The sequence below is a fragment of the Eurosta solidaginis genome, chromosome 3 (assembly GCF_040869045.1).
Source record: "Eurosta solidaginis isolate ZX-2024a chromosome 3, ASM4086904v1, whole genome shotgun sequence".
NCBI lineage: Eukaryota > Metazoa > Arthropoda > Insecta > Diptera > Tephritidae > Eurosta > Eurosta solidaginis.
This window is the reverse complement of record NC_090321.1, coordinates 194,146,587-194,218,675: the sequence shown is the minus strand read 5'-3', so window position 1 is coordinate 194,218,675 and position 72,089 is coordinate 194,146,587. Positions and strand designations below refer to the sequence as shown.

At 38.3% G+C, this 72,089-nt stretch overlaps 1 protein-coding gene across 1 annotated transcript; it reads left to right on the top strand.

Annotated features, from left to right (window-relative positions):
* Positions 1-23,143: 23,143 nt before the first annotated feature.
* Positions 23,144-58,783, top strand: LOC137244836 (probable peptidoglycan muropeptide transporter SLC46). The gene is made up of 9 exons (XM_067774436.1): positions 23,144-23,817; positions 46,924-47,074; positions 47,163-47,346; positions 47,410-47,596; positions 47,668-47,803; positions 49,095-49,231; positions 57,105-57,294; positions 57,360-57,516; positions 57,579-58,783. The coding sequence occupies exons 1-9, from the start codon at positions 23,437-23,439 to the stop codon at positions 57,691-57,693; spliced, it is 1,638 nt and encodes a 545-aa protein (XP_067630537.1). The 5' UTR covers positions 23,144-23,436; the 3' UTR covers positions 57,694-58,783.
* The last annotated feature ends 13,306 nt before the right edge of the window (positions 58,784-72,089 follow it).

The following is a 72,089-nucleotide window of genomic DNA, read 5'->3' as shown; positions in this document are numbered from 1 at the left end:
ACATATGTAGGTATGTGTTTACAAAGTACAAAGATTTGTTTTAATTGGTGTTTACCTTAAAATACATTTTACTTGTGTAGCCGTTCTATTTAGGTATTATCTGCATCGTTGCAGTTACAAACACACATATATATATATATATATATATATATATATATATATATATATACATATATGTATGTGTTTTATGTATGTTTTTATATATGTGTATACTAAAAAGATAGCAAGTGAGACTATGTCGCTAACTCGTGTATTTGTGAGCGACACTTCCCCAATTATAATTGCATACTTTTGGGAGCATCTCAGATAAAATATCTGCATGTGTTTGTGCGCCTCTTCTCCGCTGTGTGTACGTGCATATGTGTAGACATAATGATTGATCTTTTTTTTTTTTTTTTTTTTTTTTTTTTGTTTTTTTTTTTGCGGGCTGAAAAATGCCTAATGCACCATAATTGCTGCCGTCGCAGCAACCGTGTGTCCGTAGATTAAACTACAGCCCCGTTCTGGAACCGTCGCCCACCCCGGCACCACTTTCGCATTACTTCAAGGTGGCGTTCCATATTTCTCATTTTTTAAGAGCCTACTGTTGTCCCTGCGTCCAGGTTCCCGCTATTTGCTCTGAGTGTCCATTTAATCACCACTGCTTCGCATGCGCATTTCTCTGCGCTCCCTCTCAGCATCCATCAGGCGTGTCATTACTATAAATGCCATTTTGCTCACTGCAGTCCAGCATTCTTTCCTGCTGCACATATGTGAAACTAAATTTCTCGTGGTAGGTTCCTCCCCAAAGACTCCATGCAAGGTGAGTCTTTCTTCGTGGAAACGGGGGCAGTAGAACATGACGTGTTCTGCGTTTTCTAACTCTGTGGTACACATTGGGCAATGAGGATCTTCCTCTATCCTACGCTTCCATAAATACTCTTTGAAACCGCCATGTCCACTCATTATTTGCGTGAGATGGTAGTTCAGTTCGCCGTGCTTCCGCTCATTCCATTGAGCTACGTTCCAAACTAGTGTGAAAGTCCAACGCCCTTTACTCGAGGCCTCCCACCGTTCTTGCCACTTAGCTATTGTTTGTGTCCTTGCTCTTTTCCTGTCTTCTTCAGATGGTCGCTCGATATTAGTGTTATACAGATCGGCCATTTCGCTTGCCAGTAAGTCCACTGGGATTTTCCGGGTTAGAACCAGGATCGCGTCGTCGGACACCGTCCGATAAGCACTTGCTATTCTTAAAGAAGCAAGTCGGTACGCTGCTAATATATATTTTTGATGAGTCTGTTTAGATCCATACCACACTGGTGCTGCGTATAGTATTATTGAGCTGGTTACTGTGGACAATAGCTGACGTATAGCTTCGCGCGGACCACCAATGTTAGGCATTATTCGCATAAGTGATCCATTAACTTTGGTAATTTTCTCCCCCACCGCTCTGAAGTGCTCTTTGAAAGTTAACTTAGAGTCAATGTGCACTCCTAAGTATTTTAAGGAATCCTTTGAGGTGATTTGATGATCCCCGACAGTTAAGACTAACTCGTTCGCCGACCGTTTGGAGCTTACTAATACCACTTCCGTCTTTTGGCTAGCCAACTCCAGTCCTGTATTGGTCAGCCATTCCTTTATTCTTGCTACGGCGTCATTACATAATGCTTGAAGCAGGTCCAGTTTCTTGGCCACTACTACCACTGCAATATCATCAGCATATCCCACAATTTGCGTGTTTTCTGGTAGATCAATCTTTAGCACCCCGTCATACATTACATTCCAAAGCGTTGGACCGAGAACAGATCCCTGTGGGACGCCTCCTGTGATTTTGTACTCTTTAGCTCCTTGATCCGTGTCAAAAAGAAGTACTCTGTCTTTAAGATAGCTACCTATAATTCTGCGTAAGTAAGCTGGAGTGCCGAAGCTTTGCAGCGCTGCCATTATCTGCATCCAGTTCGCAGTGTTAAAAGCATTCTTGATGTCCAACATAATCAGTGCACAGAACTTCCTTTTATTTTGGCCTCCAGAGATAGCTTCTCTAGCTATATTGACGACTGTTTGTATTGCATCTACGGTGGATCTTGATTTGCGAAATCCATATTGACTATTCGATAAGCCACCTGGTCTTTCTAGAGTCAGCTGTAGGCGCTCACTAATTATACGCTCGAAAATCTTCCCTAGGGAATCCAGCATACAAAGTGGCCTATATGAGGATGGTTGGTCCGGCTGTTTACCACGTTTCAGCAATAGGACAAGTCTTTGTCGTTTCCACGGGCGAGGAAACACGCCTTCTTGCATACAGGCATTAAAAAGGTCAGTAAATAATGTAGCCCTAGTTGTAATCGCGGCTTTAAGGGCTATGTTTGGTACTTCGTCGGGTCCTGGGGATTTGTTATCAGCAACTCTTTTTGCAGCGTCCAGCACCTCTTGCTCTGTAATTTGCGGAATTTCCGTACTTTCTATATCCTCGCTTGGATAAGTCCAGCGACCTTGCACCGGGAAAAGTGTTTGAACAATAATATTCATCAGTATCGGGCACGTAGGTTGCTGTGATATCGGTTCTTTAACTTTGGCCATCACAGTTCTGTAGGCTGATCCCTAGGACCTAGGTCGACATTATCCAGCAGTTCCCTAAAGCATAACTTCTTGCTCTTTTTTATGGCATTTTTAAGTGCCTTTCTTTGTGCGACATAGGTGCTGTGTAGCTCTGCATATCGTGGTGATGAGCGTGCCCTCTGCGCTGTTCTTCGTGCTTTGTGGCATTTTCTACGCTCTTCCGCAATTTCGTCATTCCACCAATATACCTGAGTGCGCTGTGCTTTTCCGCGACTTCTGGGCATGGCAGCATCACATGCCATACATAGCAACTTAGTGATTTGAACCGACTGGTCTTCCGCATGCGATTCTCGTACTATGGCGTCCTTCCAGATAATGTCAAATATTTGTGGGTCGAAAAGGTGCTGTTTCCATTTCCTACTTTGTCGATGTCTTGCTGCTACCGTTCGTGGAGTTTCGAGCAGCTCTACGCTAATAGCTTTATGGTCGCTGTGTGTGTAGACGTTGCTTATGGACCATTTTGCTCGTCTTGCTATTTCGCTGCTAGCGAAGGTGAGATCTATAATGGATCGTCTGGTACCTGTATCGAAGGTATATATCCCTGGTTCATTTAGGAGTTCTAGCCTCAAAGAAGTAAGACTTTCGAGGAGAACTCTCCCTCTTTCGTTGGTTCGTCTACTTCCCCACACAGATGACCATGCATTGAAGTCTCCACACACTAAAAGCGGGTGTTTACCTCGTGCTTCAATGGTGATCCCGTATATCATGTCTTCGAACTCGGCGATGGTCATGCTCGGAGGGGCATAGCAACTGAAGACGTATATACCGTTAATTTTTGCCCACGTGAATCCTGCTACCGTTGGCGTCATAATTTCCTGTGGGAGAAATTTCCCTGGTGCCCAAATTGAGGCTTTCCCTGCTGAATCTGAGAGCCAACCCTGCTCCTGGCGATTTTTGTATTGTTCAGAGAGTACCACTATGTCATATCCTCCTTCATAGACTGTTTGGGATAATAGCTCTTGGGCTGCCTCGCAATGGTTTAAATTGAGCTGCAATACCCTCATGAGACAGTCATTTTGCTGCCCTCTCGTTGTGGGCATTTAAAACTGCCTGCTGAATGTTGTCCCCCACATAGCGCGCATTTCGGTGCATTTTCGCAACTTGCAGCCTTATGACCCTCCTGGCCGCATTTCCTGCATAGGCTAGACCTATCTACAGTCTCCTTACATTTCTGAGCTATATGCCCGTAGCCCCAGCACCTATAACAGCGTTTTTCTTGCTTGAGCTCTCTAATTCGGCAGGAAACCCATCCTACCCGGATTCTTTGCGTATTAAGAACCGCCTTGGCATCATCCGCTGTAAGGCTTATAAATGCCGACTTCGTGCCACTGTACCCTGTGCGTATGCTTTTTATGGCAGCCACATCTGGAAGTTTGATGTTGCATTGCTGGTGGAGGGCGTTGCAAATCTCCTCGGGCGTAGTAATCTCATCGAGATCTCTGCACTGTAGCGTGACCATTTGGGACTTTGTTATAACTTTAGCTGAGTCCTTTAGTACCGCTTCAATTTCTGCTTGGTACGCGCTTGTTTTCCCATCTTGCGATTTTTTCAGCTCTAGTAACAGCTCTCCTTTCGCCGTTCTTCTAATCGTTTTGACGTCATTTCCCAGGGATTTTAATTCGTCGCATCTTCTCACTTTACGCAATATGTCGGCGTACGTCGCATCCCCCGCCTTGGAAATGATGATTGCATCCGGCCTAGCCTTAAGTGATTTTTTCTTGCTCTTCTTTTTGGCTAACTGCCACTCTCCCGTCTTTTGGGCTGCAGTTTCCTCTTTCCGCTCCGTCTTTTCTTGCGTTTCTTGCCGTCGTTTGTGTCCACCCACGTGCCCTGGTAAGACATCTTTTAGAGTAGTAGTGGGTTTTACCACGTTGTTCTCCTTGGTCGAGTACGAATTATTCCTCGGTCGCTTTCCTGGGGGTGATGGACTTCTATCCTTGGCGCATTCGCTTGCACGCAATTTATGTTCTAAATTCTTTACCTCTAGGGCCGACTCGATGTACAGCACTTTTATTACGGAGGCCAAGCGCTTGATTTCCGCGTGTATATTATTACGCCCTATGAAGAACTGCATCAAGTCCTCAATCGCCTTGCCTAGCTTGGTCATCTTTTTCTCTCCAGGGGGGTTTTGCTGATTTAACGCAGCTGACGCCTGCTTAATTAGCTCACTTAATAATGGTGTGCCCGTTTGAGCCTTGCTGTCGGAGTTCTTTTTGCAAAGCTTCGGTGTAGCACCCGGCGACAATGCTCCTTGCTTGCTTTCGGCCTCCGCTCCTTTGGGTTTCGTTACCACTTGCGACGAAATGTTAAGGCCCCCAGCCGATGGGCCACGCCCTTCTGGAGAGCGAGCTAGCTTCCTTCCTACAAATGGATTGAACGCCATTTCATTCTCCGCATGATTGATCTATTGATGTGCATACAACTCACTGCTTAGCATTGGCTTAGAGATGATAGTATCCCTTAGTGTTGCTAATATTCGTCACAATATATTAAAGGTTTCATAAAAATGAAAATATTTCACAAAAAATGTAAACTTACCTTACAAAAAACTGGTACAAAAAATCACTTGTCAATGCCACCAATACTGCTGCAACTCTGACGTGGGAAATATAGCTGCTCCCAAAGTTGTAACTGCAACTACTAATGCGTTACTTTCTGCTTCTTTTTATTGCATATAATTTTTCTACAAGGGCAGCTAGAGCATACTTTGCCGATTAACAATTTAATACTGCTGTGGCTGATTTTATTTATGCAGCTATCGTCGTTGCTACAGCGTCTGCTACTATTGATTAAGCGCTACTAAAAAAAAAATTTAATCGTGGCGTTAGAAAATGGATTTTGTGGGGGATAAGTTGTTCTCAAAGATACTGTAAGCAGATTTGCACAAAAAAAGTTTCTATTATTAAAATATAAACTCAAAAAATTCTAAAAACAGCGTTTTTCGCACATTTAGGTTAGATATCTCAAAAACCTGACGTGCTGAGGACGGATTCGGATTGAACGCGCAAAAATAAATTCTATTTCTATTTTTGGAGGCCTGTGTTATTAATTGGCGCTTAATCCTCTTAGCTATTTTGGACGTTTCGTAATAAAGTATCCGACCTATCCCTGTTTCGCAGTAACTAACGCCAATTGAGAGCACTAAGGGAGGTCAGGTCTTCCTCCAACTGCCTTTCTCAACTCAGTGGAGGTCTTACGACAGCAGCTATACGTTATCTTATCACGTAATACCAAAAAGGCACTTGTAAGAGACGAGTATTCAGGTCATAGAATACATAATCATGGCCCTGATTGCCAACTAATGCACGATTTCATACATATATCGAAATTAATTTATGATCATATATATGTACCGTTTAAGTTTGCAAATAATAGGGCTATAGCAGCTTTAAATTAAATAATAGCGTTTTAATGTGAATATAAGTTGGTATTATACTCAAAATTTTGTTTAAAAGCACTTATAGGAAGTACAAAGCTGTCTGCGAAGAAGGGTTACGATTAAAGTCGATCTTTTTAAAAGTTTTAAAAAAACTTTTATTTTAAGGACTTATTTTCTCTCCCACATAATCTATATATATAAAATTCAAATTATGTATGCATGTAGCAGACCTGTAAAAAAAATTACCAATACAAGTACAAGTATCAGTACCTCAGGACTTCGGAAAATGTGTACAAGTGTAAGTTTCGAAGTACTTGTACTTGAATTGTTGAAGTACAAGTAAAGCACTTGTAAGTACTTTCGAAGTGCTTTGACAAGTATTGAACGGTTTGAAGCGGATCAAATAATATTTTTTAACAATCAGCTCAACTGCTGGTCGAAACGGTATTTTCCATAATATTTCGCAAATTTAGTCATTAATTTTGAACATATCACCTTTAACGAAGTTCGTTTCAACATTTGTTGGAATGATTCCATTTCCACATTTCAGAGTGGTGATGAGCTTCCGTCATCAAACCCCTTCTCACCTAATAAAATTGCTGTACGGGTTGAGTGCTAAATCCCCGCATGCTTTACCGGGTGTTTATACGCAGGTGCTTCAAAAATTCGACGAATTTTTTTTAATCTTTTAGGTGTGCATCACAAAATACACATTTCTATGAGCTTATCATCAATAAAAGAAAAACTCCAAGTATTAAGACCTTATTCTTTGCCTTTGTATGCATTTATGATAACGATATCTTTACTAACCTCAATTTGTTAAAATAGATGAGCTATTCGAAGAAATAGGTCATGATCAATCAGCACCCTTACGATCACCTTACTTTGACAAAATAGTTGCAGAAGAGTTTTACAGGTATCTACATCAACAGATTTCAATATGATTCAGAGTTATCCTCTTATAAAGGACCTATCACTCAAAATGAATAGGCCCTTAGCTTCCTCCGCCCCAGTAGAGCGTTTATTTTGTTTAGCAGACATAGAAGGCAATCAATTACAAACTTTTCGCTTGAAAAGTTAGTACTAAGGCAAAGACAAACTACTTTAATCTTGTTAGCTGTTGTACAATTTATACTTATTTAATATGTTGTTTTACTTCTTGTTGCTTTCTAATATGAATTTTACTCATATTTTATCAGAAAAAGTACTTTCGTGTACTTGCAAGTATTTCGTAAGTATATCGGATTCAAAGTACAAGTACTGTAGTACTTATACTTTGTACTTAGATTTGAAGTACTTGAGCACTTTTACTTATTTGGTACTAGTACAAGTATGTACTCAGTACTTTACAGGCCTGGTATGTAGGTATAGATCGGGTTGCGTCCTAAACGGATCGACCAATTACAACCAAATTTGCACAACCCACTGGAAATCTTCCAAGGATGGTCATGGGCTTAAAATAATTTCGATATAAAAGGGGCGTGTTACCTACCATACAAATGGAATCTGCATAACTCTGAAGGTTTTCATGCTAGAGCATTGAAATTCACTAAGGAGTTATATGAGGTCAATCTCTAACACCTCCAAGAACATGTGGAGAGAGAAGGGGGCGTGGCACCTCCCATAGAAATGGAATATAGTAATGGTAGGATAATGAAAATTGGTAAGGAGCTATATGACGTTAATTCCTAAGACCTCCACTAAGATGTGGAATTGGGGAAAAGGGGGCGTGACACCTTCCCTACAAATGGGATTTTTCAGAACTATGGCTGCCGTACAAACTTAGGTTATTTTAATAGCTAAAATGTTACTGCAGAGATGAGCTTGGCTGTTATTCCTCTTGGACGTTTAGTAATCTGATGCCGTTAAACATTTTTGCTATCTTCAGTATATCCACATCTTCTATATCTATATAAAATTCAAATGAAGCTTTAATAGATAAGGTATTTGCATATATTGTATCTAACTATAAAAACTATAAGTGGCTTCTAGAAAGGGCAATTTCGCCACCAAAAATGAGTACGTTAATACCATTAATGTCAAAATTCCAGAAAAACTACCAAGGACCGAGACAACTTATCAATCCATTGATACAGTCGTAGAAAAATAGCAAGCTACGCATTATGCGATTGAATTTCTCAACTCCGTGGAGCCATCAGGAATTCCTCCTCATCGATTGATCCTTAAAAAAGAGTCCATAACAAGTATGCTTCGTAATTGGATCCTCCGCGCTTATATAATGGGACAAGGCTTATCATCACAAAACTTTTACCGAATGTCATTGAAGCAATGATTTTATCGTGAAATTTCGAAAACAGCAAAGTTTTCATACCAATGAATCCATTAATACCGACAGATATACCTTTCAATTTTTAACGCCTCCAATTTCCTATTAGGTTGGCTTTCTCAATGTCTATCAATAAAGCTCAAGGACAGTCATTAGCTACAGTAGGAGTCAATCTTACCAACTCATGCTTCACCCATGGCCAATTATACGTAGGCTGCTCCAGAGTTGGCTCATCGAAAAACATTTTATTTATACTCCAAATAATATTACAAAAAATATTGTATATCCTGTGATTTTCAGCAGTACCTAAATTCGCAAATACAGAGCAATAAGTTTAAAATTTGTGTTATTTATTTTGCATATTTTTATAGAAACGTGGGGTGAACGGGCATAAGCTAGTTTTATATAAAAATTAAACTGCCTCACTCCACATATAAAACAATCAATCAGTTTTACTAACGTCATGCTAAGTTAGGTCAGGTTGGGTGACTGCTTTCTAGTGAAAAGACAGCTCACACAGTTTTGGTCCGTTGTGTTACCACATTTTTTAAACTGCTGATGAATGATTTAACCAAGCACAGCGTATCAGACATCAAACTTGCATTTATCCGGAATGCAGAATACAGCGTGGTGATATAAGACCCACGGCCAAAAGATCAAATGGCGTTATGACCATTTCAAGTGGAAATAATCTCAATTGACTTTAGTATTTTTCTTAATTAGACTTTATGGCCATTTAGGTAATTTCCGTTTGACCTGTTGACTAAGACCATAACCATTTCGTCGACACCTTAACAAAACCACCTATCGAACGATTGCAATTCCGCTTATCTCGCGACACTAAAACTTTACAGGGGAGCATGATTGCAGCCCATTTTTTTGTTTTTTTGTTTTTGCTAGGATAAAATAAAGTAATCCTTTGTCTAAATACGTTATAACATTTAAGTTTAATTGAATTTAAATATGCCTCCGGTTTTTCCCCGAAGCACGCTTATTTTAACAAAAAGAACTTATATTCAATTTTGAAGTGAAAATTTCATTCAACCATTAATTTAAAAGATTAGTACTCAAATATCGAATTTATGATTTTTTAGATCAAGCTACATAGATGTCTGGAGCGCTGGGTTACCAAATCTCGTTTCTGACACTTTTGCGATTTGGACGGTTTTGCATTTGGTCAATAGGTGGTTTTGCAAAAACATCGACGATATACAGCACTTAAATATCAGCACAAATTCTACACCCCAGCGGGTTATGAGGCTTAGAATATACCCGCGGCAGGTATGCCTGTCGTAAGAGGCGACTATAATAGCAAATTAATTCATGGGGTTGTGTAGCGCAACCCTTTCAAGGGGTTGCCAGCGAAATGAATAGCATCTCCAACCCAATTGTCAACCTCACCTACACGTGGCGAATCCTGTTTCGTTAACAGCCGAGGCTCTGGCGACCACAAGATCCTCATGGATCTAGGGGATGGGAGGGCAGGATGGCCTAGAAAGTTTAATGTGGTTCTACCAAATCGTTCACGAGATGGTCGGGCTAGTCCTTTAATGGTGCTTGTTACCGGAACGTACTGGATCTGTATCCGGCAAAGGACCATCAACATCGATAACACTCCCCAAGGCCTTCGGAGAGTGTCCTTATCGCTACAGCACCAGCACAAAATCTAAAACTTCCACAGGCTTGTTTTTCTTAATACAAAATGTAGCGCCGTGATCGCACATAGCAAATAAAAATCGGGCAATTTTTTATTGCAAACTTTCTCTAATTTTCATTTAAATAAGTTATTCTTTTTTTAAGGTCAACCGCGCCAGTTTAAAATCTGGTTTTTTACAAAAATGAGACCGTAATTAGAAATAAGAATATAGAAAAAGGAGCGCTGCATGCAAAAATTTGTAATAAAAATCACGCGACTTTCTATTCGAAACTTTCTCCAAACTGTAAGATGAACAAGTTCTTCCTATCTCAAAGAGGACCCCATTGGTTCAGCTTTTTATTCAATATTGCACTTGAATGTGACCAAAATACTGCAGGTACAAAACAAAATATTTGCCCTAACAAGCCAACCTAATAAAACCGCACTGCGCTTTTTAGCGCACGCAAACAACCGCCGTCTTTTGCCCAAACCGAAATAAGCATGCGTTGCGACAATATAAAGCATGTGTGCAAACGTCAAACTGAAATGTCACGCAGAACAAAAAATGGAAATCGAGTTGGGGTTTCATGCAGCAAATTCAATTTCGGTTGCTCTCATACAAGTTGTATGTGCATGAGACATTTTTGACAGAAAATGACTTGCGTGCGTTTTTATTATGTTGGCATGTAATGGCCACTTGAGAAGGATAGAGTTGACATCATGACCTTTTCGAAAAAACAGGATGGTCATAATATCAATATCGTTGACATTGTTTCCATTTGATATGGTCATAACTTCAATTGACTTTATGGTCATTTCAAGTGACCAAAGGGTCAAATGACGTTATGGCTGTTGACTTATGTCACATCTCATTATCAGTATATGACATCACTTGCTAAGATTCAAGTGGGGTGAAGGTACATAAATACATAGGTAGATGAGCAACGCTTAGAAACCCAAAGCGGCTTGCTACAACCCGTCCGAGTTGTAGAATAAATCAAGAATATTTAGCATTTCTTTAACCAACCTTCGCAGAACCGCAGGTGGTTTAAAGCCAATCTATGTAGCTATAGCCAAGATATCAAGAACAATTTCTCAGGCTTCTGCAGTCTATAGCCGAAGGATCGGTTCGGACTGGCATAAGTTAATGCAGACCAAGTTTCGCTGAAAAACTTTTTATGGAAGCAACTCTCCTAGTGAATTTTGCAAACAAACACCTCTTTGTATTATATCTTAATTCTTTTGAAATTACTAACTCATTGCACACATTTTTTTTATCGCTCAGAAAGTTAATTCATAAATATGTAAGCTTTTGTTGAATTTACTACTTAATTTGACTGTTTTCGGAAGTCATAGTTGCCATCAACACTGTTAGTAGTTAAGAAAATAGTTAGACGTTTGACTTTGTATTTTTAAACCTTATCATATAATATGGTAAACAAAAATAAAAGTTTATATATTTCGTGTTGAAACGGTGAGCATTAACTTATCGGAAATTTATTACGCTGATTTGACAAAATGCTACATAATAGAGAAATCATAAACCTTTTATGTGATAGTCATACAATTCGCTGAAATCAGAATATCAAAACACTAAACTTTAAAAATATTTTTACTAAACAAGCCAGTACAACTCTCAAGTTTTATTGAGCGTATCACAGCTTTATTACCTCAATAAATGCCTATTCCGCTTTGATTGAGTACTGAAATTAACTAGTCTAGCGTCGTTTCTTCGTTAACATGCAAACCAAAATATTGCCCAGTTAGACTCTTTAAGACTCATAGTAAAAGTATATTTTATTTCCATAGTCTTTTTTTGTACTTTAAACGCTAATATTTTATCTGTTTTGAATAGAAGACCTATAACATGTACGACCTTTTTAGGTTATTGCTACTGGTGCTTTATTTTAAAACATCTTTGCTTTGTGAAATCTTTGACTTGTTAATTTTTCTAGCTTTTGAGTTGAGTTTCCTAAGATGAAGATGTCTTCGTAATCGACTACGCATGTGTTTTTCAAAATACCAAAAAATGTATTTGAGCCGATGAACTTACTCCTTAAACAAAATCTGATTTCAACGTTTTGGAGCCAACTTGCAGAAGCGCATGTTTATTCAGCTTCTATTTGAATTTTTATATCTTGCTTTATATTAGGTGGGTTTTATGTTGGTTAAACAATTGCAATACAAAATTGGGGAGTCTTGCAATAGAGTTTCTAAAAACCTTCAGTAGAGCGACTAAAGTCACCAATTGGAACAAAATTCGGGTTGACAAAATGAGGGAAAAATGTTCGCTAGGTGGCGCAGAGATCGTGGTATTTAAAAAATTTGGTCGGTTTTGCAAAGTTGGTCTAGTTTGAAAAACTTTGACCATTGCTTAGAGTCATATCAAAGTATAATATTTTGAAAAGAACGATCTTCCAGATGGGGTAGAAATCGAGATATTTGGAGATCTTTGGGAAATTTATACAGGGCATTTGAAATCTTGCGATCGATTCTCAGTAACTTTTCATTGAGCTAGAAATTTGACAGATGGTATTAAGTTTGTGGCTCAATGAACGTTTTGGGGAGTGTTATCGATCTTGATGGTCCTTTGCCGGATATAGATTCGATACGTTCCGGTAACAAAACACCATTAAGTTACTAGCCCGACCATCACGGGAACGATTTATATGACCACATTAAACCTTCTAGGCCATTTCGCCCTCCACCAGCTAGTTCCATGAGAAACTTGGGGTCGCCGGAGCCTCGCCTGTGTATGATACATTCATATTTGTAACAGGATTCCCCTCGCACAGGTGTGGTTGGCAATTGGGTTGCGCAAGCTTTGAAGCTATAAAGCTTTGTATTGCGCTTATCAACCCCTTGAAACCCAAATAGTTAGAATGCTTCGTACCGAACGGATGAATTTCGCAACCAAGTTTCAAAAAACTTCTCGTTGAGCTTTAAAATTGCAACCTCACAAATAGCTCTGAAAACCAAGACAGTTGGCGCACAGGTCGAGATAATAACAAAATCATACTGGATTTGAAATCTTTCGATAGATTTTTATGTAACTCTCACGGAAGCTATAGGCGTGAAATTTTCACTTAAAATTCCACTATGAGACACACTGATCGAGGTATTGGAAAAATTACAGGAAGGAAGTGGGAGAAGGTTAGGTTAGGTTTAAGTGGCTGCCGTCCCCATCGGAGCGGCACACCTAGGCCTTTATAGGCCCGTTGTGAAACCACACGGATTTGTTCCTACTCTCCTAATCAAAACACTTCGTTGAGTTTGTGAAGCTAACTAAGCGTCGTGTATTGGTCTCAGCTATATTAGTCAGATCTACGATAAACATCTAGCCCATAAAACGTTGCCTTCGTCTACAGAGCGCTGGACATTCGCAGAGTAGATGCCTAATAATTTCAGGCTCTAGAAAAAGCTTACTATACATTTTTAAGAGATTTGCTGGTGGACTACAAACAGTAAACCTCACACGTAGTTCAGAGCACCGAAATAATGCAACAAGGAGAAAAAGGGTCTATTAGGTGCCACCCGAGTCAAAACATTTAGAATATCCGTAGGACATAAAGTACGGTCTTGGCCCCTTGGTATTATGGGAGAGCTCTACGCAAATCATACTTATCAAGTAGCCTTTAACTTTGAATAGATAAAATTTGTACTGACTAATGGTTCCTTTATTGTCTTGGTCTGTTTTTATAAATCTCAGCCGGAATACGATAAGTATTTACAGCTGGAAAGTTCATCGTTCGCCCGCCATAGAGGAGGGCAATGTTCTTATTGCATACTGGTTGTCAACATGTCATCAGGGCTGCAACACGGTTCAAAGCGAACCTGTTCGTAAGCCAAACCACTTTTTACCTAACCCATTTTTATTTCGAAACTTGAAAAAATGAACCGAAAACCACCCAAATGTAAATAAATATGTAGGTTCGGTTTAAAATGAAATTTCACCAAAACATTAGAAGTTTATTTGCGCCACCCCAATACCTTGAATACTACTTTTGGATAAAACTGTGTCTATACATTTTGTTATTGCCATATAAAAAGTCTGCAATTTTTAACAAAATGAAAAAAAGAGAGTGTATTAGGCAATTCGCAAGGTCTCCTATTCGTCGGATGAGCCATATTTTAACCATATATGGGAAACTATTAAAACAATCTAAAATTTAAGATTTTACAACGAACACGACACCCTTGTGAAATCCCCATATCTATGCGACACATCAGTCAAGCTGTAGGCTTAGTTGAGTATATAACCCCTACATACTCAGAATTTCCAATGACCCCTCCAAATCGGGAGTTAGGAGCAAAACCCCTTATTTCATAGGATGAATCATATATTGGCGTATAACTTTATATGCCGTCAGAAAAATTAAAATTTTTCTCCTTCACACGGTCTACAAATTGCTAATTAGTTTTTATCTAGCCGCCTTTGTAAGCAATTCGAGACGTTATAAACAAAATTGTACAGATATTAAAAAAAATTATCAAAAGGCACGTTGTTTTATTCAAAAACAACAAATTACACGCAAACATATACGCAACACCTGCAAATACCGGTACCGGTGCGTATACATAACATTTTTTGTATTACTTTTATTATAAAAGATCGTTACCATGGTGGAATCACCAGGTGAAGTAAATAAAAAAAGGCAGAAGATGTACGCTATCTGAAACGGAGGAATGTATTTTCAAAGGTCAGAACAGGGTAAAATTTTTACCCGCTTTGAAAAAATAGGAGTAGAAAAATAAATACGTTGCTACGAAAACCATTACAGAAACTGTTTTTTTTTTCAGCATATCATTGGCACCTACTGTCAAAAGTATCGTAAAGTACCAGTGCGAGTTTACAAGACTTTTAGAATCGAATAAACAAAATCAATTTGGCCACTTAAACTGTGATTAACTCCAACTACAATTGAAACTTTCATTGAAAACCCGAACATAAAATGGAGAGGTGTTATCCATTATTTAGTTGAACTTTATTAACTTTGCGCACTTAAATGGGTTTCGGGTTTGAGGAAAAGTTTTACAGTCACACTTAGAAGTAATCACAATATAAAATTGTATCCTACTTTACATACTTTGAACTTGTGTATACTAAACTTGACTCCGGAGTAGTAGGTCGATACGATCACATACCACCCTAGACGGATAAAATACTGGGATACAACATCCTTAATTATTTGGCTGCCAGAAACTGCATGTTCATGTCTAAACTGTAAGAACTTAAGGTCCCCAAGTATCTTTGTGAAAAACTACATTTTACCAGGTCTCAAAGAAACCGTAGATGGGCGGTTCCAATGTTCAAATACTTAACGTCTAGCAGATTGTTTTTTATTAGCGCTGTTAGACTTTGGAACTCAATTCCTGAATCAATTAAAGTAGGGCTGAATAATAGCAACTTGAAAAGCATTCAACTGAAATACTTCGCTAATGTTGATATTTCTTCTATATTTTGACTAAAATACTCTTTCTAAAATAATCTTTCTGTCATCTAATTTCCTTGTTTCTCCTTTCATTGTTTTCTGTTCCTCCACTATTCATGTATCTAGAATAATTTTTAATAGGTATAAGATTAATTTGAGTAAATGCGTATATAAAACTCATAATTTTTATGTCAGTACGTAAATTTTAATTTTCTTTAAATTTTATATTGTGAACTTCCCATTTACATAAAATGTATTAGCATAAGTTTTTCATGTTGATGTTGATGTACATATAAAAGAGTTTTAGTTCTTATTTGTACAAATTTGTTAAATAAATGAAATAAAATGATATATAATAGCTTCGCGGCAGTCGGCCTAGAACCAGCAGATACTGATCCGATCGATCCGGATTCATATATGTATTCTAAATTACAATCCATAACTGCAACATTCCTCTTATCTTAGTGGTTTAATTTTTAGGGCAAAACAACAACAATGAGTTGCATTCTTTTGTAACTATATTTAGAAATCCATTGTTAGTGAAGGTCCATCGGAATTCACTGGTTTATGTGAAAAAAGTACTTAAACTACAATATTTTACTCCTCGAAAATGCAAAAAACAACACTTTTACAGAGATAGCATTGGTGAACAATTTTCAGATAGCCGAATGACAGAACAAAGAAGAATTTAGAGCGAGACAATTGACGGCTTACTTCACCTGGTTATTCCACCATGGATCGTTACAACGCACAAGTGAAGCGTGTTAAAAAGAAATTTTGCTTCGTTGTTATTAGGGATGGCAAAAAAATATAAAATAATCGATTAATCAATCTTTGATTAGAGAAAACTTCCTCAAGTCTATGGAATATTGAATTATTCGTGGGTATTCCAAGAATACTACCGGCAACACGAATGACTCTGAAGAATCTAAAGTAGAAGACAAAAAAACCTCCTATAAGGCTGCTATGGAAGACAACAAAACCGAAAGGGAATTATCTCTAACAAGAGCTGCCAACCCCAGAAATTGGAGGATATACTTCTTCTACAAACAAAGGAGCGCGTCATGCGGATGCATCTCTCCTGTCGGTTAGGTGGGATGGTGAGAACAAATCGTTCGGCCTTTCTATTATTATTAAAAAATCAACCAAAAATTTGCTGTCTCATTTTGTTTTGATATTTAATTTTTATTAATTATTGCTTTCTTTGTATTGAAGTTCAAAGTTCAAATGATTTGTTTGTATTACATTTGCATTTATTTAATTATCTGTTGTCATTAAAATCAGTCAAAGCTGAATGACCACTTTGAAGTACTCTCAACAAAAAAAAAAATAAAACAATTAAAGCAATTCAATTACCGGCGCGAATGCACTGTGGAATATTTTGCAGTGCTAGCGGCAGAAAATTTATTAAAAGGAAATTAGATACAATACAATGGTTCTTTTATCGAAATTCGCAGAATTTACAATAATTAAAAATTTTGTTAAAAATTAAACTTAATTTTTGTTTTTTTTTTTCAAATCTGTTTAATAAAACTCAAAGTAAACTACATCTTGCTAAAGTGGGTTAGGTCAAAAAATGTTTTTGAAAACAAAAATATTTGTTTTTGTGTGTTTAATGGTGTGTTAAGTTTATATTTATATTTAAGAATTCAGATTTAAGAAGTTCGTGAATTCTTAAATATAAAAATATATGTTGTTTTAAGGTTTTGTTTTTCATTCAACAGCGTTCTTTTCCCAAATAAAATTAAAGAAGAGCACAACAAAATACAACGATTTGGTATCTGAGCAGAATATTAATAAACTGCCAAGGCATTTTTTAAATTAGTTTTAGAACAAATTCATATGTAAACAGTAAAATAGCTAATAAAATGTTTCTCGAATATTCAAAAAAATTCTTTAATGCAGCTGTCCGGTTTCTAAGCATTAGGTTAATAAACTTCCAAAATAAATTAGTTATTTTCTAAATTTTTTTAAACTCGGTATTACTAAAAAAATATGCTAAAATGAGACTATTTATTATTGTGGCGAATTTTAGCAATTTCGATGCATCACTGTGCTGCTAGTAAATAAGTGTACAACAACAGCAAAGTAAGTAACCACACATATGTGCGTGTAAACATCAAAGCAAGCAGCAACACATCCATACATGCAAACAGCGAAGTTAACAGCGAAGAGATTATTTCACATACACACATGTAGTCATCACCTAAGAGCAGAAGTTAGTACTCACACATACAAACGTATATAATTAGAAGACAAATGTAAATACCAGATACATAAAGGAGAAATAAAAGTGAAAATTTTACACTCTAGGAGAAGAAGGCTAACGAGGCAACAGAGAGTATAAAAGGAGCGCAAGCTTAGGAAGAGTCAATCAGTATGTTTTAACACGCTTTAGTGCAGTACGCGATAATTGTAATTGTAAAGTACTGCTCCCAAAGTAGTCTAAATAAAAAAAGTTGCTATACTGAATATTTGAGTTATTTATTCGACAATTCAGAGATTCGAACGTTAACAGAAGCTGCAAAATAATCAGGAATTTCCCAAAATTCATTACATTATAATCATGTTTTGTGTTTTTCTCAATGATCGGCGTTCTTTTTTTTATCTGAGCGAAAAACTAGTAAATTGGAAATTTCCCATTAGTTTTTTTTGTGCTCGTAGAAAATCCAAGAATTAATAAAATATTTCTAAAAAAATCTAATTTTTTATAAAAAAAAAATTCTGAAGTGTTTCTAAAACATAAAAATGTGATTTTTTTTTGAATCGAGCTCAAGGCCTAACAACAATTATTTTATCATTATTATTGTTATTATAAATCATTTAAGAAAAAATTTATCACAACAAAAATAATGCTAAAATAATAATTAATAGGCCTTGAGCTCAGTTCGAGCCCACGATCTTACAAATCAGTAGGCTGATATAACAACAAAAATTGTTTATAAATTTTTTTTCTTTCACTGAACATTCTTACTTTAATCAATTTTAAAAATTAAATTTTCTGTCACTAGCAAAGGGAAACGAACCAGGGTAAAGTTCAACGAGTTTTAATAATCATGGAATGAAAATTATTAACACACCAATTTACAATGATTTCCGAAATTATATTCGTAAATTCGATCATAATTACATATTTGCTGTATTATTTATATAACTGATTGTATATACTAGGTGCTATATTACTAAAAATTACAAATAATTAATGTTTTACTAAGTCATGCGACAGTTTTTTGTGTAAATCACTAATAACGTCTGATTCGGATCACTGCGTTGACAAACCTCATATTCTAGCTGAGTGCTGCCAATGGCGCAGGTCTGATATTCCTCTCTGAATTTGTTAACTTTTGCCACCTAAAAACTTTGTTCTAGAGGTTAAACCGTAGGAAACTTTGCATTGTCTTTAAGGTATAGACCTAAATCAAACTGCTAATACACTGGTACCAGAACCAAAACGGCACAGAAACCGCAATGATAATCAAACCGGAACTAAATTTGGAAGACTAATCATAGCTAAAACTGATGGAGAAACCGATACCCAAAACGTACCGAAACAAAAAACCACACGAGGGCCAAAACGGCTACCATATCTATAATCTGAATCAAAAACTGGTCGAAAGCGAAACCGAAACAGAAACCGAAACCCAAACCGTAACAGAAACTACAACCGGACATAAACCGAAACTGAAACCAGAACCCAAACCTTAACAAATACTCAAACCGAAACTAAAGCCAAAAAGAAACCGGGACCGAATGAAATACCGGAAAGAAACCGGAACTGTAACTGGAATCAAAACCGTAACAGAAACTGAAGCCAAAACCATACAGAACCGAAGCTGAAACCAGAACCGAAATCGAAATCGAAACCGGAACTGAACCGGAACTGAACCCAAACAGAAACCGAAAATGAAACAGCTACTGAAACCAAAAAAAAACTCCGCATAGAAATCGAAACTGAAACTGGAAGCAAAACCGTAACAAAAACTGAAACCGGCACCAGGATCGAAAGCAGAACCGAACAGTTCATGGGTACTTCCTACTCGTAGCTGTTTTTGTTTTGGTCTTACTTGAAAATGCCAGTTAGAGCGAAATTTCCCAGCTTTGACTTACACATATATAGTTCATTTATAAAGTTGATAGGTAAATGAATGTTTGGCAAATCAAATATTTCCCTGCCTCTTCCGAGTTCTGGTACTTCCCCATCAGAAATTTCACTCGATTAAGTTCGATATACTCAATTAAATGACAAATATTCAAGCTCTTATCCGATGTTTACTTATCTACTTGATGCTATAATACATTAGGGTCATTCACTTTGTCTTGCACATGGTGCACGGATTGAACGGAATGCTTGAACTATATTGATTTAAAGTCTTACTTAACTGGCGCTTAATCGTTTAAACCGTTATGACAGTCCAATTGGCCCCACCAAGGTAATTTAAATCATTTTCCACATGGTCTTTTTAGCGTGTTGGAGGCCGCCCTCTTTCTCTGCTCCCATAGTGGGTTCCGACAAAAATACTTTTTTTTAGCCGGAGCGTCATCTATCATTCGCATAACATGTTCTAGCCAGCGTAGCCGCTACATTTTAATACGCCGGACTCTATTGTTGTCTGCATATAGCTCGTACAGCTGATCCCTAAATCGTCTTCGGTAATCGCTGTCGCCAGCTCGTAGAGGTTCGTAAATCTTTCCAACAACTTTTCTTTCCAAAACTCACAGGACCAACCCATCTGATGTTGTCATGGTCCCTGCTTTTGCACTATATAGCAGGACAGGTACGATAAATGACACGTAGAGCATGATTTTCGTTCGCCAAGAGGGGACTTTACTTTTCAATTGACTACCTAGTTCAAAGTAGCATTTATTGTCAAGCGTAAGAGATTGCAAAGTCACAGGAACAAAATACACGCAAAAAGTAAGCAATTTATTTTATGGTCATGTGTATTTTTTATTTAGGTGCAACATATAGTTTACCTTGTTTCAACGGTATTCCTCTCAATTCTCTCATTTTGCACACTATTTTTCATGTTTTTAAACGGTTTTATTTAGCTTACTAGACAGGATGGCTGGTAAATAACTTCCCGATAAGCTACAAGCTTGAAACTTGGAATATAGTTCAGAACCCAATGGCAATGCAATAATAAGAAAAAACAATCCGATAGGTGGCGCATGGATCGAAATATTTCAAAAAATCGTATTTGTGGTCCGATTTGGCTCATACTTGGAACAGGGCTGTGAACTGCATCCGGATTTTTCAATTATCCGGATAAACCAGATATTCGAATAACCGGATACCTAAGCAAAAAATCCGGCTATCCGGATATCCGGATTCGAAAATGGAAAATCCTGATATCCGCTGTTCGGATATCCGGATACGTAAACAGAAAATCCGGATATCCGTATATCCGCATACTGGAATATAAAAGTTCAATATCTGCATATCAGAATTGAACAAAGCAAACTAATAATGCGTGCTTAAATGGTCAGCAAGATTTGGGATCATTTCCAAAAAAAGTGAAAATAACAGTGCAATTTGTTTATATTGGGAAAAACACGCTACAAAACAAAGGATCGACATCATGGAGTCTATCGAGCCACCATCGGGTTTTCCATCTTCAAGACGGTATGGGCGCAGCTTTTCTCTCTGAATCTACGCCAGAATATCAGCCGCTAAATAAAATAGATAATAATGATAAATCCGGATATCCGGATAGTTTCACAAACGAATATTAACCGGATATCCGTATGGATATCCGTATATTCGAATATGCGGATAGTCCCAGCCCTAATTTGGAACACATAATACTGTAGCGAATTTACTTGCAAATCCTCTTATTTGCCCTTTTGCTAAGTTCGTATCACTAAACTGTTGAATAAATAACTCCAATATTGAATAATGGAGAAATGGCCTTTATTAAAGTACTTCACAATAACACTTATTCTTTGCAACTAGCTTGCTTAACAACCAAACTCATTGATAGTTCAAATGAAACTCTACTATTGTCCGCCAGATTGCGTGCTTAATCAATAACCGCTTGATAGCTCAAATCAAACTGAATTCCAGCGCCTCTACATTTGCTGCCTTTTATACTCTCTGATTTCAACGTTCGCATCTTCTAGGCGCTTCCAGAATCTACTAGTTGCCATCAGCTCTCAAACTTCTCAGCTGTAACTACAATTGCACGATTGTATAGCTTCTCTCATTGCATACTTTCAGGAGTATCTCAGATATATGCATGTGTTTGTGCATTGACTCTCCGCTGCTCGTATACGTACATGGTGCATATGTGTAGACGCAATTATTGTTTCGTTTATGTAGATACATAATGATTGAATTATTGATGTGAATTCACGTCACTGCTTACCATCGGCTTAGAGGTAGAAGCACCCCTTAGTTTTGCTAATATTCGTAACAATACATACAAGAATAGAAAGATACCTATGAAGAAAAATCGCCGCTAGGTGGCGCAAGGATCGAGATATTCAGAAAAATCGTATTTGTGGTCCGATTTGGTCCATTTTTGGAACACATAATACATACATGTATAGAAAGCGACCTATAATGTCCAATTGTGCTCATATTTGGAACCGGCAGAAGTGACATCAAAATATTTTGGAGTTCGAGGTGGGACAAGCATACGTGGCGCAGAGTCGAGGAAGGATTATGTATTGAGGACTTAGATTGTAACAAATTTTCAGGAAAAAGTCGTTGTAATAATGAGTCACTAAATGAACTAAATAGAATGAGAAATGATAGGCAATTAAATAAAGACTAAAAACGCTTTTATTTAATTGTCTGATCAACGCCCTATATTGATGAGGAGTGTGATGACTAGTACCGACGACCTACCTAATTATTTTCTAGCTTTTAGTATTATTATTACTTCATCTAAGTATTGTTTTCAATAAAACCGTCTAACTTAAAAATTTTTTTTAATTATTTTTTTGTCTTATTTTCATTATTTCTATGCCAATGGGGTGCTCTCGTAGTCTTGCATATTTTGTCGTAGGATATAAGTAATCCGTGGAATACATCTTTAAAAAATGCGAGTCCCCCTCTTTATTTCCTTATGAAAAATAAACTTATTTAGAAAGTCCGCAATTCAGTTAAAGCTTCTCTCTCCACATTATAGCTGTAAGCCTAGCGATGTTCTGAGTAAAAGCGCGCTGCGCTTTTTGGCGCTTGTAATTATGCTTTGAAAAAAATAAATAAAATAAATAAATACCATGACTTAACATATGTACGTTCACCTCTTATCTTAAGTTAATATACACTTCAAGAAATCAGTCGAAAAAGTAGAGATTTAAACACCTGTTCCAGTTTTGAATGCTGACAGTAACATCTAAGTAAGAACCAGAGAACATATGAGTATAGAGAACCGCCAACAGAACGAATAGTGGCAAACAAATCGCGGGTAGGTAATTCACCATTGGGGAAATGTGGCATGAAATTCGTCAATTCCAACGCCAGAAAAATTTTATTTTGATAAAACAACCACAATTTAACTATTTTTTTTACGTTTTCAATCGTTTTTTTGTGAAACTTTAACGAAAACACCGCGTATGTGGTGAGTTACCTACCGCCAGTTTGGGAATTTCTATTGATGTCCGTCGTTGATGATTCTCTATAGTTTTACGTCTCTGGTAAGAACAAAAATTAGATAGCGAACACATACGCCCTCGTACAAATATACACCGTGCTATCTCTAATAATGATGTTATCGTGAACAATTAATAAACTTAGCGATTGTGAAGCTTTTTTCCACAGCTTTAGTTAAAACATTATAAAATATCGAATAACAATTCAGTGTGTTTTAAATCTGATCGTTGCAATAAGTCTAGTGCTAAAATATTACAAATTCCTGAAAATGAAGAAAACATAAACCACCATTTTGATAATATGTACTGATGTAAAGAAAGCAATTTGTAAACATAGAAAAAATTCAAACATTTTCATAAGAAAAAAAAACAAAGTGCTAAATAAAATTTAAAAAAATTGTTTAAATAAAAAACACGTACCAACCAAATTTATTACATTTGTGGTGTAAACTGTTTTAAATAAGAAGTGTTTTTGTGTTCATTTTTTTTTTTTTTTTTGAATAAAATGACGTTGCAAGATCACAAACCCATACTACAGACACATCCCCCAGCTTTTAGTGAAGTGCATACTAACCGCCTCGCCGTCGATGCTGACGAAGAATATAACACAGCAAATTCAGATAGATCGGCTACAATTACAACCGATGGATCACTGTCAGACGCGATTGCATCAAAAGAGCCGTTGGCTCCACAGACCCGTCTAGCTTTACGCAGGCGTATTATGTCTTTGGAGGTGCCAACATTTTTGCTCTTCCTCTCACTATTGTTATCTGGCTCTGTAATGACCAATCAGGAGCTTTATCAAACCTGCGTTGCCGTCTTTCATTATAATGAAAGTTCGTGTGAGCCCCTGCGTGGTCTTATTCCTAAAACAGATGAAGCAAAGGTAAGTGATTTTTTTCTGTTCTTGTCAAAAAAATAAATCTAAGCAAACATTTTGGCGGCCGCGGAGCTGTGATAGTAGCGCACTCCGCCTACCACACCAAAAATCTTGGGTTCACGCACCGTGCAAAGCAACATCAAACTTTTAGAAACAAGTTTTTTCAATTAGAAGAAAAAAGGTTCTAAGCTGAGTCGCCCCTCGACAGTGGTTGTCAAGCACTTCGAGTGTATTTCTGCCATGAAAAGCTCTTAGTAAAAACTCATCTGCCTTGCAAATGCCGTTCGGTGTCGGCATAAAATAATTAGGGCCCGTCCCGCCAATTTGTAGAAAAAATTGAAAAGGAAAGGAAAATTGGAAGAGAAGCTCGGCCTAAAAGCTCTTCGGGGGTTATTGTGCCTTACATTTATTTTTTTTTTTTTATGCAAACATTTTTGTGGTCCCATAAAATTGTCATGACGGATTATGCATCCATTTTCTTTCTCTAACTTAAAAAAAAATTACAATACTGCTGCTAAATACTGACCTTAATTTCAGTCAGATTATATCAGTTAAACCCAACAAAAAATTAGCTTATTGAAAATAAAAGGGTTGGTGCAAAAGAATTTAAAAATCTATCTACTATAAAAAGGTAAATGTTTACAGAAAGACACCAGTTCTAAAGAAAACCGAAGTTATGTTTTCAAAAAAGTTCCAGAAAATAACCGCAGGAAAGTAATAGGTTCCAAAAAAGTAACCAGTTTCAAAATAGTAACCGACTTCCAAACAGGAGTCGCGCTCAAAGCAGCAGTTAAACCTGAACAAACATAAATGAATCTGTAGAAGAAGAGGGGAGAATGAGGAAGACAGGGCGACGTGCGGTAAGATGCACGCGAACTCATTAGACTGGTACGAAATAAAACTTCGCACCTGAATTCGAAGCTTATGTTAAGAGGATCTCGGAAATTTGTATACTCAGTTGAGCAGAGCTCACAGGAATCGAGGTAGATATAGACTTCCATATATCAAAATCATCAGGATCGAACAAAAATTTGATTGAGCCATGTCCGTCCGTCCGTCCGTCCATCTGTCCGTTAACACGATAACTTGAGTAAATTTTGAGGTATCTTGATGAAATCAGATCGCTATTTAAAATGAACAATATCGGACTATAACCACGTCCACTTTTTCGATATCGAAAATTTCGAAAAACCGAAAAAGTGCGATAATTCATTACCAACGACGGATAAAGCGATGAAACTTGGTAGGTGAGTTGAACTTATGACGCAGAATAGAAAACTAGTAACATTTTGGACAATGGGCGTGGCACCGCCCACTTTTAAAAGAAGGTAATTCAAAATTTTGCAAGCTGTAATTTAGCAGTCGTTGAAGATATCATGATGAAATTTGGCAGGAACGTTACTCCTATTAATATATGTATGGTTAATAAAAACTAGCAAAATCGGAGAACGACCACGCCCACTTTTAAAAAAAATGTTTTTTTAAGTCAAATTTTAACAAAAAATTTAATATCTTTACAGTATAAAAGTAAATTATGTCAACATTCAACTCCAGTAATGATATGGTGCAACAAAATATAAAAATAAAAGAGAATTTCAAAATGGGCGTGGCTCCGCCCTTTTTCATTTAATTTGTCTAGGATACTTTTAATGCCATAAGTCGAACAAAAATTTACCAATCCTTGTGAAATTTGGTAGGAGCTTAGATTCTGGGACGGTAACTTATTTCTGTGAAAAAGGGCGAAATCGGTTGAAGCCACGCCCAGTTTTTAATCACAGTCGACCGTCTGCCCTTCCGCTCGGCCGTTAACACGATAACTTGAGTAAAAATCGATATATCTTTACTAGACTCAGTTCACGTACTTATCTGAACTCACTTTGTATTGGTATAAAAAATGACCGAAATCCGACTATGACCACGCCCACTTTTTCGATATCGAAAATTACCAAAAACGAAAAAAATGCCATAATTCTATACCAAATACGAAAAAAGGGATGAAACATGGTATTTAGATTGGTTTATTGACGCAAAATATAACTTTAGAAAAAACTTTGTAAAATGGGTATGACACATACCATATTAAGTAGAATGAAATGCAAAAGTTCTGCAGGGCGAAATAAAAAACCTTTGAAATCTTGGCAGGAATACTGTTAGTGGTATTATATATATAAATAAATTAGCGGTATCCAACAGATGATGTTCTGGGTCACCCTGGTCCACATTGTGGTCGATATCTGGAAACGCCTTCACATATACAACTACCACCACTCCCTTTTAAAACTCTCATTAATACCTTTAATTTGATACCAATATCGTACAAACACATTCGAGAGTCACCCCTGGTCCACCTTTATGGCGATATCTCGAAAAGGCGTTCACCTATATAACTAAGACCCACGCCCTTTTGAAATACTCATTAACACCTTTCGTTTGATACCCATATTGTACAAACGCATTCTAGAGTCACCCCTGGTCCACCTTTATGACGATATCTCGAAAAGGCGTCCACCTATATAACTAACACCCACTCCCTTTTAAAATGCTCATTAACCCCTTTCATTTGATACCCATATTATACAAACGCATTCTAGAGTCACCCCCGGTCCACCTCTATGGCGATATCTCGAAAAGGCGTCCACCTATAGAACTAAGGCCCACTCCCTTTTAAAATGTTCATTAACCCCTTTCATTTGATACCCATATCGTACAAACCAATTCTAGAGTCAACCCTGATCCACCTTTATGGCGATATCCCTAAATGGCGTCCACCTATAGAACTATGGCTCACTCCCTCATAAAATACTCTTTAATACCTTCCATTTGATACACATGTCATACAAACACATTCCAGGGTTACCCTCGGTTCATTTTCCTACATGGTTATTTTCCCTTATGTTGTCACCATAGCTCTCAACTGAGTATGTAATGTTCGGTTACACCCGAACTTAACCATCCTTACTTGTTTTTTAATTCGTTTGATATAAGAGCATGCATTTACTTCAGTGAGTGACAGTAAACCACCTGAGTGCCTTTGTGAAATTTTTGGTATTTTATAGTGGGGAGTGTGAAAGTCAGTGACTGCCGTGATCTGGCAAAACAGCTGTTTTTTTTTTTTTTTTTTTTTGTAACTGCACTGTTTGCAATCTGTAGCGCATTTCACTATCTTTTATTCGCAACAGTTGACAGCGGTAATTCAGCTTAACAACAATTTTAACAGTCCTGGTATTCACTAACTTTTGTGAAAACTCAAAACTCGATAAAATAAGCCCAGCTGCCATCGTTGTCGACTTTGACAATTGGTAATTTATCGTCGCCTTTGTTGTCGCTGTTCAGCTGTCGAGAAAGGTGGTAAAATTTATTTGCTGGCTTGATTTAATCGATCGACAATGCAACCAATAACTGACTACGGCCAAAATCTCCATTTTAAGAATTGGCAAAACTTAGTGAATCGCGCTGCTGGGTTAAAAATTCCATGTGTCATAATTTTTTTTTCGATATCTCTTTATTTCCTTCATCATAAATTCGCTATATTAAACGATATCTGAGATATTAGGCAAAATGTGTTTGTGTCGAAGTGTTAGCAAAGAAAAGGAGGTGAGACAGACCTTTAAATTGCTCCAGACCCTGTATTCAAGTCCCGAGCAAACCCATGATTCAATTACTAGAGGTTTGTTCTTCAATGATGACAGATATTTGACACTCCCAAATTGAAAAATCTGGAGGGGTTGCTTTTACGAAGTAAGGAAAACGGGGAATAATTCAAGCCCATTCAGTGAAATTGTATCTTTTGTAGTATATTAGTAGTGATAATAAATTTGCAAATGCCAAAGGTTTTTTGAGGAAATAATTCATTTACTACTAAATATTTCGTGAATTGATAAAGTTATGTTGGTTTGGTCATTCTTTCAGAAATTGTTTGAATACGTCAGAATTTTATTCAAAAATGCACTCTCTCAAATTTTTTTCCAAAACTCCCTACATGAGCATAAGTTCAATGCATTTTGTCATAGGAGGGAGTTAATGAAAAGCATTCTGAGAAGAAGCGTTCTTCAATCTAATTCTAATATAGGGCGGTTTTGTGTCAAATCCTGTATTAGGAAATTTTTTAAATATATTTTGAGATAGCATGATTTTGAACAGGCAGCCGACATGGAGTGATACGCTATTCAGCAGCCGCAATGAACTGACAAAAACAAAAATAAAAGAAAATGGCTTACTGTCTTAGAACTTTATATTCCTACCTTGACTTTGACAGAAGAGTTAAGCTTTTGTGCGGTCGTGCTACACAGGGAGTATTCACCTTTTTATTCTGGAATTTCGGAAAGCTCTTTTCCGTTAAGTATTCATGGAAGCGTACCGGATAAACAGTTAATTTAGAATATTCGGAATACGTTCATTTGATACTACCTCACGAGGTCCGAATATGCATAATATTCCAAATAAAAACCGATTCTCCGAATTCTTAAATGGTTACATGGAGACGAATGTTCCAACATACGGAATTAATAGAACAGAAGGTCGACTTTTAATGCGCGCCCAAAAATATCGAGATAAGTGTCAAAAGACGCGTATTGACCTCGATAACAATAATTCGAAGGCGGAAATAAAAATTTTAGCTCGTTCAAAAGATATTGACGAAAACCCGAAAAATGACCCCGGGTTGCGTTGGCGGCCTTCAGCCGAGCTTATAAAAAATTACCTTGGCCGGACCACCAATGAGGTGGGATCAAAATTAAATGCCTGCAAAATCCCTTTGTACACAAAATCTTTTTCAGTGCACAAAAACATTACAACAATCACATGAAAATTGCCAACTTCAACTGCAAATATCTCCGGACAGAGATACAATTTTTCTTTTCCGCATTCGGATTATTGTTGTCGAGGTCACCTCTCTCGATATTTTTGGACGCGTATTAGCAGTCGACTCCTGTTCTAGACTTTTACCTGAATAAGTTAACATGCCCAATGAGTACATTTCCTAATGGCATCTTCATTATTTACTAATAACATTTTTACGTGAATAGATTTAATAGTCGAGGTTTTGACGTTGAACGATGAATTTTGAATTGGTTAAGTTTCGTATATTCATAGGTTTACGAAAGTGCACGATTTCTTGGTGTCCTCACTTTTCATAAAACCTTTTTTCAGCCACACTAATAGATCATGGCATAGTTAATATTAAATTCATCATAAAATTAAAATAATTTTTCTAAGGAATTATGCAGTTAAGTACTTATCGGGTATTTGTAAACTGGTTGCTTCCTATTTCTACTACTAATATTTTTCGAAAATTCGCAAAGAAACAACACAGTTAACGGATGTCAATTCGATTTGGGAGCAAAATGGCTGCAATTATCAAAAAATGTGTCTGTCGAGCAAACCTCTTGTGATTGAATCATGGAGCAAACCAACACAAATTTTTTCAATTAGAAAACCAGAGACTCATTTCAATTACTATTTCAAATTTTGAAATTGAAAATATTGCCCGAATACAAAAATGTGTTACAAACATTGCTTTGTAATAATCATGGTTCCACTATATGGTTAGCTCATCTCTACAGCAACAACATACCTTTGTTCAGATTGTCAAGGTCTGCGTGTTGGTGTTAGGCGAATAGAATGGAGAGAAAACATAAAAATATGCCATTCTTGTGTGCGTTGTGGAAAAATTATGCGCTAAATTAGATGGGTTTACTAAAAGAATAACTTAAAGTGATATGAAACTATTTTTTAATAAAAAATTTATCACCACGGCATTAAATAATTGTCAATGTGTTGGTTACATTTTGCGTTTGCCATCTTCTTTTGATAATCCCATTACCAGTGAAATGAAATAAATAAAATCAGCTGATGGGATAAGCCAACCATATAATTGAGCCATGGTAATAATTTTCAAACGAAAATAAATTTTTTTTTTTTTTTGTTTTTAATTACAGTAGTAACTCGATTCTTGCACGTAATGGAAACCGGGCTCGGTTCAAGTTTCGAGGTTGTCGCAAGTACCAAGTGTTTTTTTCGTATGAAATAAAAGGCAATTTTATGAAATAATTTGGTTGAAAAATAAGTTTATTATTTTTAATATATAAATAAATAAATAAATGTAAGGCGCGATAACCTCCGAAGAGATCTAAAGCCGAGCTTCTCTTCCAATTTGCCTCGGGCTCCTCTTGATTTTCCCTACAAATTGGCCGGACGGGACCTACATGTCTTATGCCGACTCCGAACGGCATCTGCAAGGCAGATGACTTTTCACTGAGAGATTTTCATGGCAGAAATACACCCGGAGCGCTTGCCAAACACTGCCGAGGGGCGACCCCGCTTAGAAAAATTTTCTTCTAATTTAAAATTTTTAATATATATTTTAATTAAAAACGCTTAAGTTTAATTCGTTTATATATATATGAATATAGAAAGACTAACATACTTCATGTGGAACTAAAAAAATTTTAAATTTTTGTATGTTTTGTGCAAGCTCGCTTGTTCAGTATTACGCTGCTTCTAAGTCTCTGGAGCGTCATAATGTCGTCTAAAGTTGCGTTATTTTGATCAGCCCATTGTAAGCAAATATTATATGCTGATATAGTCTCTTCCGGTGTAACTTTCATCGTATTTACTACCTCGTTGTTTGTTTCTTCACCATCGGTAAGATCACAATCGATCAAGAGATCTTCATTTTGTTCAAAAGACTCCAAAATAGGTTCAGCAATCCATTGCTCAATTTCAGAATCGGATATTTGCCGCAATGGTTCTATTTCTTGAAGCAAATTTGAAATTGTTTGAACATTGGATGTATCTTCGACAAGCTGTAAACGTAACTCTGAAAGAGGGATGACATCTTCACTATGCCATTCGGATGTTACCTCAAACAATTTTTGAAATTATGACTGAATTGAAGACACATTAACAGCATTCCAGGCATTAGCTTAAAAGCATATTGCGTCTTTTAAGGTGATGTTTAGCAGAGATTCGTCTCTTGTTTTTCCACGGCGAACGATGTGCTTAAAAGGCTTGTTTTGTAGTTCAATTTCGTAAGTCTTATAACATTCTGGTCCATGGGCTCTATAAGAGCAGTCCAGTTTTGTGGAAGACACATTACAGATATTTTACCATATTCATTAACTCGCCTTCTTTGGGATGGCATGGAGCTTTACACAGGTCAACAAAATAAGAGTTTTAGTTTGGTGCAGCTCTACTTGTAACCAAATTTGGTAGTACTCGGTACCCTGATAAAAACTGTATACTTACTTTTTTAATGCTACGTACAGTTTTCTAGATAAGGTCAAGAACCCCTTTTTAAGAGGTTAAGGCATGTACGGCCCCATAACATTGTTTCTGTTTATTCTATCAACATCGTTGAAAAGAGTACATTTCGCCGCTTCTATCAGTATACAAGTTGTTAATATTTCTTCACAAACGTCAGAGAAATTGCCAAAATAATGTAAAAAATTAAATTGTTTGTTAAATTTTTTCATTTTTAATCATGGTTTTCTCGAATAATTTGTCAACCAGTGCATATGTAAATTATTTTAAAACAATCTCCTATTAATTCTGTTTTAAAGAGATTCAACTTTTTTATATCCGCGTAGATCTTCCTGGGATTTTTTACTTTAGTACATTTCTACTGTGAAAAACAAAAACAATTGTGAAAAAAAAATTATATTTTATAAAAATTTTTTCCTTCCCCTTTATTTTTTAAATTTTCTGTAATTAGTACTTTCGGGAGCGCGGTTTCAAGTGTTAGTACCTTTCTATAAATAAATAAAAAAAATTTCAATATCATGTCTTCATCACGAGGTAGTTGTGTCAATGACCCAAATGTGTTTTGCTACATTTGTGGGGAATACACAGTCCAAAAATTCAGGAAAAGTATAACAGATTTTATAAAAAGTGCTTATTTTTTGTACTTTAAATATCAAGTTGTAGACAAAAACAAGCCTCGAATAGTTTGCAAAATGTGCTGTGAACACTTGAGACAGTGGGTCAATGGTAAGAGAAGCCATATGAGATTCGGGTTGCCTAGGCAATGGAGAGAACAAACAAATCACTTTGATGACTGTTACTTCTGCTGTGTCGATTTGCGTTGTGTTAATGTTAAACAAATGATATATCCAAACGTTCAATCCGCTAAGAGACCTTTACCACATTCAGAGGAAGCACCTGTTCCAACATTTTATTCTACCCGTGAATCATCGAATAGTGAAGTGTCTAGCGATAGTGATATCGAAGAAATAGCGTCTACTGAGCCAACAACTTTTACCCAAGTAGAATTAAACGATCTAAAAAGGAATCTTGAATTATCTAAGGAATCTGGAAGTTTTGGCTTCTAGATTAAAAGAAAAAAACTTGTTGGCTACAGGTACGAAAGTGACCCTCTACCGTACAAGAGAGCAAGACTTGCTGCGATTTTTTAATTCGGAAAATGATATAGTTTTTTGTTCAGATATGCAAGGCCTCCTTCTCAAAATGGGTCTTTCAGAATACCACCCAAATGAATGGTGTCTCTTCATAGACAGCTCTAAACGAAGCCTTAAATGTGTTCTTTTACACAATGACAACCAATATGGTTCAATTCCCATTGCTCATTCAACTAAATTAAAGGAAGAATATCAAAATATTGCACTTGTTTTAGACAAAATCAAGTATAACAAACATAATTGGAGTATTTGTGTAGATCTAAGGATGGTTAACTTTTTGTTAGGACAACAAAGTGGATACGCCAAATACCCATGTTTTCATTGCCTGTGAGATAGTCATGCCAAGAACCAACACTGGACAGAAAGGGACTGGCCTGTACGTGAGATGCTGGAAATGGGAAAGCAGAATGTGATAAACCCACCTTTAGTTACAAGAGATTCAATTATTTTGCCACCCTTACACATTAAACTGGGTCTAATGAAACAATTTGTGAAGGCGTTAGATAAAAATGGACAATGTTTTCTTTACATAACGAGAAAATTTCCTAGGCTAAGCATAGAAAAAATAAAAGCGGGTATTTTTGATGGCCCACAGATAAGAATGTTGATAAAATATACTGATTTTTCAAATTCAATGACCAGTTTGGAACTGCTTGCGTAGAATTCGTTTGTTGAAGTTACTAAGAACTTTCTGGGAAATCACAAATCAAGTAACTACTCCGATATTGTTAACAACATGCTAGAGAATTACAAAAACTTAGGATGTAACATGCCCATCAAAGTCCATTATCTCCACAGCCACCTTGACCAGTTTCCGGAGAATCTTGGTTCCTATAGCGAAGAACAAGGCGAACGGTTTCACCAGGACATAAAAACTATGGAAGAGAGGTACCAAGGTCGATGGAATCAGCATATGATGGCTGACTACTGCTGGGGAATGCAACGTGATTGTCTTGCCATACCTCATTCACGAAAATCACGTAAACGAAAGTTTTTATGTAAATAAAAAGTTAATAATAGAACAAATAACAAAAAACTTTTTTTTTCACAGTAAAAATTTACTAAAATAGAATATATTAGGAAGATCTACGCGGATATAAAAAAGTTATATGTCTTTTAAAACAGAATTAATAAGAGATTATTTTAAAATAATTTACATATGCACTGGTTGACAAATTATTTGAGAAAACCATGATTAAATATGAAAAAATTTAACAAAAAATTGAATTTTTCACATTATTTTTGCAATTTCTCTGACGTTTACGAAGATGTATTAACAACTTGTTTACTGATAGAAGCGGCGAAATGTACTCTTTTCAACTGTGTTGATAGAATAAACAGAAACAAAGTTATGCGGCCATACATGCCTTAACCTCTTAAAAAGGGGTTCTTGACCCTATCTATAAAACTGTACGTAGCATTAAAAAAGTAAGTATACAGTTTTTATCAGGGTACCGAGTACTACCAAATTTGGTTACAAGTACAGCTGCACGAAAATCACTGTTGACCAGTGTTATCAATAAGCAATAGAGCCTTTTCGGGAAGATTTTCTGCACGAAGCAACTCTTTTACCTGCAATTTTAAGAAATTTTAAATTAATAAACATAATTTTTTACAACCAAAGATGACCATATGGCCAATTTTCCGGCTACTAACGTTACATTCGCATGGAGTTTCTATTTAGTTTATGCGAAATAATAACAAAAATGTTAGAAACGTCAAAGTTTCTGCTACTTATGCTATCAGGTAGACCTATACCTTCATTTTAAGAGTAAAATTAATTTGACGGCTACCATACCGTAAAAGTTATAAGCGCGTGAAACGCACTGCTAACGTTACATCATTTGGAAGTGAGATCAAGATCCAGATCATGTTTGGTTTAATTTCTGCGAACTTGCTGACAATCATCCAAATTTTACTTCTTGTTATATAGCAAGGATGCCACAAGGTACGTGCGAAAACTGAGTATCTCTACATATAATAAAATTGTAACCGTTAATCTCTGTACATTGCAGATATACAGAAAATAAAAAAAGGAGCCAGTGGAATACAGATGAACAGTTTTAAAATTTCTGTCGGTCTTACTGTCTGTCTGTCCTCATGTTTGTGCGCGGGTCACTAAAAATTGGAATGATGGAATTGAAAGGAACTTTCACCATTGCATTACTAGATGTCTACTTTAAGATTTAAGATATCCCTTATTTCGATAGCTCAACCAATTTTGGAGTTATCGACCAATATGTGGACCAAGGGTGATCCAAAATGTGTTAGTAAAATATGGGTATCAAATAAAAGGTACTGACTAGTGCTGCAATAAGTAATTCTTTTAAATTCAATATCTCGAATGGTTTCGGAGATATCTCCTTAAATATTGGAGGGAAATGGATAAGGTTTGTAAGATTCATTCAGACCTTCATCCTAATTTTACTTTATGATATATCGCAAGGGTGTGACAAATCTGGTTGTGATTGCATTACACAAATCATGGAATGTTACAGTTACGAAAATTGAGTAAACAAATTTAATTATTCTCGAAAGAATTTCTGTTTTTTTCGTTGGCGAACGTGGACGGGCTTGAACTGCTTTAGAGACAGCCTTTCCTAGCGACTGGACAGATTTGTAGACCGTGTGGCGTTCACTCTTATCATCGTCGCTAACAGCTACATTTTCATGATTGACTTTAGCCAATCTCATTCCTGCCCGACACTTTCTTACCCTCTCACGAACAGCTTCTCGATTTGCTTTTTGAATTTCATTCATAGCTTTCAGTGGTAATTTTTTCACATCTGCTCTCTTTTTTCCCTATATTTCTTCAATAATACCGCTTGTTGTTTTTGTTTTTTGTAGTCCCCATATTGAGGCGAGTTCTTCAGGTTTTCTTTATATTTTTTATTTTGCTGAGCTTTCCTCTCCTGTATAAGAGATCGGAAAGGAACAATTTTATTTTAATTAAAAATATCACTGCTAACGTTACATATTATTTAAGCTAACAATGTCTTCAAATCTTTGGAAATTTAACTTTTTTTAATTGAACCGTGAGACATACGTGTAATATTAAAAAATGTATAAACAAATTAAATTAAAACGTATTTTAACATGTTTTAAAAAAACTTTTTTGGTTTTGTACTGCTAACGTTGCATACGTTTTTTGAGGCACATTTATTTTTCACAGAACTGCTAGTTGGAACATAGCTTTTTTAAAAACTTTACGTGTTATGATATTATAGCAAATTTTCTAATAGATAAAACTTGAACTGCTAAATTTAGTCGCAACAAACACGTTATATTTACCTTTCTGTTTGCTGAAATACTTCCGACAATATTTTTTTTTTTTATTCACAACGTTTTATAAAAAGAGCGAAAGGTTAATTTAAAACGACTAAATATGAATGACACTATTTTCAACAGCTACTATAATATGTCATGAATCCCTGTGCTTGCAATATTTGACAAAAAAAAAAACGACTTGGTTTACTTTCCCAGAAAATCGGTTATATGTACCTCTGGAACAAATGTTTTTTGAAACCATTCTCCAAACAGATTCATCGGCATTTTATATCTGGTCCTTGTTCAAACCTAAATCAGCAATTTTTGTGTTAAGTTTTTGCAAAAAAGGATTAACTGAATAAGTCCTATTGGAAAGTTTTTCCGCACATATTTTGAGTCTTCGTATTCCATGTCTTTTTTTAAAGTTTGTAACCCATCCATTGCTATCTTGGAAGTCTCTCGATTTTTCCTGGATTTTGGCATGAAAAAACTTGGCCTCTTGCATAAGCATATCAGAAGTGATTGGTAAATTCTTGACTCGTTGATTTGCAAACCATTTGATCAATGCTCTTCCATTTTAGGAAGCTCTGAAGGTTTAAACGTTTTTCTCTTCCCAGAACCAGATTCAGCATGCGCCAGGAACTTCCTTCTGGTGTTCTCCTTGTTCTTAATAGAGTTTGTTGTTGATCTATGCATTTACCGAAAATCCTTCACTTAAAAAAAAAAAAAATAAATGTAAGGCGCGATAACCTCCGAAGAGATCTAAGGCCGAGCTTCTCTCCCAATTTGCGTTGTGCTCCTCTTGATTTTCCCTACAAATTGGCCGGACGGGACCTACATGATTTATGCCGACTCCGAACGGCATCTGCGAGGCAGATGAGTTTTCACTGAGAGCTTTTCATGGCAGAAATACACTCGGAGCGCTTGCCAAACACTGCCGAGGGGCGACCCCGCTTAGAAAAATTTTCTTCTGATTGAAAAACTATATTTCTAAAATTTGGATGTTGCTTTACCCGGGGTTCGAACCCAGGGCATACGGTGTGGTAGCCGGAGCACGCTACCATCACACCACGGTGGCCTTCCTTAAAATGTCAGCTTTTTGTTTTATTGTAGGTAAGCAACGTAAATTTTTTCCCTGCCATTATGATACCGCACTCAATAAAACGTCAGTTAAAACTGATTTAAATGTCCCAAAATACACGTGCGTAAGAGAACTAGCCAATCACAGCAATTCATTAGCGAAATAAATCGGGACATCCCCGAATTTTATTGAATCTAAGGAACCGTTACCAAAAGAAATAAGGCAATGTCGCAAGTATCGAGTTCAAATTTTTTGGATGTCGCAAGTACTGAGTATGGCCCCTATTATGAGACAAATTCGATCTTCGACTGTGGTCGAAAGAGCTGATCGAACGAATTTTCATTCGGTATTATGACGCGCGTTCGATGAAGGCAAGCGTTATTGTGAATTTCGATAAATTCAAAAGTTTACAATAGCACATTTCGAATGCTCTGTCAAATAAAATAAAATAAATAAACAAAAGCAGAACTAGTTATTAAATGCAAATACTAACAAGTAAGGAATGCTAAGTTCGGGTATAACCGAATATTACATACTCAGTTGCGAGCTATGGTGACAACATAAGGGAAAATAACCATGTAGGAAAATGAACCGAGGGTAACCCTGGAATGTGTTTGTATGACATGTGTATCAAATGAATTTAAAGAGTATTCTATGAGGGAGTGGGCCATAATTCTATATGTGGACGCTATTTAGAGATATCGCCATAAAGGTGGATCAGGGTTGACTCTAGAATGCGTTTGTACAATATGGGTATCAAAGGAAAGGTGTTAATGAGTATTTCAAAAGGGCGTGGGGTTTAGTTATATAGGTGGACGCCTTTTCGAGATATCGCCATAAAGGTGGACCAGGGGTGACTCTAGAATGTGTTTGTACGATATGGGTATCAAATTAAAGGTATTAATGAGGGTTTTAAAAGGGAGTGGTGGTAGTTGTATAGGTGGTCGCCGTTCCGGGATATCGGCATACAGGTGGACAAGGGGTGACTCTAGAATGCGTTTGTACGATATGGGTATCAAATTAAAGGTATTAATGAGGATTTTAAAAGGGAGTGTTGGTAGTTGTATATGTGGCCGCCTTTTCGAGATATCGGTATAAAGGTGGACCAGGTGTTACTCCAGAATTTGTTTGTACGATATGGGTATCAAACTAAAGGCATTAATTAGGGTTTTAAAAGGGAGTGGTGGTAGTTGTATAGGTGGTCGCCGTTTCGGGATATCGGCATAAAGGTGGACAAGGGGTGACCCTAGAATGCGTTTGTACGATATGGGTATCAAATTAAAGGTATTAATGAGGGTTTTAAAAGGGAGTGTTGGTAGTTGTATAGGTGGCCGCCTTTTCGAGATATCGGCATAAAGGTGGACCAGGTGTGACTCCAGAATTTGTTTGTACGATATGGGTATCAAATAAAAGGCGTTAATGAGTGTTGTAAAATGGAGTGATCCTTAGTTCCATAGTTGGACGCCGTTTCGAGATATCGCCATAAAGGTGGACCAGGGGTGACCCTAGAATTTGTTTGTACGATATGAGTATCAAATGAAAGGGGTTAATGAGCATTTTAAAAGGGACTGGGCCTTAGTTCTATAGTTGGACGCCTTTTCGAGATATCGCCATAAAGGTGGACCCGGGGTGACTCTAGAATGCGTTTGTACAATATGGGTATCAAACGAAAGGTGTTCATGAGTATTTCAAAAGGGCGTGGGGCTTAGTTCTATAGGTGGACGCCTTTTCGAGATATCGCCATAAAGGTGGACCAGGGGTGACTATAGAATGTGTTTGTACGATATCGGTATCAAATTAAAGGTATTAATGAGGGTTTTAAAAGGGAGTGGGGGTAGTTGTATAGGTGGTCGACTTTTCGAGATATCGCCATAAAGGTGGACCAGGGGTGACTCTGTTGTTGTTGTTGTTGTAGCAATGCTCGTCCCACCTAATAGCCGCGACCGATCACAAATTGTCATCAATATCCTCTAACGGGAGTCCAAGGAAACTTGCCGTTTCAACAGGGGTGGACCATAAGGAAAGGGGTGTTAGAGGCGTTGGTTCCACATTACAATTAAAGAGATGGTTGGTGTCATGTGGGGACACATTGCAAGCAGGGCATACATTTTGTATGTCGGGGTTGATTCTGGATAGGTAAGAGTTTAACCTGTTACAGTATCCAGAACGAAGTTGAGCAAGAGTGACACGCGTTTCCCTGGGGAGTATGCGTTCCTCTTCTGCGAGTTCCGGATATTTTTCTTCAAGTACTGGATTCACCGGGCAATTCCCGACATAAAGGTCCGACGCCTGTCTATGGAGTTCACCAAGGACCTGCTTGTGTTTTTCCGCTTCATACGGCTGGGTTCTCAGGTGCCGTATTTCCTCAAAATGCTTACGGAGATGACTCCTTAGGCCCCTAGGCGGTGCTGGTTCGTCAATCAGATGTCTGTTGGGATGCCCAGGTTTCTGGGTATTCAACAGAAACTGTTTGGTCAGCATCTCATTTCTCTCCCTGATGGGGAGTATTCTCGCCTCATTATGCAGATGGTGTTCTGGGGACATAAGAAGACAGCCCGTGGCGATTCTGAGAGCAGTATTTTGGCAGGCCTGTAGTTTCTTCCAGTGGGTGGTTTTTAGGCTTGGCGACCATATGGGTGACGCGTAGCACGTAATCGACTGGCTAATTGCTTTGTATGTGGTCAAGAGCGTTTCTTTATCTTTTCCCCAGGTACTGCCAGCAAGGGATTTGAGGATTTTATTACGACTCTGAATTCTTGGAACAATTGCGGTTGCGTGCGCACCAAAATGTAGATCCTGATCAAACGTCGCACCCAAGATTTTGGGGTGTAGGACAGTCGGTAGCGTAGTGCCATCGACGTGGATGTTCAATATGGTCGACATTTGGGGCGTCCATGTTGTAAATAAGGTCGCGGAAGATTTAGTCGGTGACAATGACAGGTTTCGCGAGGCGAAAAAACTGGAGAAATCAGGGAGATAGCCGTTTATTTTATTGCATAGCTCATCGATCTTTGGGCCTGGGCCTGTGGCCATTATTGTGCAGTCATCGGCGTAGGAAACGATTGTGACTCCTTCCGGTGGTGATGGTAGCTTAGATATGTAGAAATTAAACAAAAGCGGGGATAGGACACCACCCTGTGGCACCCCTTGTTTAATTCTCCTTTGTTTTGATGTTTCGTTTCTGAATTGCACCGATGCCTGCCGACCACCCAGATAATTTGCGGTCCACCTTTTAAGACATGGGGGAAGGGTAGAGCCTTCCAGGTCTTCCAGTAACGAGCCATGGTTGACCGTATCAAAAGCTTTTGATAGGTCTAACGCTACGAGTACTGTTCTATGGTGGGGATATTGATTCAAACCGCAATTTATCTGGGTGCTAATGACATTTAGCGCGGAGGTAGTGCTATGGAGTTTTCTGAAGCCATGCTGATGAGGGGCTAGCTGCAAATGTGCTTGGAAATGAGGGAGCAAAATGGCTTCAAGCGTCTTTGCCACTGGCGATAGGAGAGATATCGGACGATATGACTCACCTACGTTAGCTGGTTTCCCAGGCTTTAGTAGCGGGACCACCTTGGCCATTTTCCATTTCTCGGGTATGACAAAGGTGGAAAGAGACAGGTTGAAGACATGCGCTAAATATTTGAAACCCTCTTTCCCTAGGTTTTTAAGCATCGGCATGGCTATGCCGTCTGGGCCCACTGCTTTGGATGGTTTAGTGCGACCAATTGCGTCCTCAACCTCTCTAGCGGTGATGGCAATTGGTGACGCGCTGAGTTTGTGTTTATGTGCACGTCTATTGGCTCTCCGTCTATCTTTGTCGACCGTAGGATGCATTATATATTGTCGGCAGAAAGCGCTCGCGCATTTCTTCGCATCCGACAGCACCTTATCGCCAAAGGCGATGGAAACTTTGTCTTTGTGCTTAGTCGGATTCGATAGGGACTTTACGGTGGACCAAAGTTTACCTACACCGGTAGAGAGGTTACAACCTCTTAGGTGCTCTTCCCATTTCGCCCGCTTGTGTTCGTCCACAAGCAATCTGATGCGTTGGTTTATATCCCTTATTTGGGGGTCGCCTGGATCAAGCTGTCTTATAAGGTCGCGTTCCCTCGCTAAGCTCGCGGCCTCCGTCTTGAAGTGGGGCCGGATTTCGGGAATTCTCCCGGCGGGAATGAAATGTGCCGAGGCGGATTCAATGACCTTACGGAAGGCACGCTCCCCTTGGCGGGCATCAGTCGGGATAGGGAGGGCAGCAAAGCTGCTGTCTGTTGCAGATTTATATTCTTCCCACTTTCCTTGTTTGAAGTTTATGAAAGTGCGTTTTTCGGTGACGATGAAGTCGGCGGTACGCTCGAACGAAATAAGTATGGGCAGGTGGTCGGATGCCAATGTTACCATCGGCTGCCAGTTGACGCAGTTTACGAGTTCTGCGCTCACGATTGAGATATCTGGCGAGCTATGACAGCTTCATACCATACGTGTGGGGGCGTATCCGTTAATTGTGCAGAACGTCGTTTCGTCTATTTGATCCGCCAACATCTCACCCCTACTGTCCGCCCGCAAGTTTGAATGCCATAGGTCGTGATGGGCATTGAAATCGCCTAAGATAATGCGATTGTTGCCAGTGAGTAAGGCCTCGATATTAGGGCGGTATCCACTGGGGCAACAGGTGACAGGAGGGATGTAGATGTTGATGATTTCTAGGTTTGCATCGCCTGACCGGACAGATAGGCCTTGACGTTCTAAGACATTGTCACTGCGGTCGATGCCAGGATCAAATATATGATATTGCACAGAGTGGTGTATAATAAACGCGTGGCCGCCTCCATTTCCGCTCTCGCGGTCTTTCCTGTGGACATTATAACCAGAGCAGGTCTGCAATGCAGATCTTGCTGTGAGTTTAGTCTCTTGAATCGCAGCAATGCGGATGTTGTGCCGCTTCATGAAATCGACTATCTCCGTAATCTTCCCAGTTAGTCCATTACAGTTGAACTGCAGAATTCTGAAGTGCATGAGGGGTGACGCCGCCACTCTAGGGGTAAGTGAGGGGTGACTACGCCTAGGTTGTGGAAGGCCAGGACGCAATTGCTGTTGTGGCCTTGGGATTGGGCGCCCTTGGGCAAGCATTGGGGTACCCGGATGATTTGGGTTTGCGACCTGGCAACATGGCGCGATGAAACCCGTCGAGGGGTTGCCGTCGCGGAGACCAGAACATCTAGGAAAGTGGCACCACCCAAGGCAGGAGCTGCATTGAGCGGATGTCGCAAACCTATATATTCTGTGCTGGCAGACGGTGCAAACGGAGGCAGGGACTAAGAGTCTGTTTCCCTGACCTGCACGATTGCTGCCAGAAAAGAGGGGAGGAGAAGAAGACGGGGGCAGGGGCTGATGCTCAGCATTGCTACCAGCTCTACTACGAAGGTAGTAGTTATGAGTGGTATCAGCTGTTTGAGTTGTTGGCGCCGTGGGGCGCGAGCAGCAGCGGGTACTTGTTGTGGCTTGCTGAGCAGCGAAGCTGCTGAAAGGTAGTGGGGATACGCTTAGGCGTAGACTACGGGACGCCCTTGGGCGTGAGCAGCAAGGAGCCACAAAAGATTTATAAAAGTTACGTGGACGTCGGGTTTTGGGATCAAGCCCAGAACAACCTGTCCGATGCAACCATCCCTTGCACGAGACACACTGAACAGAGTATGACCGTCCTAAAAAGATTCTTTTCTGGCAAATGCAGCAAAACCATTTCTCAGGACCGGGGTGAGGAGACGGACCCGGATTGGGGTGACTCTAGAATATGTTTGTACGATATGGGTATCAAATGAAAGGTGTTAATGAGTATTTTAAAAGGGCGTGGGGCTTAGTTCTATAGGTGGACGCCTTTTCGATATATCGCCATAAAGGTGGACAAGGGGTGACTCTAGAATGCGTTTGTACGATATGGGTATCAAATTAAAGGTATTAATGAGGGTTTTAAAAGAGACTGTTGGTAGTTGTATAGATGGTCGCCTTTTCGAGATATCGGCATAAAGTGGACCAGGGGTGACTCAAGAATTTGTTTGTACGATATGGGTATCAAATAAAAGGTGTCAATGAGTGTTGTAAAAGGGAGTGATCCTTAGTTCCATAGGTGGACGCCGTTTCGAGATTTCGCCATAAAGGTGGACCAGGTGTGACCCTAGAATTTGTTTGTACGATATGAGTATCAAATGAAAGGGGTTAATGAGCATTTTAAAAGGGACTGGGCCTTAGTTCTATAGGTGGACGCCTTTTCGAGATATCGCCATAAAGGTGGACCCGGGGTGACTCTAGAAGGCGTTTGTACAATATGGGTATCAAACGAAAGGTGTTCATGAGTATTTCAAAAGGGCGTGGGGCTTAGTTCTATAGGTGGACCAGGGATATCGACCATAATGTGGACCAGGGTGACCCAGAACATCATCTGTTGGATACCGCTAATTTATTTATATATATAATACCACGAACAGTATTCCTGCCAAGATTTCAAGGTGTTTTTATTTCGTCCTGCAGAACTTTTTCATTTCATTCTACTTAATATGGTAGGTGACACCCCCATTTTACAAAGTTTTTTTCTAAAGTTATATTTTGCGTCAATAAACTAATCCAAATACCACGTTTCATCCCTTTTTTCGTATTTGGTATAGAATTATGGCATTTTTTCGTTTTTGGTAATTTTCGATATCGAAAAAGTGGGCGTGGTCATAGTCGGATTTCAGCCATTTTGTATACCAATACAAAGTGAGTTCAGATAAGTACGTGAACTGAGTTTAGTAAAGATATATCGATTTTTGCTCAAGTTATCGTGTTAACGGCCGAGCGGAAGGACAGACGGTCGTCTGTGTATAAAAACTGGGCGTGGCTTCAACCGATTTCGCCCTTTTTCACAGGAATAAGTTACCGTCCCAGAAACAAAGCCCCTACCAAATTTCACAAGGATTGGTAAATTTTTGTTCGAATTATGGCATTAAAAGTATCCTAAACAAATTAAATGAAAAGGGAGGAGCCACGCCCATTTTGAAATTTTCTTTTATTTTTGCATTTTGTTGCACCATATCATTACTGGAGTTGAATGTTGACATAATTTACTTATATACTGTAAAGATATTAAATATTTTGTTAAAATTTGACTTTAAAAACATTTTTTTTAAGTGGGCGTGGTCGTTCTCCGATTTCGATAATTTTTGTTAAGCATATATATAGTAATAGGAGTAACGTTCCTGCCAAATTACAGCTTAAAAAATTTTTTAATTACCTTCTTTTAAAAGTGGGCGGTGCCACGCCCCTTGTCCAAATTTTACTGATTTTCTATTCTGCGTCATAAGTTCTACTCACCTACCAAGTTTCATCGCTTTATCCGTCTTTGGTAATGAATTATCGCACTTTTTCTGTTTTTCGAAATTTTCGATATCGAAAAAGTGGGCGTGGTTATAGTCCGATATTGTTCATTTTAAATAGCGATCTGAGATGAGTGCTCAGGAACCTACATACCAAATTTCAACAAGATACCTCAAAATTTACTCAAGTTATCGTGTTAACGGGCGGACGGACGGACGGACGGACATGGCTCAATCAAATTTTTTTTCGGTCCTGATGATTTTGATATATGGAAGTCTATATTTATCTCGATTCCTTTATACCTGTACAACCAACCGTTATCCAATCAAAGTTAATATACTCTGTGAGCTCTGCTCAACTGAGTATAAAAATAAAAGTATGACTACAACGGAATTGTGGTTTGATGATTCGTCAGATGAAGAGGAAAGCTTACTGGATCTAGCCAGAAGTAGAAGACGGGTGAGATGCTTCAAATCCTTTGGAAATGAATTCCACCACGTAAGTGTAGCTTTCTAAATAAGTTATTAAATTGTTGAAATTATAAGTTTTGTTTATAGATTTATTCAAAGTTTCGGGCGTTGAACGGGCTACCTGTACTTGCTCTGTCGAGATTTGCTTTCCCACTGTTGGGCTAGCTTTGCCGGCTGCTGCATTTTTTAATTTCCCTCAGGGGCTGCTTGCTTGCACAGTTGGCCGAAAGGGTTACTGAGGCCGTCAGGCCTAATCGGCGTCGTTTGTGCGGTTTCCGTTAGGTTGATGGAAGCGTGGTTTTTATTTTTATACATTTGCACTGGTTGGTAGGGTACCTACTGAGATTAGACCGTTCGGCAGCCTGAAAAAAGGGAATGGGGGCAAGCAACGGTCGACTACGGCAGAGCCCCGTGCCGCGGCAAGTCACCGCTCTCGGAGGTGGACTGGTGCCCGGGAGGCTCCGTAAGAATACAGTCGAGTACCCCTGACTGCAAACCATCCAACGGGCACGAAATAACATAACACCCTGGATTAGGGAGGCCCTCATTTCAACTGGGTGTGGCCCGGTTCCCACCTTGAGGCCAAGTTTAAAAACGATTTCCATATGCCGGAGCTATTAAGGAGCTGAGGCACTAATGGCACTAATTTCTGAACTTAACTAGCGCTACCCTCATTGTGGTTTCTGTAGTGTCTATTACCAGCCGGCGCCCTTTGGGAGGGGTCAGCCCAGGTTTTTTTGTCAGCCAATATGTAAATAATGACTATCGAGATACTTGATATCAACCAATAAATGCATTGGAAATTATACACGATACTTATCTAAAATAGCGATATATATCTATTGGCGCAGATTTAGAATTATTTAGTTCTAGGTCGAACTCCTTCAAATTTTATTTCAATATTTTTAGTTTTCCAATAACATCGTGTAACAAATAAACGAATGGTGTTGGCTTTAGCACACAAAAACGGAGCGTTGACTTAAGGTCATTGGCCGTAACGTCAATTGAAATGGCAACAAAATAACAAAATAATTCAGCCGTTTGAAGGAAAGCAGTGAAAGGCCCTCAAAGCCGTCAACAAAGAGTTGTCTAATTACAATGCCAATAAATGCGAGGTGAGCCCCGCTTTCAATGACAAATACCCGAAACTCACAGTTGAGGAAACCAATCTCCCCAATGCCAATAAATGCGAGGTGAGCCCCGCTTTCAATGACAAATACCCGAAACTCACAGTTGAGGAAACCAATCTCCCCGGAAGAGGCGCGTCACTCTGGCACAACTTGATCTAGATCTGTGTTCATAGAGTTTCGAGAAGTCTGGAATAACTTCGATATATTGGACTGTGTTTCTTCCGCAGGGTTACCACTTCTCGATTAGCTAATGTTTTATTCAGGACCTAAACCTCCACTTATGGTAGCTGAAATGCCATCTGCATACGCCGTGAGTTTGGTAGGCCCTTTTTGAGCCATCTGAGCAGTTTATTGATTACTAACGTCCACCGCCATGCATGGTGCCCTCCACCAACTAAGCTAGAAGCTGATCCATCTTATCCAGTTTAACTGTACTTTAATGGAATTAAGATTATCATTGTCGGCAACGGGCCAAGATATTTTTGTTTTTTTACTGAGGCCGTTCGATGCGACACAGGTATGAAGCCCGCTAAGCGCAGCCTGTGGGATTTTATTGAGGGAAAAACCCCCGAAACTGCGATAACAACGTAGTCTACATAAGCCACTACTTTTACTCCATTCTTATCAAGTTCAAGTAGTAGTATCTAATTGAATGCTACAACCCACAGTAGTGGGGAGAGAACTCCACCTTGGGGTGATCTTCTTTTCCTGTTTTCAAGCATTGATTGAGTTCATCCGCAAATGTGGTTGTCAACTTCCACCCCTTGTTGAAAGCGCACTTTATGTCTAGGAAGGCAGCTACGATTTAGTGTTTGTGTGAAAGTAATCTTTCTACATAATCAATGAGCTCATGTAGGGCAGTTTCCGTTGACCTTTCCTACAGGTATGCGTGCTTTGACAGGTTTGGCCCTGTTTTTACTAATCTAATGCAGATTTCAAAAAGCCTATAAAGAATCTTAAGCATAAGAGAATGTAAGAGTTTGGTGTACGCATGTTACATCCATATCTTTCAGGCTCTCAATGATTTTAAACGGGAAAAAAGTTTTGGTAATTGCAATCTTTCGGGCACAATTTATTGATTTTTCCACTATTTAAACCTGGAAAAAGTTTACTATGTGTTATCTACTCGCTCCGTGTTCGGTTTGCACGTACTAACAGCTCATTCGTATCATCTCCCGTGAGAACAAATGCATCGACAAGTACCTTAATTCTCTCACTCTGACCCTCTTCCTTTCATTTCCACTTACCCTCTTCAAACCCGCTCACTGCCACTCCTTCTTCATTTGGTCTACCGTTCCTCTTTAGCGCTCCTATCTCAACACCCACTACCAGAGGAACTCCCCTGTATTAATATTAGAATATTGAAAAAAATAATAGGCGAATTTCTTTGCATTGTTTTTAAGACAATCGAAAATCGGATACAACCTTATGTAGCCAAAATTGGAATGGCTAATGGGATATTACAAAACGTCTGGCCGGGAATCATTGTACTCTTCGTGGGTCCTTGGTCTGATAAATTTGGAAGGCGACCTATACTACTGGTAAATTTTGCAGGTAATTATATATGGGTCAGTTTAGGTCATATTTAACAGTCGATAACATCAAAAGCGATTCAAATTAACACGAACTACTTTACTTTTAGCCGGTTTCCTGGGCAATATTATAACTGCAGCATTGGTTGGCTTTTCTGAAATTCTAGCACTAAATCCATGGTACTACTTATTGGGTGGTATTCCATCTATATTGGTGGGTGGCGGTTGCTCTATGGTTACAGTTATGTTTTGTTACATAGCTGATGTCTCCGACGAGGAAAATATGCCAAAACGGTGAGTAATGTCAATGCAATAATCATCATTACATATCCATTATTTTTTCCGATTTCTAATTAGAATGTTCTATGTGGAGATAGCTATGGGTACGGGAGCTTTAATTGGTAGTGTTTTGAGCAGTTATGTTCTGATGTTTTTGAGTGTTTCCAATATATGCCTTACATCTGCTATGCTCATGTTTATTGCATTCTTGTATGTTTTTCTTTATATTGGAGAAAGCTTAGATCTCGCAGAAACAAGCTTTACGGTAAAAATACTGTTTTTTCTTATCTAAATGTAACTGTATATATTTTTTATTTATCAAATTTTGTTTTGCAGCATAAGGTCAAGAAATTTTTTGATCTCGGCTTAATTAAGGAACTTTTTGCGACTTGTTTGACACGGCGTCCCAACTATGGACGTGCTTTGATAAGTTGTATAATTGTCATATCAATGATGTCGAATTTTGTACAACGTAAGTACCCACTTATTTTATACCTGGTTTTTCAGTGCGTGTTAAAACTCCAGTTAAAGTTGACTAGAGCTGACACGATCTATCTTATGAATGTGCAATGTAAACGAAAACTCACAGACGTTCAACGCACGTACGTACGTAGCCGGAATGTAGAAATGAAAACAATTTTGCTTTTTTCCGTTAGAACGTGTCAGCTGATCGCTCTCTCACTAGACAGTGTGGCCTACTTAACTTTTGCGCGCTAAGTTTTGACCGTTTGCAGTTCTTATGCAAAACACCTAATTAAAGTTCGAAATATTGTGGAAATAGTTCGAAATAATTATGTAAAAATGCAGATTATATATATGTAATCTATTTATACTTATTTAATATTAATTCCAGTCTTTTACAACATGAATAATTAAAATAGAAAAAGTTGATGTGCATGCATTCAAACAGGTCAATGACAACATTTCTTCGCAGCCACTACGGGCATAAATTTCGCTCAAGCGTGTGTACGTACGGCATACGTATACGTACGTTACACACGTCGGTGCATAACTGCAGCTTAACATTGACACTTTGTCCATTACATAAAATTTGATCATCTCAGCCTAAGCCATGGCGGAACTATACAAGGTGGCAGCACGGGACAACTCGTTTGTACTTTTTTGATTTGATACATCAACTTCCGGCGCAGTACGATTTTGACATTAGTCCATCGAATTTACAAAAACAAAGTACATGGAATTTGCCCGTATCGCTTTAAATGTATGAAAACATTTATTTCAAGCAATTTTTAATTTTATAATTTATTCAATAATTTGGGAAAAATTTAAACAACGTGACACCAGGACGGACAAGGCGACAGCTGTTTCGATTATACCTTGTAAATCTCTTCAAAGGCTTTTCTCCCGGGAGTGGGAGTCGAACCCGCACAACAACTAAGGCATGACGTAGCTCAATGCGTTTATAACCATTTCAACTATCGTAGGAGTGCGGGTTCGACTCTCACTTCCGGGAGAAAAGGCTTTGAAGAGATTTACAAGGTATAATCGAAACAGCTGTCGCCTTGTCCGTCCTGATGTCACGTTGTTTAAATTTTTCCCAAATTATTAAATATATTATTATTTATATTTGTAGGTATGTCACCGTGCTGCCACTTTCTATGGTTCCGCCACGGCCTAAGCGGCCGTAGTGGCAGGGATTAACTGTAGTCGAGTTTGACTTTAGTTCAAACTCGCTTTGAAAAACCGTACCATAGAAAAATAATTGTGCTGTTATGTCAACATTTACTATTACATATTCGTAGACGGTGAACATGGCGTGTTTTACTTATTCGTGCGTAGTAAATTCAATACAACATTAAGGGAGTACACCTATTATACGGCAATCGTTATTATTATTAAAATAATTGGATGTGGCATTGCATTTCAGCTGTTCAGAAAGGTAAATAAAATCACGATCACTATCAGGGCTGCTAATTGCAAACTGTTGCTATCGATTTAAAAAATACTACATAGACTTACACCCCTATTATGAATTTTCATACGATAGACGATAAACGCTTGCTAGCGTATCGTAAAAAATCAGCTTTCATATTGCGATTTCCACACGCCCGATAGATGTACTATTGTGAATGACAGCAGAGTTTTGTTTACAAATTTTTGTGAATCTATACTAAAGAGATAGCAAAACAAAACGTAAATACTAACAATTCAATTGTTTTGTACGTAAAAGTGGCAAAAGTTTTTAAAACCTTTAATAATAAAATGTTTTCTGCAACCTCTGTTGCCTTTTTTATAAACTCAAATGAACAAATTTACGAAACTTGCATAGAGGTCATAGAAAGAAGAAAATTGAAAGATGCTTCCAATCTTCTTGAAATGAACTCTACACTGTAAGTACTTGACATACTAAAAGTAAAAAAAAAAAGTTGAATAAAAAAAAAAGTTGAATAAAAAAAAATAGATTTCAGAGTATGTCTTAAAAGAAGTAGAAGGCAGTTTGAAGGTTTGTGCCTCAGGGTGTTGCAACAGAGTGTTGAGGCTTTAGTTGGATTCCTTTGGATTTTTTAATCTATATTTATAAATACCATGTACATATGCACATAACTTCACACAGAATACTCTGATTTTAAAACGGTTTTTTGCATTTGAAAGCTTAGCTACGTTAGATGGTACAGTTAATATAATTTGAAGATGTATATTATAGGGGCGTGGCAAATTGCGCCAAAGAGGATAAATATAATAAGAGCCGTCACTCGTTATTTTTTAGGCATTTACTCGATGTAAACTGTGAGGTAGTCGCTACTTTTGTTTTATGAGGGACATTTTTAAATTGCCTTCCATTTATCCATGCGGTGTTGTCACTTTATGCAAACGTGTTTTTTTGGAAAGAGAATTAAATAGTTAATTAAATACAGTCGGAAAAATAAACACAAATACCCCATGAAAATGTATAGAAGACATCTATAAACATCTCGCCCAAAAAAAAAAGTAGCGACTACCTCACAGTTTACATCGAGTAAATGCCTACAAAATAACGAGTGACGGCTCTTATTATATTTATCCTCTTTGGTGAGGCTTGATGCGACACATATATACGTACATATATAGCATTCGCTGCGTTATTTAACTTCGGGCGTAAGTTTATAGGTATGTATGGATGTACATCACTACATAGTATAAAACAAAGTCGCTTTTTCTGCCCCATGTCCCTTTGAATGCTTAAACCTTTAAAAATACGCAACGGATTTTGATGCGCTTTTTTTAATAGCTAAAGAGTGATTGAAGAGGAAGTAACGGATGAACATATTTGGCTGAAAATTGGTGGAGGGGTAGCTTAGAACCAGGAGACAGGCATAGGCTAATTTTTATCCCGTTCTGGATAGGGTATTGAGATCAAAACGTGGACGTGGGTAATCCTGGGATATGTTTGTACAATATGGGTATCGGATGAGTACTTTGATACGGGGTATTTTTCGTACCCGCGGGTAACTAGGGTCTCGAGATATAAGCGAAAACGTGGACGCGGGTACCCCTAGAATGTGTTTATATAACGAATGAAAGCTGTTGATGAGTGCTTTAGTACAGGGTAGTTCTCAAACCTATTGGTGACTAGGGTCTCGAGATTGAGGCCAAAACGTTGACCCGGGTACCCCTAGAAAGTGTTTATACAATATGGACAACAAATGAAAGCTGTTGATGAGTGCTTTAGTACAGGGTAGTTTTCATACCTATTTGTGAAGGAGCTAGACGGAAAAAGCTTATTAACCCTAGAATAGTAAACATATTTTTTTGTCCTTGAATGGTAAACATAGCCTGTGAGGCGCATTTTATAAAAACGCATTATATCGCCTTTATAAAAACAAAGCTTTATTAAAACAAAAGCAAAAACATATTTCTTATATTTTTCGTAACAAATATAAACAAAAAAAAATTCATTTTCTTAATCTAAAAAATATTGTATAGTCGTATAAGTAGATCACATTTTTTAAGCGGTGGTATACAGAGATCGTTTGGAAAAAAAAAACAATACTTCCATTCGAGAAAATTGTGTAGATCTTCTCTGGCTTATAGATATTATATCAATTTTACATCCTAAATAATAATATGAAACTTCTGTGTAAGAACAAATTGTGCACAGTAAAAAAAAAAATTGTGTGTTTTTTTCACCTAGTTTTTCCGTCACATTGCCAACAGTTCGGTGATCTGTGCTCTAAACAGTAAGTTTTTTTGCATTTTGCGCAGTAATATACACTCATACGCTTCAATTTCAGATCACAGATATCGCATCTTGATCTTTTACCCTCTTTTATTCCATCGTCTGAATCTGCTACGTAAGTGGGGTCAGCCAAACTGTCATCCGAATCGAAATCTACTTCTAAGTCGTCCTCCAACTCACTTCCATCTAGCGATATCGCCTCCAGCCATTTTATTAGTTGCGCTTCAGAAGTAGCCATCTCTAAAACTACAAAATTATATACAAGCCCTAACTTTTAGCAACAAACAAAAAAAATACGCAAATAAAAACCTACAAAAAAATTACCTTTATTGCTAAAGAGTGCCTCGCAGGCGCAACGGAGCAAAAGCAAAAAACTACTTCAAACAAGTTCGTCCAACACTTAACTGTGTTGGCACGAACGCATGCTTTGCTAGGAATCAGCGATTCGGAAATATCGAAAAAAAATAATATTTATGCGCCTGATAGGCGATGTTTACCGTTCTAGGGTTAAAATGTATGGAGATAGACCAAATTTAGGGCAGAACAACGTCTGACGGGCCTGCTAGTAATTTTATATTTACATATATTTAAATAGCTCCCAACGTATCATGCAAAAATGTATCAACGATAGCTAGGGTAGAAAATTAAACAGCTGGTGCGGTAGTTAGAGTATGGCAATACCACGATAAACGATAAACGCTAACGATCGGATTTCACACGCTATACGCCAATTACACGGCTCAAGTATCCTTGTGCCAATTACCAATTTGCACAAGGATTTGACCGGTGTGTGCACTGGTTGCGCTATTTGCGCAGAGAACTGCGCTAAAATCAAAACGATTTTGATATTTACGCATGTCTGCAAATATTGCACATGCTTTTTTCTTCGTGTATGGTGAATCTTACACAGTTTACCTATGGTTCCTGACAATATAACATCAGTAATTATTGCTTAAAAATCTTAATATCGAAGGCGTAAGGATCATCTGTAGCTTGTAACAGGAATTCACACAAATTTAATAATACAAAATAATTTTTTATACAATTAGAACACATGTTTCATTTGTTGCGCTAGTTGAAAAATGAATATTGCGCAGTGCTGCAATGAGTTGAGCTGGTCTTGCAATTAAAATATATATTTTATAAGTACAATGGAAAATAAGCGCTTCTGGTGCGAGTTTTTCGACTTATACCGTGAATTACCAGCACTGTGGAAAATAAATAGTGATTTTTTATACAATTAGTGCCTTTTTTATACAATTAAAACACATATTTCATTTGTTGCGCTACTTAAAAATGAATATTGCGCAGTGTTTTTGAGCCGTGTATGTCAAAATTTTCATTTGCACAAATTTCGTCGTTTTATATTTGCGCATGGTTTTTGTGTCATGTATGGGCCGTCCTACAATTTATTTCATAATACGGTACAACAGATTGCAAGCGTTTATCGTTTATCGTATGAGTTCATAATAGGGGTGTTAGGTACCATTCTTTTTTTCTAATAAACTTGTTACTGTTTTTGTATTAAATCATATTTATATGTGATATGTCACGATATATGCTATCCGCGTCTTATAATATGTTTCGTAAAGTTACGGTAATTTATTTTTGCTTCGTGGAAAATTTCTTAAATATTTCCAAAAAAAAACAGCCCGCAGCCACCCTTAAATAGCTATCATCCGGTGGCAAAATCCTGAGCCAGATAAATAATTTTGCATGTAAATGCAACAACAACGATTTGAGCCAGATAAATCCAGATAGAAGTCTGGTTCAATTTGTGAGCCAGATAATTTGTTAATTACTTCTTTTTATGTTGGCAACGCGGCCTTTAATATACCTACTTTTTCAAAAATAGATGTCGCTGCTTAGCCTTTCGCCGTATGAGTTAAATGAAAAACAGCGGCGACATCTGCCTATCACATTTCACGTGTGTGAAAATTTCACGTGTGTGAAAATTTCACGACATCTGCTTCTCAAGTCTCTCAATGATCCAGAGCATTCCCGTGAGAATTGAGCGTGAGCTGGAGCTGTAAAACTCACTGAAAGACGGCAAATGATAACGATATATCGAGCAAACCCGAAAAAATCCTCACTTACAACCTTATTCCGAACGTTGCCGGTTAATTTGTTAACAGAGTATTATGTAACCAAAATTCGATATCAATTCATGTAACCGCGGTTTTGGCCAACGTGGTTATATCGTCAAAAAACAAAGATGCGCAGTTGAGAATAAAATGAAAATGAGAACTTAGTGTTGTGTAAAAAAGTATTAATATTGCTTAGAAGTTCTTGTTCATCGATATACATTTTGTTTGGTTTTTTTTCGCGTGCTAACAGAACCCTACCATCTATTTTAATGGTAACGTTATTATCCGCAATCAGTTAAAAGAATGTTGATACCAGCTGAGAATCCATGTTTTATTATCAAGATAGTACTTCGTATTCAGAAATCACCTCTTAAACAATCCCAAAATCGTTTCGAAATAGTTCCTGAATGTACCTCAAAACAATTTGGAAAGATACAGAAGTACAATCAAAGTGATACGATCAAAGTCCCGACAAAGTTCAGACGCTATCCGAGAATAATTTTGAAATTATTCCAAAAACCATATTGCTATTAACCAAAAACAGTCAAGAAAAGTCTCGAAGTCTTGCGATATAGTCCAGTTGGATTAATTAAGGTTTAACTAACCGGCCCGTGACGTGCTCACATAGACTGAATGATTGCGTAGTCTTACCAGAAGTATGTTTAACGACCAAACTAAAAAACCCTATCAAAAACCAGGACCTATGCTACAAAATAACTCCGTCCTCTTGGCAAATACTAGAAGCCTTCTAGAACTTATGCCACTTGCTGATTTTAGATCTGACAGATGGAGTCTTGGTCTGCTCGATCTTTTCCTAATCCAACCCACAGTTCTTACATCTGCTATCACTGGCCAAGCCTTATGTAAAGGCATGTGATGCCAGAAGAAAGTGTCCAGTTAGAATATCCGTCATGAGTCACCGGTCTCCTTTTTTTAATGATAGGAGTTACTTTGTTAGTCTAAGATTTAACACCTATACATGATCTTCGACACTTTACAGCCCCGCGCTAGGGTCTACGCCTTCCCGCTTGGTCGATCATGTGCAACTCTCTCCTTCTCGTAATCTTGCTCAATATATTCCCATATGCCCTGGGACCCAATATAAATATATGATTCCCCCTATAAGTGCAATGTGCGGAATGGCATACAGTGCAACCGTCCGGGTTGTTATCAGGGCTCCGTAATGCTACGGGCAGGGTTTTTTTTTTGTGGCTGTCCACCAAACAAGGACTTGATAATATAGGATAGGCTTTACAATCGCTGTAAATATCCAATGAGAGAGAGCGATAGACCCCACATAAACCCCAGCATTCTTTTACAAGCATAAATTGCCGTCGAGGCCTTCTTCAGTCTCTCCTCTACGTTGCGCTTTCACGACAACCTACTGTCTATTATGATTCCTAAATATTATCAGCAAGGTTTCCCCCTCAAGGTGAGCTCTCCTAGCTATGGGCTGGTCCAATTTGGGACCTTGTAGCTCTTAGTAAACAAGACCATATCCGCCTTCTCCGCGTTGGCGATCAACCCGACTTTATATGCCCAGGTATGTATATCCCGAAGCGCCCGATCTATGAAAGAGCAAATTATTGGAAAACACTTTCCATCCAAAAATGCACCCAAAAATAATTTAGAACTTACCACGAACACAATACACAATTATTATCGAAATAACTGTCGAAACAATCCGGAAACGCTAACGAAATAGCAGTTATATAGACCTTAAACCATCTCAATATGCTGCAGAAATTATACCAAAAGAGTCTTAAAAAATTGCCCGAAATGATTCCAAATTAGCCTGAAGATATTGTCAAGCGAACCCGAGAATAGTCATAGAACAATCCAAAAAAAGTCCTGAAATGGCCAATATTCGATCTCGCAAACCATCCCAAAATGTTTGGGAGGTAGTCGCAAAATGCACTGGAATTAGTCCCTAAGTGATCTCGAAAAGGCTCACAAAATATCCCGAACAGTGCTTAAAATAGCCCGCTATTATTCCATATTTGCTGAAGATAGTCGCTAAATGATTCCGAAAACGATCTTATAAATAGTCCCGGAATGGTCGCAATTCGGCAAACAATCCCAAAATATTCCGAAGATAGTCCAAAAATTAAGCAAAAATACTCTCTAAGCGGTACCGAATTTTTCGGAAAACGCAGTAATCCTCAAAACAATTCCGACATTATTTGAAAATACGTATGAGCCTTAAAAAATCTCGAAAAATCTGAAAATCATCCTGTAATCAATTCGAAAATGTACCAAATATACCCGAAATAGTCCAGACCCGATAACGAAACCGATTCCGAATATATATAAATTACTCGAAACAGTCGCGAAGTTATCCGAAAAAAGTCGTGGAAACTGTTCTTGCATGTATCCAAAACTATACGATCTAAACTCAGACGGTGTCACAGTATGATACTGTTTTACTGATTAAACCTTCTATGTAATATGATATAAGTGAAATACTCAGAGTTAAAGCAATTTGAAAAAAATTTCCCCAGGGAGAGACGGCCTACTTTTCCAAAACTGCTAAGATCACGACTGATGTGATCCCAATACACTTTATATATTTGATCTAGATCAATTTCCTAAGAACTTTAATGATTCAATAAAAAATTTAACTTTAATGTTCACATAGGGTGCGCGAACTCTCCCCTCTTTTCCAAAAATACAAAGCTAGAAGTTCATTCTAGACAAGAAAATATAATCAGTTGGTCCTTCCAGGCCATCTGCGTTGCAAGATTCATCTAAATCTGTCTACCCATTCTGGCGTGACAAACACCAATACAAACGCTTAGCTTAGTTAAACGTTCACATTTATAAAATTAATAAGACTAGCAGAGAATCCGACGTTCACGTTGTGTGTATTTTGATGGCTGAGACAACGATGACCCTATCTAGGCAGCCTTTTTCAAAATAGCGTCTCCCAGCATCAACTATCTGATTTTTGGTCCCTACCTTGTATCACCAGCATCATCTTCTTTTCTTTCAGCCTAACTTTCTCCCTCCACCCATCTTTAAACTTTTTCCCTTATACGCGATCTTTATCACCCTACTCTCCTCGGACTTCGCCGTAATCACCCCCTCATTTTCAATACATATCTCTCACTCCTCTGACCCGTATATCTTTCTCGTGTCAGTGCATTTTAATCACTTCTTACACCTTCCTTTGTCTCTAAATGTCCACATTCCACCAAGAGTCCATCCACGTCTTCATCATCATGTTCTTTTGTCATGCCAAGGCCCACTTCTATTCGTTGTACATCTCCGCTCTCATCGCCGTCTTCCGCTAGGTATTCATTTTCATCTACATCACGTGTTTCTCCGTAGTCTCCGTCCCCATACTTATTTTCGTCCTTTTTTCGGCAGTTCCGCCCTTACAGCTTGGAACATTTTAAGGTAATGGTAACCAATTTTTGTATACATGACGTAAAAAAATCGGCAGCCCAGGTTGTTAGTCATCACCAGTTTACAGAAGTACACGTACTAACCTTTTATAATTTTTCTAGTTATTAAAGCTTTCCTGTGCTGCGGTTTGTCTAATAAGTATTTTTGGTGGTATGATGACTTATTTAACCAAAGCTTTGGCTCAAAGTTTTTGGCAGATGTATTTGGGGGCCACCTTTTCATTTATGTCAGCTATTACGGCGCCCATGCTGCAATCGATTATATCGATTGTAGTTCCATCAACTGAAATCGGTAATAAAAGTTTAAAAAAAGAATCGAAATAAAAAAAAAACTTTGTTTATAAAATTTTTTTTCAGGTAAAGTTTACTCCATGACATCATTTTTCCAGACGATGTCCACAATAGTTGCATCACCCTTATATACAGTCGTTTATAATAATACACTGAATTTTTATCCCGGACTTTTTAATTTTATCAGCACCGCTTTATATGGGGTATGCTTTATTTTCATGTTGTAAGTGAAAATAAATTTTATTTCAGGCCATTAGTTGATATATTTTTCCTTCTCATCAACAGCTTTGTGTTTCTTTTTGATCGAATAGCTAACCAAAGATTGGCTGCAAATACATTGGAAGCAGATCAAGCGGATAATTCGTCAACCAAAAAACCTCCAACTAGCCAACCAGCTTAAGTTTAAGTATTAGAATAATTTACATTAATAAGTGTATGTATGCTTTTATTTGAATGAATGCAGAGCCAGATTAACCGACAGATACCCTCGTAAAGGAGCTCGCACCAAGAGAAAGAAGACTCAAACCGTATTCACATTAGCATAGTTTTGGCCTTAATATTATTTTCGGTCTCAAGTACCTATAAATTAAAATAAGTTTTTATTTAGGCGACAGTTTTTTCGATTACTAGTTTACAACAACTAAAGGGCCCATTACTGATACTTAGCATAGACTTGACTTGACTTGGCGTAAACTTGGCAACTTAGCCACGATTATACACCACTTAGCGCATACAACCTGGCATCATAATCAATAAATGTCAATTTGTATGACAAAATGTCAAAATGAAATGGAAACAAACAAATGGTATCTCAAAATGTAAACGTCACTTAGAACTTACATAGAAAATCAAAATTCAACAGACTTCTAAGTCGAGTTAAGTGTTGCTAAGTTTGGAGTAATCAGTAACATGCAATGTTCATTTAACAGAACTGTAAGTGACAGTTCTCAAGTCTAGTCAAGTCTATGCTAAGTATCAGTAATTGGCCCTTAAGGCATGACGTGGCTGAATGCGTTTGTAACACTTCAACAATCGTAGGAGTGTAGGTTCATATCCCCCTCCCGGGAGAAAAGGCTTTGAAGAGATTTATAAGGTATAATACAAAACAGATGTCGCCTTGTCCGTCCTGATGTAACGTTGTTTAAATTTTTCCCAAATTATTAAATAAATTGTAAAATTAAAAATTGCTTCAAATAAATGTTTTCATACATTTAAAGCAATAAGGGCAACCCCGCTTAATTCATAAAAATAATTTTACCCACTTAGTTAAATCTGTTATAAAATGAAGAACAAGGCAACTTAGTTTAAAACAAATCTAGACCAAATAGGTTAGGTTAGGGTTAGGTTTAAGTGGCTGCCGTCCCCAACGGAGCGGCACACCTAGGCCTTTATAGGCCAATTGTGAAACCACACGGGACCAAATAAGCACATACATATGTTGATATTAACACATTTTTAGCCAACACCGTTACCGTAAGTAAAATCACAAACCAAATGCTATAGTAGCCGTGTTTTTTTTACACGCGTATACGTTTACGTTTGCGCGTAAAAAAAACGCTTATCCTCGCTTAGATCATGCTTAGGAGACCCATCTAGTGGCAGTGGTTAAACGACTAGCTACAGAACAGGGTGTACCTAAAATCGGAGACACAATCCTCTGGTGGCCATAATGTTTACATATAGCTGAATCGGTTGCGATGAATAGTGGATACACATCATTTTTTGAGGTGATACATATAATTAGTGTTGAGGTGAAACATAGACACATATTTCAGTTACATCTGAATATAATGCGTATTAAAATATAGTAGTAATAGTTCTAGTTTTCTGCGCAGCAATTTCAGAGGTGTATTTAAAGTTTGACGCTTAGCAGTCCATATACGGCTAAACGTACATAGATGTAAACAAGCAAAGCTAGTATATACCATTAGGCAAAGAGTTAACAACTTCCAAAGTTAGACACGCTGTTGTTGTTGTTGTTGTTGTAGTAGTGCTTCGCCCCACCTAATAGCTGCGACCGATCACAAATTGTCATCAATATTCTCTAACGGCAGTCCAAGGAAACTTGCTGTTTCAACAGGGGTGGACCATAATGAAAGGGGTGTTAGAGGCGTTGGTTCCACATTACAATTAAAGAGATGGTTGGTGTCATGTGGGGACATATTGCAAGCGGGGCATACATTTTGTACGTCGGGGTTGATTCTGGATAGGTGAAAGTTAAACCTATTACAGTATCCAGAACGAAGTTGAGCTAGAGTGACTCGCATTTCCATGGGGAGTATGCGTTCCTCTTCCGCAAATTTTGGGTACTGTTCTTTGAGTACTGGATTCACCGGGCAATTCATGGCATAAAGGTCGCCTGTTTGTGGAGTTCATTGAGGACCTGCTTGTGTTTTTTTGCTTCATACGGCTGTGTTCCCAAGTGCCGTGTTTCCTCAAAATGCTTACGGAGATGACTCCTTAAGTCCCTAGGCGATGTTGGCTCATCAATCAGATGTCTGTTGGGATGCCCAGGTTTCTGGGTATTCAACAGCAACTGTTTGGTTAGCTTCTCATTTCTCTCCCTGATGGGGAGTATTCTCGCCTCATTATGTAGATGGTGTTCTAGAGACATAAGAAGACAGCCCGTTGCGGTTCTGAGCGCAGTATTTTGGCAGGCCTGTAGCTTCTTCTAGTGGGTAGTTTTTAGGCTTGGCGACCATATAGGGGACGCGTAGCACGCAAACGGCTGGCCAATTGCTTTGTATGTGGTAATGAGCGTTTCTTTGTATTTTCTCCAAGTACTGCCAGCAAGGGATTTGAGGATTTTATTACGGCTCTGGATTTTCGGAACAATTGCGGCTGCGTGCTCACCAAAATGTAGATCCTGATCAAACGTCACACCCAAGATTTTGGGGTGTAGGACAGTCGGTAGCGTAGTGCCATCGACGTGGATGTTCAAAATGGTCGACATTTGGGACGTCCAAGTTGTAAATAGGGTCGCGGATGATTTAGTCGGTGATAATGCCTGGTTTCGCGAGGCGAAAAAACTGGAGAGATCAGGGAGGTAGCCGTTTATTCTGTTGCAAAGCTCTTGTGCAGTCATCGACGTAGGAAACGATAGTAACTCCTTCTGGTGGCGAAGGTAGCTAAGATATGTAGAAATTAAACAAAAGTGGGGATAGGACACCACCTTGAGGCACACCTTGTTTAATTCTTCTTGGGTTTGATATTTCGTTTCTGAATTGCACCGATGCCTGCCGACCATCCAGATAATTTGCGGTCCACCTTTTAAGACATGGGGGAAGGGTAGACCCTTCCAAGTCTTGCTGTAGCGTGCCATGGTTGACCGTATCAAAAGCTTTTGATAGGTCTAGCGCAATGAGTACTCTTCTATGGTGGGGCTTCTGATTTAAACCACAATTTATCTGGGTGCTAATGGCATTTAGCGCGGTGGTGGTGCTATGGAGTTTTCTAAAGCCATGCTGATGACAGGCTAGCTGCAAATTTGCTTTGAAGTGGGGGAGTAAAATGGCTTCAAGCGTCTTGGCTACTGGCGATAGGAGAAATATCGGACGATATGACTCTCCTATGTTAGCTGGTTTCCCAGGCTTTAGTAGCGGCACCACCTTGGCCATTTTCCATTTTTCGGGTATGACAAAGGTAGAAAGAGATAGGTTGAATACATGTGCTAAATATTTGAAACCCCCTTTCCCTAGGCTTTCAAGCATCGGCATGGCTATGCCGTCTGGGCCCACTGCTTAGGATGGTTTAGCATGACCGATGGCATCCTCAAGCTCTTTGGCGGTGATGGTAACTGGTGACGTGCTGAACTTATGTTTACGTGCGTGTCTGTTGGCCCTCCGTCTATTTTTGTCGACCGTAGAATGCATTATGTATTGTCGGCAGAAAGCGCTCGCGCATTTTTTCGCATCCGACAGCACTTTGTCGCCAAAGGCGATGGAAACTTTGTCATTGTGCCTAGACGGATTCGATAGGCACTTTACAGTGGACCAAAGCTTGCCTACACTGGCAGAGAGGTTACAACCGCTTAGGTGCTCCTCCCATTTCGCCCGCTTGTGTTCATCCACAAGCAATCTGATGCGTTGGTATATATCCCTTATTTGGGGGTCGCTGGGATCGAGCTGTCTTATAAGGTCACGTTCTCTCGCAAAACTTGCGGCCTCTGACGGGAAGTGGGGCCGAAATTCGGGAATTCTTCCGGCGGGAATGAAACGAGCTGAGGCGGATTCAATGACCTTGCGGAAAGCACGCTCCTCTTGGCTGGCATCAGTTGGGATTGGAAGGGCAGCAAAGCGGTTGTCTGTAAAGGATTTGTATTCGTCCCACTTTCCTTTTCTAAAGTTAATGAAAGTGCGTTTTTCTGCAACGATGAAGTCGGCGGGACGCTCGAGCGAAATAAGTACAGGCAGGTGGTCGGATGCCAATGTTACCATCGGCTGCCAGTTGACGCGGTTTACGAGTTCTGCTCTCACGATTGAAATATCCGGCGAACTGTGACAGCTTCCTACCATACGTGTGGGGGCGTCTCCGTTTATGGCAGGAGGTGCATTGGGCGAATGTCGTAAACGTATATATTCTGTGCTGAAAAACGTTGCAAAGGGAGGTAGGGACTAAGAGTCTGTTTCCCTGACCTACACAATTGCTGCCGGAAAAGAGGGGGAAGAAGACGGGGGCAGGGGCTGATGCTCGGCATTGCTCCCGACTCTACTACGTAGATTGTAGGTATGAGTGGGAGCAGCCGTGTTAGTTGGTGGCGCCGTGGGGCGCGAGCAACAGCGGGTACTTGTTGTGGCTTGCTGAGCAGCGGGGCTGCTGGAAGGTAGCGGGGGCAGATGCAGCAAAACCATTTCTCAGGACCGGGGTCAGGAGACGGACCCGGATTGGGTTCGATACCTTCCCGGAGCAAGAGAAAAAACACTATCAGCTAATTAACCGGGGCTGATGAAAACTGCAATGTTGACGATCCAACAATGGGAAAGTACGGAAGATCACTCTTTCGGACAACCGTGGCTGTTCTCTTGCTGGCAATAGAACAAGTAAATGTCCCATATTTTTATACCGTTGCATCATTGCTGCCGTTACACTGCAAATGTATACATTTTTAATTTTTTAATTCGGAAAATTTATATACCGTCGCCCGCTTGTCAGAAGCATGAATGTGCCAAAATGAAAATGTTGGGAAATCGAGTTTCAAAGCTTATTGCTCTCTCAAAATTAGAATAATTAGTTTCTAGTGTAAAAATGTACTTATATATTATACTCACACTCTGCTCTTTTAACTGAGATAATTATTCTGCTCGCATCCCTTCTATTCTCCCAGATTTAGCATATCGTCAGCTTATTTATATTCAATAAACTACATCAGCAAAAACTCAATTTTTCAGGAGAGCAAAAAAACTGTATAATCAACTATTTTGCAAAGTGCAAATGATACGAAGTACCCCATTGAGTAATAAAATATTACTCTAACTAACTGAGCTAGTTTTTTGTTTAAATTTTACTTTAATTTAGCTTAGAAAGCAGATAGAGGTTATTGCAACTCCAATGACAACTATTTTTTATAAAATATTGTTGATAGAGGATTTTGCAGTATAAAGAAAACATAGATTTTTCGGTTTGTATGGTGTATGCTGGCCCAGATTTTGAACCTGCCGTAGCAGTATAGTGTGAAGAGTGCTTGCTTTCCATACACAAGGACCTGGGGGCAATTCCCGTGATAGGCGCTATCAAAAATGCAAAAGCGCCAGAAGCATGGTAAGCATAGTATTTCTCCCATGGGAAAATTTTAAGCAAAAAATCCTTTCTTCGCAGATGCGTTCGGTCAGTTTGCAAAACAAAAATTGAGTAATAAACCATCGGAGTTAAGTTCATGCCAATTATTTATTATTATTCTTTTTATTATAGGTATTAAACATTAACATTATGGATCATACTGGAATTGAAATTTTTTAATCGCATTTTTTTAAATTATCATAAAAAGAATGATATTCAGTTGGAATTACTGCTTTTACCTGTTGTAAATGTCTCCATTTATTAAGAATGATTGGTATTGTATTATTATGTAGCTGCTTTGGTGGGTTCTGACCTGAATACTCCTTGATGCTTGCAGGCAAATTCTTGTAAATATCATCGAAGTACAACTTGTATTGGACGTCCCCTGTGGGTAAATAATTAAGAGCTTTAAGGTGTGATACCGTAGGATCTTTTCTGGTTACTCCGGGTCTTATACTCGAAAAACGGAGAAGTTCTCTATCGCTGTAGTTTTTAAAAAAGTCGTAGTTTAAGTATACAGCTTCGAATGGCTTATTAATAGTACGATTATTAATGTTTACAGTTTTTCGAGCCTCTTTTGTTATGTTAATATAGTCGGTTGGTAGATATATTGATTGGTTTTTCATTTTTTTCTCGATTTTTGCATGTGCACTGTCACATTCCATTTGCATATGGCCTTTTTCTAAATACTTTTGTTCTATAACTGTATTATGTTCTATTGCAAAAATCGACAACGCATTAGACAAGTAATTCCGATTCTGATAACCGCAACCATCAGAATAGATGAGGATCGGTAATGCATCGGATAAACAATTGATTTTTATACTCAGTTGAGCAGAGCTCACAGAGTATATTAAGTTTGATTGGATAACGGTTGGTTGTACATATATAAAGGAATCGAGATAGATATAGACTTCCATATATCAAAATAATCAGGATCGAAAAAAAATTTGATTGAGCCATGTCCGTCCGTCCGTCCGTCCGTCCGTCCGTTAACACGATAACTTGAGTAAATTTTGAGGTATCTTGATGAAATTTGGTATGTAGGTTCCTGAGCACTCATCTCAGATCGCTATTTAAAATGAACGATATCGGACTATAACCACGCCCACTTTTTCGATATCGAAAATTTCGAAAAACCGAAAAAGTGCGATAACTCATTACAAAAGACAGATAAAGCGCCGAAACTTGGTAGATGGGTTGACGTTATGACGCAGAATAGAAAATTAGTAAGATTTTGGACAATGGGCGTGGCCCCGCCCACTTTTACAAGAAGGTAATTTAAAAGTTTTGCAAGCTGTAATTTGGCAGTCGTTGAAGATATCATAATGAAATTTGGCAGGAACGTTACTACTATTACTCTATATGTGCTAAATAAAAATTAGCAAAATTGGATTAAGAACACGCCCACTTTTTAAAAAAAAATTTTTTTAAATTCAAATTTTAACAAAAAATTTAATATCTTTACTGTATATAAGTAAATTAAGTCAAAATTCAACTCCAGTAATGATATGATGCAACAAAATACAAAAATAAAAGAAAATTTCAAAATGGGCGTGGCTCCGCCCATTTTCATTTAGTTTGTCTAGAATACTTTTATTGCCATAAGTCGAACAAAAATTTACCAATCCTTCTCAAATTTGGTAGGAGCATAGATTCTATGACGGTAACTGTTCTCTGTGAAAATGGGCGAAATCTGTGGAAGCCACGCCCAGTTTTTATACACAGTCCACCGTCTGTCCTTCCGCTCGGCCATTAACACAATAACTTGAGCAAAATCCGATATATCTTTACTAAACTTAGCCCACGTACTTACCTGAGCTCACTTTTTCTTGGTATAAAAAATGGGCGAAATCTGACCATAACCACGCCCACTTTATCGATATCGAAAATTACGAAAAATGAAAAAAATGCCATAATTCTATACCGAATACGAAAAAAGGGATGAAACATGGTAACTGGATTGGTTTGTTGATGCAAAATATAACTTTGGAAAAATCTTTGTAAAATGGGTGTGACACCTACCATATTAAGTAGAAGAAAATGAAAAAGTTCTACAAGGCGAAATCAACAGCCCTTGGAATCTTGGCAGGAATACTGTTAGTGGTATTGCATATATAAATAAATTAGCAGTACCCGACAGATGATTTTCTGGATCACCTGGTCCACATTTTGGTGGATATCACGAGAACGCCTTCACATATACATCTAAGGGCCACTCGCTTTTAAAACCCTCATTAATACCTTTAATTTGATATCCATATCGTACAAAAACATACCAGAGTCACCCCTGTCCCACCCTAATGGCGATATCTCGAAAAGGCGCCACCTATAGAACTAATGCCCCCTCTCTCTTAAAATGCTCAGTAACACCTTTCGTTTGATACCCATATCGTACAAACATTCTAGAGTAACCCCTGGCCCACCCTAATGGCGATATCTCGAAAAGGCGTCCACCTATAGACCTAGTGTCCACTCCCTCTTAAAATGCTCAGTAACATCTTTCGTTTGATACCCATATCGTACAAACATTCTAGAGTCACCCCGGGCCCACCCTAATGGCAATATCTCGAAAAGGCGTCCACCTATAGACCTAATGCCCACTCCCTCTTAAAATGCTCAGTAACACCTTTCGTTTGATACCCATATCGTACAAACATTCTAGAGTCACACCTGGCCCACCCTAATGGCGATATCTCGAAAAGGCGTCCACCTATAGAACTAAGGATTACTCCCTTTTAAAATACTCATTACCACCTTTCATTTGATACCCATATCGTACAAACATTCTAGAGTAACCCCTGGCCCACCCTAATGGCGATATCTCGAAAAGGCGTCCACCTATAGACCTAGTGTCCACTCCCTCTTAAAATGCTCAGTAACAGCTTTCGTTTGATACCCATATCGTACAAACATTCTAGAGTCACACCTGGCCCACCCTAATGGCGATATTTCGAAAAGGCGTCCACCTATAGAACTAAGGATTACTCCCTTTATAAAATACTCATTACCACCTTTCATTTGATACCCATATCGTACAAACACATTCTAGAGTCACCCTGGCCCACCCTAATGGCGATATCTCGAAAAGGCGTCCACCTATAGACCTAATGTCCACTCCCTCTTAAAATGCTCAGTAACACCTTTCGTTTGATACCCATATCGTACAAAAATTCTAGAGTCACCCCTGGCCCACCCTAATGGCGATATCTCGAAAAGGCGTCCACCTATAGACCTAATGTACACTCCCTCTTAAAATGCTCAGTAACACCTTTTGTTTGATACCCATATCATACAAACATTCTAGAGTCACCCCTGTCCCACCCTAATGGCGATATCTCGAAAAGGCGTCCACCTATATACGTAATGCCCACTCCCTCTTAAAATGCTCAGTAACACCTTTCGTTTGATACCCATATCGTACAAACATTCTAGAGTCACACCTGGCCCACCCTAATGGCGATATCTCGAAAAGGCGTCCACCTATAGAACTAAGGATTACTCCCTTTTAAAATACTCATTACCACCTTTCATTTGATACCCATATCGTACAAACACATTCTAGAGTCACCCTGGCCCACCCTAATGGCGATATCTCGAAAAGGCGTCCACCTATAGACCTAATGCCCACTCCCTCTTAAAATGCTCAGTAACACCTTTCGTTTGATACCCATACCGTACAAACATTCTAGAGTCACCCTTGGTCCAGCTTTATGGCGATATCTCGAAAAGGCGTCCACCTATAGAACTAAGGATTACTCCCTTTTAAAATACTCATTACCACCTTTCATTTGATACCCATATCGTACAAACACATTCTAAAGTCACCCTGGCCCACCCTAATGGCGATATCTCGAAAAGGCGTCCACCTATAGACCTAATGCCCACTCCCTCTTAAAATGCTCAGTAACACCTTTCGTTTGATACCCATATCGTACAAACATTCTAGAGTCACCCTTGGTCCACCTTTATGGCGATATCTCGAAAAGGCGTCCACCTATAGAACTAAGGATTACTCCCTTTTAAAATACTCCTTACCACCTTTCATTTGATACCCATATCGTACAAACACATTCTGGAGTCACCCCTGGCCCACCCTAATGGCGATATCTCGAAAAGGCGTCCACCTATAGACCTAATGCCCACTCCCTCTTAAAATGCTCAGTAACACCTTTCGTTTGATACCCATATCGTACAAACATTCTAGAGTCACCCCTGGCCCACCCTAATGGCGATATCTCGAAAGGGCGTCCACCTATAGACCTAATGCCCACTCCCTCTTAAAATGCTCAGTAACACCTTTCGTTTGATGCACATATCGTACAAACACATTCTAGAGTCACCCCTGGCCCACCCTAATGACGATATCTCGAAAAGGCGTCCACCTATAGACCTCATGCCCACTCCCTCTTAAAATGCTCAGTAACACCTTTCGTTTGATACCCATACCGTACAAACATTCTAGAGTCACCCCTGGCCCACCCTAATGGCGATATCTCGAAAAGGCGTCCACCTATAGACCTAATGCCCACTCCCTCTTAAAATGCTCAGTAACACCTTTCATTTGATTCCCATATCGTACAAACACATTCTAGAGACACCCCTGGTCCACCTTTATGGCGATATCTCGAAACGGCGTCCACCTGTGGAACTAAGGATCACTCCTTTTCAAAATACTCATTAACAGCTTTCATTTGATACCCATATCGTACAAACACATTATAGAATCACCCCTGGTCCACCTTAATGGGGACATCTCGAAAAGGCGTCCACCGATAGACCTAAGGCCCACTCCCTCTTAAAATGCTCAGTAACACCTTTCATTTGATACCCATATCGTACAAACAAATTCTAGAGTCAGCCCTGGTCTACCTTTATGGCGATATCCCTAAATGGCGTTCTCTCTTAAAATACTCTTTAATATCTTTCATTTGATACACATGTTATACAACCACATTCCAGGGTTACCCCAGATTGATTTTCCTTATTTTGTCTCCATAGCTCTCAACTGAGTATGTTATGTTCGGTTACACCCGAACTTAGCCTTCCTTACTTGTTAATGATGTATTAGGCACGAAATGTAAGACGAAGCCGATAAATCTCCATTAGTTTCGTTCCACCAGTAATTTGTACATTCATGGTTGGCTATGTTATAGATAGTAAAGTTATGGACTTGCAAACGCTGCTTAAAATAAATCGATGATGCCTTTACATTAGGGCAAAGCTTGACGGCTTGCTTTTCAAGATGAGCTCGCTCTTTTCTAGAAATATGTTCGCTGTATTCGTGCTCGGATATTTGTTGAGCCTTGTATCCAACACATTTATCGCACTGATCCTTGCGAGGCATGAAAAGCGCTAAATTATTTTCATCGAAAAGTTTTGAGAACGTAAATATAGACACGTGTCTCATTGCATGTTCTGAACACTTCTCACGATAATTTTTATAAACATCGGCTTTGATTCTAAATGTTGCTGCGATATATTTTTTGTTTGTATTACTACGACAAGAATGACTTTCCATTTTGTCCAATTTTTTTGAATATACGTTTAGGTACCCTTTCGATCTACAGATCTTTGAAGCTCCTTTAGTGCAAGATGGCAAAACACCGTTATTGCATTTTTTCAAAAAACTTTTTAACATACCAATTTTTAAAGCTAAAGTTGAAAGAAACATTGATCTGCATACTTGCAGTGCTTGATTGTCATGCGGCAGTCGATAGATAAAGCTGTTGCGTCTTACTGAATCTTCCACATAGATTCTTCTCTTTTCTATCTGTGACACATAGCTCTCTAAAAAAAACTAATTTCGCTTCCCACGACATATTCCAGAACGATTTGAAGATGTTTAATCTGCATTCATCGCTGAACTGCTCACAGTACCTACCCCAAAAGACGTAAAAAAAATCACTACAGATTGATTTTTAAATAACGATAGGGCCAAGCCAAGACCTGCTAGAACAATTCACACAAATTTTCCAAGTATTTTAGTTCTGATTCGGGAAGAGGCAACGGCTTCGAATAAACAGGTCTGCCTTCAATTAAATAACTATTTTTCCAGGATATTAAGCTATTAAAAATTCTTCATCGGTATAATTTTTTTTGAAGAATACCAGGCACGTACCGAACGATCGAACCATGGTACAATTACCATGGATCGAACATACGAATATGTGCTGTTCTTTTTTTTTCAAAAATTTTAAAAATTGTTTAGCCGTATCAACGAATGTGTCATACAATGTGCTACATTCATTTTTCTGGCTCAACTTTGTGTGATTGAATTATACATTCGTGAAAATGGCATTGCAAATTATTGGGGTTTCCGTGTACGTACGAAGCTCTAGATTTAAGTAGAACCTAGAGAATCTCCAGGGTAATCCAAAGAGGCAACACAAAATGGGAAAAATTGCACATTCATGCTTCTGGCTAGCGGGCGACGATAGTATATTAAAAAATTATGTATTTCAACCTTTGATGTTTTTTCTTCTTTTGTATAAGGTTTCCATAAGAAAAATATCTGAATGCGCGCTGTACAAAATGTTGCAAAATTTAAAATATATGGATGACAAACTATGTATATTTAGCAGCGAGTTCTGACTCCACTTACATTTACTGGGCATTTCCTGAAGAGATGTGTTTTTGATTTATGTTTCTAGTCGTAATTACAGCTGGTGAAGAGGACCATGATTTCCTTTTTTGTTAATAATTTACAACAGGATTCGAAAGCTAATACGCCTTCAAAAATGTCGGGAGAGGAGTCTGGACAATTATTGGAAAAGAAAAAGTTTAGCTCTGCTAAGAGATATGTGCAAGAAAGCAAGAAATTTGTATTTGGTTGTGCTGTGTTTTGATGATTTTGTTCTACCCAAAAAAAGCTGTGAAGAAAAGTGTTTTGTGCGGATTTAATTTTGATCTCTAAACCAGTGTTGGACCCACTCAGGGTCATTATTGGATGTTTTTGTGAATGGCCATTGTTATCTTTTCTTCAGACACTCAGGTGAAGACACATCTTTTGACACCTCCCCCAACATTTTTTTTACGTGTACTAACAGTCGAACTCTATTTTAAGTTCTGAGATGTTTTTGTTTGGAACCCCCCGTGCCCTAGAAAGAGATATTTTGCCTTTTCCCTTCCGAAATTTTCTGACGTGTAGGTACTTTATATGAGAGAATATCGCGTTTTTCTAGAGATCTTGTCCCTATTCCTTATAATAGGTGCAACAGCAGTTCTCTGAGCTAGCATTGCATTCAATGACGTTTCAAATCTGCAATGACAAATTAAATAAACTTTTATCAATAAACTAATCCAAACGTTTATCTCCTATCTCAAGTTAATATTTATATTTAGAAAACAAAAAAGGTAAGGTGTCATTGAGGCATCTTTGAAAGTTTGGAATAGGAGTATTATCCCTAGTAACAAAAATGAGATTTAAGTCACACCTGCATATATACAAATATGGTCATTAATAATCTGTTTGTTTGTCCACAGCTAAATTCAAAGAATTTTAAAATATCGAATAGTGATTCAGTTTGTTTGTAAATATCATTGCTTCAACCAATCCATTGCTAATCTGTTAAAAACTGAGTAAAATCAAAAAAACAGCAACCGTATACTTCATATATACTAATTTAACCAAAGTGATTATGTGAAAAATTCTTCACACAAATATATAAAATTCATATTTTCGCATATGAAACAAAACAAAGTCATAAATTTTTGAAAAAACAAAAAATACGCACTGCAACTGTGAGACGATGAAGAACGTAAAATACCAACGGATATATATTTATACTAGCAGGTCCGCAGACGTTCTTCCGCCCTAGCTTTTGTCTACCGGCACAACTTTTAATAAGTGTTTACCTCTTACTCTCCTACCCCCTTTTTTTAATCCTTTTGTTTACTCCTCTCTATTTGTCTCCTTCTAGCTCTCCGCCTTTTCCATCCCTTCTTTTCTCTCTAGCTCCCTCTCATTCTTCCTGCCCCGCTTCCTATATCCCTATCTCTCTATCTTCGTCTTACTCTCTTTCTCCTTCCCTCTTTTTTTTATCTCTAGTTCTTTTTATTCTTCTCCATCCCTTACTCCCAGTCCCAGTCCGACTCGCGGTCCCAGTATCTCTCCTACTCACATTCCTACTCCACCCCCATTAGGGTTGTATGCATTTTTGAAAGCTCTTTCATAAAAAAATATAAACAAAAAGGCGTGCCTAAAAAAATTAAGGGGTGGACTGCCCTTACCATTTAGGTGTATGAAGATCCGATTCTCAGACATACTCAATATGCTTTACATTCATGCATGAATAACTCGAAACTCAGAACTATGTATATTCAAATATCTGGGAATCATAAGCCTGTGAGAAACAATAAGCTTATTTTTAAGTTTGAACTTTTTTCAAATTTTGTCAGCCTTTGTAAACCGAAATGATAAATTGACGAATCGCGAAGCTTGCTTGCTGCCGTTCGTGATAGAGCGTGGCTCTGACCTCAGCCCCTTAAACTTAATACGGGCCCAGTTAAGCTAAGCTTGAACTAAGTTTATTTAAACTCAAGTCAAATTTAAAATCCAAGTAAACTACAGAGCAGTTTTTCAGCCACAGTTTAAGGCCGCCTTTTTTGTACATTTGTTTTTCATTACCTAAGTAACTTCCAGATATGGCAATAGCTGGATTTTTTTACCCAAAATATATTCTTCAGCCTTCGAGAAATTGTATCTAGTTCTGAAGTTGATATCCAACATTATCCCTTAATCAATATCCAACCTTTGCGAAATTTTGTTAAGATCGCGGGTTTGAATCGAGGTCAAGGCCTTGTGGTGTATTATTTATAGATTCTAATTTGTATTTTTAGATTTTATAAAATATTTAATCCATTTATTTCAATACAGAAAATATTAATATTAATAATCAAAAATTTTCTTTGTTTGATGCGACAATTTAAAAACAACTTAAATATATATTTTTTTTTATTTTAACAAAGTTTAAATAAATACAGTAAAATTATAAACCCTAAAATACTCCCCCTTCAGAA

Bases quoted from the DNA above. Each gene is read 5' to 3' on its own strand.
- LOC137244836 (XM_067774436.1), top strand. From the start codon at position 23,437: ATGACGTTGCAAGATCACAAACCCATACTACAGACACATCCCCCAGCT. The intron at 47,075-47,162 runs GTAATTATATAT...CTTTACTTTTAG, and splicing joins ACTACTGGTAAATTTTGCAG to CCGGTTTCCTGGGCAATATT. The intron at 47,347-47,409 runs GTGAGTAATGTC...ATTTCTAATTAG, and splicing joins GAGGAAAATATGCCAAAACG to AATGTTCTATGTGGAGATAG.